General features: G+C 37.5%; 1 protein-coding gene across 1 annotated transcript; it reads left to right on the forward strand.

Annotated features, from left to right (window-relative positions):
• The first annotated feature begins 18,635 nt into the window (after window positions 1-18,635).
• Window positions 18,636-43,458, forward strand: SPATA48 (spermatogenesis associated 48). Its single transcript, XM_039714777.1, is given in 10 exon segments — window positions 18,636-18,950; window positions 20,369-20,480; window positions 20,483-20,575; window positions 20,578-20,864; window positions 22,092-22,147; window positions 27,360-27,498; window positions 27,955-28,022; window positions 29,738-29,836; window positions 39,903-40,010; window positions 43,220-43,458. Coding segments are annotated over 10 exon segments (1,302 nt in total). The 3' UTR covers window positions 43,245-43,458.
• The last annotated feature ends 20,096 nt before the right edge of the window (window positions 43,459-63,554 follow it).

The following is a 63,554-nucleotide window of genomic DNA, read 5'->3' on the forward strand; positions in this document are numbered from 1 at the left end:
TTATATAGCAAGAAAGCTAAGAGGAAAAAGTAAAAAAAAAAAAAGGTCTTTATAAAGCTTACAAGGTTCAGTACACACACAAATTGGCAAAAACAAATTTATTCATTCTGTCTTAACTTCATTCCTTTTTATTGAAAAGTTTCACTTTGGTCCTGAGCTTTCCCTACAGATTAAGACTTTTTTCAGTAGGCAGGATGGAAGCTGCTTAATGACTACAATGTTATTTTACACTCCCTCACACCTCTGTTGGAATCCCAAAGCACAACAGGTATACAAAATTATACTTCTTTCTTGCTATTCCCCCATACTTCCCTTTCCCTTTGTACTTTCCCCTCTCAGAATCTTTGAATTTTCTCTTAACTTGGTAAGCAGGACTATGGCTTCTGGTTCTTCAGTGCAACAGCCAAATGCCCTCAAGCAGAAAAAATTCTGCCCAATCAATAATAAAATCACTTTGAAGTGATGGAAAGGCACTCCCACTGCAGAACAGCGTGTTGGTTATTTATAAGATAGCACACGTTCAAAGTTTCCTGGTTGGCTTGCCACTTTTTATGCTCTTAATATAGATTGATAGTGTGATCTGTCTTATCCATAATGGCAATGGAATATTAGCAATTGTAACTAATAAAATTTTCTATCCACTAGAACTTTTCTATCGATTTATTAATTTACTAAACAAAGGCAGTTTCATTTTTTCAGTGCTGTTATTCTTTATTGTGTGAGTAGCTTATTATGTTAGGTGCTGTTTTATGCTTCCATCTACAGTACCTTGCTTAGTCTCTGAGGTGCATCACAGGCACTCTGCTGACAAAGGCTGATTTTTTTTCTCTGTCTAAGGAAGCAACTGTAAAAAAACATAATCTGATTATAAAAGAACAAAATCAATGAAATAATTTTTTTTAATTTACTTGTTTAAGATTCTAGTCAGCTTTGATGAAAGTATTTAGGAAATCTATCCCTCTAATAAATTCACACATCTACACCTAATTTTCAGTATTCTTAAATATTTCAAGAGAGTTGTCATTTATTTGCAAATTGTAATGGCAAGGAACTGTATAAGTCTGGACTCTCCCCAGATTTATATAATCAGAATTGCTTAAATAAAATAAACTACTCCCTCTCAACTTCCCTGCTGTTGTGGTTTTATGAAGATTCAGCTTTATAAAACAGCTGTACAGGAACCATAACAGTTCCAGCTCCTGGCTGTTTCTGTTATGGACTCAAGTTTTCCCTCAAGAACAATCATTCAGGTTAATATCTGGTACATTTAAAGACTTTCACTGCTCCAGCCCCCTACAGAAACATATCAGTTCTTGACCCTCCTGCTCTCAACCCTTTATATTCTCCCTGGAATGTCTCTGACACACAGGAACAAAGGGAGATTTCAAGTACAGGCTGAAGAAGCAGCATAATTACATTTTATAATCCATTTGCGTGGCTCCACGCTCCTTATCAGCTGGCTAGTACCAACATACTGTGGTCAAGACCTGGGGAATTATTAACTAAGCTGCTGGAGTGCTCTCCAGGACTGACATTAGAGTAAGCTGCCATATTAAGAATGAAATAAACTGTTAGCATTTGAATTTAACTCTTTATATTACAAATTTTACCTACCTCTGTCACAGAAGTTATTCTGAAATACCAAATGCTACGTAGAAATCAAAAAGTATTTTTGAAGACTTCAAGCTACTTAAGGCCATGTAGTTTATGACTGGTTCATATCAAAGTTTACATTAATTAAAATCTCTCACTGAAGAATTTCTCCTACTAACATTCCAATATTCTGTAAAGCCTGCACATGGGCCAAATCTCATTTATGTAGTCTCAAAAACCGTAGAATTAACCCTAACTAACTACTTATGAGAGGAAGCAGATTTTTCAGGTACATCACTACAAATACAGTTTTCAGAGAAACACAACAGACTAAAGATTTCAATGCTTTAGTGAAAAAAAGATGCAGCATAATTGGTGCACTTTGTTCAGAAAGAGATATTTTCAAATTTCGTGTGTGGATACATAATAACTAATCTAATGTAACATAGGGAAACAAGCCCTTTCAGAACCAAAATAATTAGAAACAGTTAAGTCCAAGAAAATACTGCAGAAGTTCTAATGTACGTTCAGCTCAACAATTATAAGGAGCACCTCCTTGGGGTTTAGATATCTCTTTTCATAACAAAGCACTTCAATGCTGATTGTACATTAGAGCTTTGTTATAGGTTCCTTCAGAACTCAATGCATAAATGAAACTTTATTTTTTCCTGTGGCTTCACCGTTTGGAATGAAGGGTTTGAGAACAAATCTCAGGGAAAAAAATCTCTTTTGGACTGACATGGCACTGAGATTTCTGACTTCCACACTTAATGCCTTTAGTGAAAATCTGGTAATGAAAATATTTTATAAAAGCAAATTCATGTTGAAGCAAAAATGTATTTTAAACAACTTTGTCAAAGGAGAATGAATAACTAAGATACTGAAGGGTCTTCATTTATGTTTTATAATTATTACAATACACAATCACACTCATTAAGAATCCTTAAATATCCTGTAATTTGGTGACATATTCCCAAGACACCTAATCGTTTGCCATAAATCAAGCCAACTCAATATTTCTGGCAACTCGGTTTTATCCAAGTCTCCTTTATGCTCCTTTTTTTAAAGGAATGCAAAATTATAACATCTCTCTCTTTGACTGGTGCCACTTCAAGAAGGGAAAGTATTTAGGTTCATGTCATTCAACTTAATTCTTGAAAATCAGACATCCAGCTTTAGTCTGTCATTGGGCAGCTGTTTATAAAGACCAAGGTGCATCCATGGACTGATTTATGCGCCTGCTGTCCGTGGCTGGATGAAGCCTCTTGGGGCAGTTAAAGAATGCACTCTATCATTTCCCTTCCTGTGTTACTGTGCAACCAGGGACATTATAATGGTTTATGATAGAAAATTAGAAACATCTTCATCTGTCCACAGCTATAAGAAGTTCTAAAGCTATTTGAAATAATGTCAAATATGCACTTTTGAGTAGATCAACTATCCTTTAGCTGTTGACATGAAATTTACATTCAATACTTGGAGGTATTTTACAATCAAGAAACTTTATTATTAAATCTTTACAATATTTTCTGCATGTAAGCAGTAAATACCGTTAAAAATAAAAATTCTAATCGTGCTTTTAAAGTGAGGCAGATTTTTACCTGAGGATGTAAGATTCTGTAGACTTCCTCTCTGCATTTTTACATGATGGCAAGTTGACTTAATTATGGCCACTCACAAAGTTCAGAAACTACTTTCCTTAGTATCAGAAGCAATACAGCAATACTTCCTCAGAAGTGTTACAGGAACTGTTGCAGGGGGCTGTTTGATACTAATCTATGAATTCACATTCATTTTTATAATGGGAATAAGCTTAAAGAAAAAATGTGGAAGATTATGAGGAACACATATAAAATCAAAAGAAGAAAAGAATTTGCACATTTAAAAATAAAATTTCCAGTTTAAATCCCCAGTATATAAACAAAACTTATTTTGCATCCATACAGAATTTTAAATTATAAAATAGCATATGCGTGGCCAGTTGGAAACACTAAAGAGATTTTTACAATTCAACATTCTTGTTTAAATCCATAAGTAAGTCTTATTCTTTATTATTGTAATTTTTTTTGGTTTTGTTTTTAAACTAACAGATGATTACAGCAAGAGAATCAGGAATATGAACTCTAAAGTTAAGAAGCGCAGAAAATACACTTTATTTAATACACTATATTGTGGCATGATATTTCATCTCATATATTTTGGCCAGTTCTAGTACATATTTTTAGTCAAGTATCACAAAAGTATTTTCAGGGGTATAAAAACTGAATCCTCTTCCCCAGAGAGCAAGAAGATGAACTAATAGATGAACAGGAGCTATGCTGCTGCATATTTCAGATTTTTTTTTTTTTGCATATATAAAACTGTAATTTTTCTGTCAAAACTGTTTCAAAGAAACCTTTTCCTATCCTGTTCTGTCAAGGAAGCCAGGTGCTAAAATCATGATTATTCTGAATGGAGGCTACATGACCAAATTTTAAACTTGCTCACAGGTTTACTGAAGCTATTGGGTTGTACTGTGTTTCTAAATGAGCACTGGTATGCATTATAAATTAAAGAACAGATATAGTTCCTGCTGAGGGCAATAGGAGCTCTTTTCTACATCTCCTCAAGAACAAAATATCCTTTAAAGAAGAAAATAAGAGCTAGTAATTAATAAATAATGTTTCCTTTACAATATTTCACTTTATCAAAGAGTTTTTACCTGCTGACAAAAAAAAATAGTAATCAGAGCAGGAAAAAATAAGCTACAAGTATTACATCATTAAATTATATGTTCTTTAAAAACACAATCAGAAAATAATCACGGCATTAACATGTGTGAAATAAATTCATATGGCTGTGCTAAAATTAATCTCCTAAAGAGTAACTGTTAAAATTATAGTATTTTAATGTCATTAAGGATTACTGCCTATTCAATTTGTTACATTTAATGTTTTATTTTTCTTTTTTTAGTCAAGAGCTGTATCATAAGTTTCTCAGTCAGCCACTGAGCTTCACTTAAGGCTCTGTAAATGGCATTAAATGAACTGCCTGCTAGTGACTAATATTAAAAACTATTTCCCAGGGAAACAGAATGTTCCTATCTCTGCATATTAAATTCTGAATAAGCCCATTTATTTTAAATTAGCAAGACATATTTTAAAAAGTAAAACTTCTCCAAGGCAAGACCACCCCACTTACCTGGACTGATAACTCAATATAAGCGAAGTAGTTTATTATGAGGGTTATATCAGGCTTCACTGCTGTTAGTTTATAAATAATGGAAAAAAATGCAGACTCCACTCAAAAAAAAACCAAAAAAACAAAAAAAAAACTGGAAAAAAGGACAAAATGTGTAAATAATCTCTTTATTCCTCAGTATAGTCAGACTATCAACCTTGCAGTCTCCAGAACTGCTTTATGAGGTAGCTGCTGGTGATGTTTAACATGCAGCAAACCTCAAAGTAAGCAAGACAGGAAGTTTATGTTAAGCAAGTACTGCACAATGGACCTTCAAAAATTGTGTTTCTACGCTAAAATAAGAAATGTATTTAATATTGTAGAATAATCCTTCTAAAGAGAAAGCTATGCATTGTCATGGTGGCCAAAGACTTACATCTTCTTAGCTCAAGGCAAAGTGGAAGTAGACTCCACTTCAAAGGCAGATCATGAGCATGGCGCTTAAAATGAGTTTTTCATTTGAAAGACAAGCACTGTTAAAGGTCTGGGTTGAGCACTGACCATGTATGTGGGTCACTTGATGACAGTTGTTAGGTCCTTTCCTTAAAAGTCTTCAGTCAGTAACAATAAAGGGTTTATAATAATGATATGAAGCCCATCTTGCTGTTGAAAAAAGCCTATATTAGATTATAGTTGAGTCAGTTGTAATAGATTTCAAGGTAAAATTATCGCTTTCATAAAATATTTTGAGAAAAAATGTTTTGTTTCCATTTTCAGATGAAAACCCCCACCCAAGATTTAACAACCTAAATAATTCAGAGCTTTTATGTAGACAACGCAAGTTCAGACAGTTAGTGTGGTGCAAAAGCAATGTATTTTTAGGCTAAAAAAAAATCAATGAGATATCTGTATTAAATATATCTTAGGGCTTTTACTTCAGACCAGTCCTAATCTGGTTTTACAGGCTGAGCACATATTTTTTGAAGCAAACCTCTTCAACAAACTTCATCCAAAATTATTCCAGTTTGTGCACTGAAGAAACCAGACAATGATCCAAACAAGATGTGGTAAGTGGGTAAAATCAAGCAATTCACTTCAAAGTCACACTCCTATTCAAAACAATGTGTTACTGTAGACACATGCTGGTTTTCTTGGTTTGTGATTTTAAGAAAGATATTGAGGAATAAAAATAACACAATTTAAGTATATCTCCTAGAGTACTTTGCAGGAGGATATAGGACAACTTTGTTCCACAAGAAACTAAGGTTTTAATTAATTTTCTTATATAGAATACAGTGTTTAAAAAAGTTGAAATGCTACTTAAAAGGGGAACTATTACAAAGAAAATGCAAGTTCTTTGGCAAGAATGGTTTGGGATTCCATATTTGCTTAGGCTCTTACAATAATGGTGCACTGTCCTTCATTTTCTGGATGATGGTTTGGTTTTTAGCCTGTGAAATAGACATCATTTTCTCTTGTGTGCTGCAACAGCTAAGAGATAGACTCACATTGTCAGAAAAACTGCACAGATTTAAGAACTACATGTAATTCTGGTCTTTGACGTATGGAACTGCCCCATGTGGGCCAAAAGCAAGAACACTGTTAGTTAGCTGATGGCTGGAACACCTTTAGGATGTGTCAAGGACAGCTTTGCTATGTTTATACTATGTTACTGAACTGCAAAAATGGCAAGAAGTCTGCAAAAGACAAAGCTTGGAAATCCAGTGAAGGGATCAGAAATATTTTTTCAAAGTACATCAGCACCAAAGGAAAAGTAAAGTGTTCTTCTGATGGACTGAGTCCCTGACTAGAATTTTTATCCTAGCTAGAACAGTAAATGTTTCATACACCAGAAAAGAACAGTATTTCTACATGGGAACCATTAATTATTTTAATGGTAGGTCTGAATGTAAGGAATCTCCTTTTGGATCATGTAATTATGAGCCTGTTATATTGCTGGTTTATGTAGTTTTTTCCTCCCAGTTCTATAGCAGAAAATAGACCTAAAATACTTTACTCCATGGGATTATCCAAATGAATACTACCTACTCAGATGAATTTGGGTTGACATACAGACAGTTATTTTTAAAGCAAAATTTTTTAAGTGACTAAGGTATCCACCCTTCCCTGAAATCTAGCTTTTTTTGCATGTTACTTCTCTGTAATAGGCTCAGTAAGGTGAGCAGGTTTGTGATGTGAAAATTGATTAAATATTAATTAATATGTTTGATGGCAAGTTGACCATGAGTCAGCGGTGCCCTGGCAGCCAGGAGGGCCAGGTGTGTCTTGGGGGAGCATCAGGCACAGCATCAAAGCCGGGCAAGGGAGGGGATTCTCCTGCTCTGCTCTGCACTGGGGTGGCCTCACCTCAGGCCCTGTGTGCAGTTTTGGGTGCCACAATATAAAAAAGACATTGAGCTATTAGATAGTGTCCAAAGGAGAGGAGCAAAGGTGGTGAAAGTTCTGGAGGCAAAGACATATGAGGAGCAGCTGAGGTCACTTGATCTGTTCAGTCTGAGGAGACTGAGGGGAGATTTTATTGCAGTTACAGCTTCCTCATGAGAGGAAGAGGAAGGGCAGACACTGATCTCTGCTCTGTGGTGACCTGAGGGAATGGCCTGAAGTTGAGTCTGGGGAGATTTAGGTTCGATATTGGAGAAGAGTTCTTCACCCAGAGGGTGGTTGGGCACTGGAACAGGCTGCCCAGGGAAGTGGTCACAGCCCCAGCCTGACAGAGATCAAGAAGCAGTTGGGCAATGCTCTCAGGAACGTAGCATGACTCTTGGGGATGGTGCTGTGCAGAACCAGGAGTTGGACTTGATGACCCTTGAGGGTCAGTTCCAACTGAGCTTATTCTGTGATCCTGTGATATTGTTAACTGTGAAACTAAATGAGGAAGGGAATTAAGGAAACAATTTTTCTGTACTTGTTGTGCTATAGAAAAGAAGGGTACCCATTGAAAAGTAAACTAGTTTAAAGCAAACCAAACCCACTGATTTTTAATGTTATACATGAATGGTGGGAGGTTTCTTTTGTTAATTTGGTTTATTTGGGTTTTTTTGGTTGGTTGGTTGTTTTTTTTGGTTTTTTGTTTGTTTGTTTGTTTGTTTTGGGTTTTTCTTTGTTTGTTTTTTTTTGTTTTGGTTTGGTTGGGTGGTTTTTTTTGTTTTTTTTGTTTGTTTGTTTTTTTGTTTTTTTTTTGTTAGAGGATTTTTTTTAAAAGAACAGTTAAAAATTATAAAAGTAATGTCAGAGACTATTGTCACAGACTGGTTCAGGGTGTCTCTAAACTGCAGACTTCCAAGAGCAAGAGTCAACACCATGAGAACTTTATTCCTTTTTTGGTCTGTTATTATATTTTCCCCCTAGGAATCCTTTATATGCCACTGTAAGAGACAGAAAAGCAAAACTAGAAATGGACTTTGGCAGTTTGCTTAGGTAAACCTGTCTTGCGGATTTTGGAATTTCATGTAGCCTCTCATTTGCTGTAGACATCAGGAAAAGGTTCTTCACCTGGAGAATGGTCAGGCACTGGAACAGGCTCCCCTGGGAAGTGGTCACAGCACCAGGCATGACAGAGCTCCAGAAATGTTCAGACAGTGCTCTCAGGCACACAGTGTGATTCCTGGGGATGGTCCTGTGCAGGGCCAGAAGCTGGACTTGGTGATCCTTGTAGGTCCCTTCCAACTCAGATTATTCTGTGATTCTGTGATTGTGTGAATATGCCTCTATTACACAGGATGCTTTCCACATGCACCATGGACCAAAAGTAAATTCAGAGATTCCCCGAAGCTGGTGGAAATTGATATGTTTTAAAACTGAAATTCTTTTTAAATAAATGATAAGAGAGGGAGCTAGATAATTTCCCAGGACCCTTTAGAATTAGAAGGATGCAAAGCAGAGCTATTTCTGTGAGAACTATGTTACGGATTCTAAATCCCACTGAAAATGTATGAATGTACATATGTATCGAGCAAGGTTTATGAATCCCTTAACTTTATATATATTTTTTTTAAGCAAATGTTCCTGTTTTTTAGTTTCTCTGTTTACTTAATTTAAAACCAACAGATTGATCCTTCTTCAGTTCTTTCAGATAAAAAATGAAGTTACTCCCCATCCTTTCACCCCATCTGTTATTCAGACCAGTTTTACAGTAGATCAACTTCTGTATTTTGGAATTATACTATAAGAACAAAATGCAATGACGGAATCATGCTGATGGGCTTTTCAGAGTTAGAATTTTCAGACATTTAGGAACAGCTATCAATCCAAACCACAAATTCAGATTAAACTACTGTGCATGCTCAAATTTAAACCATCAATATATAAAGATGTCAAATTCAGTGATTAATTATTTATATACAGAAACAAAAAGTAACATATCTAGTAATACATGTACATATAAAACTCATATGTGTGCATATATTTATATATGCACTTATATACATATATAATTAACTTGTGTTAACTAAAAAGCTTCTTAGGAATGAAATACACTCTGTTTTGTAGGACTCTGACAGTCTTATCAGGAAATAACTCATGTACCATTTATAAGGATAAAATGAGTATACAGACTCATACAGTACATATACTATGTACTATAAGCTGTTTCATATTTTTTCTGATTCTCTTTTGTTTCCTATCCACAGAAGAACTGTTTTATTTACCAATAGAAGGTTTTAGAATGTCTGGGGTTTAGCTTGTACTTGAGGCTGACTGCAGGTGTTTGATTTCTCAGTTATTCGTTTGCTTTGTTTTACAAAATTCTAGTATGCTCTTTTTTTCAGTATGAAAGGACATTCACAATCTTGCCACACATATATTCCTTCTATGCATATATTAGGGAGTGATGTGTATGAAAAACAGTTACTTTCCTGTAAATCTAAACTCCTAGGTTCATTTTCACACAATTGGACCAGGCCTATTCCAATGTTTGCGTTTGGAAATAAAAATTGAAACATTATCTTTTTCTTTGTTCTATTTGGGCTGCTTAGAACATCAAAAATTGTGGTTAATGCAGTAAAACTCTAAGATCCTGAACTTAAGAAGCAATTATTTTGAAGAGTTTTTTCCTCCATTCAAAGTGTATTTTAAAAACCTCTTACTCTCAGCCAGCCCAACAGCTGCTCAAAAACTTCAAAGTACAATTTCCAGATCTCAGTACAAAAGAGCCACTATGCCAGCTGAAGAAAAATGGTTTGCTAATTTTAAAGTTTTAGTGATTCTAAATTAAATTTCGTGCAGTATTCAATTTTTCATAACTCTATATGTGGATTAGAACAATCTGTGAACAAAGCTGCTTGTTCAAAAAACAACTGAGTTTTAACGCTACAGAAAGGAAAGTGCTCATTGCACTTTGTGGGCTTTTACTGTAGTCATGATGTTTGAATGCATGTAGCTAGACAGACTTTTGGGGCACAAAACACCTTCTTAGGGAGTGTATGTATCAAGAGCTAATGTGTCTGAAAGAGAATTTTTCTAACTCTGACAGATAGTGCAATGAAAGATAGGCTCTCTTCCTGTAGATGTCATGCTTAAACAATTGCATTTATTTATTTTAAAGCATCCCAAGAAGAGGTATTTTATTAGTCTTTCCTAAAACTTGATTCATAATTCATCATTTCCATTTTTTTCTTTCCTACAATGATACTGAAAATGAAATTATGTATCAAGCAAAGTTTATGAATCCTAATTTCTCACTGTAGTGGAGACTTGGTATGATGGGTATTAGAAGACTCAGTAGTCACACAAAAACACAGATATTTTTTACTATGTAGAGAGGATTACACCCATTGTTAAAGGAGGCCAAATTATCAAATTCTTCTTTTTACACAGCAAACATTTAATGAGCTAGAAAGTTTAAATAGCTTTTTGTCCGTTTATATTTTCTTTGAATAATAATTTTAAAAAATGTATCAAAGCTCTAAAATAAGGAGTGTTTCCATGGTATTTACCATGATGGTGGCTGAAGTCCTTTGATTAACATTTTAAAAAAATGCTTTTTCCCAAACCTAACTCATCCCTATAAAAAGTTAAATTGGGGAATCATAAGTTTTCTTCTCTTACAGAAACGGTTTTTGCCCTCCTGCTGCTGACTGCAGTACACCTGAAGTTGCCACAGAGCCAAGAATCCCTGCCACCATAAGTTTTTTTTTTTGCTGCTGAACCAAGGTTGGCATAGCAACTTGGGATGCTACTCAAGCAATCTGCCCTAAGGGATTTAACCCTGTCAACTGCAAGAAGTCTGAGGTCTCCATGGTTTTCTATTCTACACAGACGAAACTGCAGTTTGAATAAACAGAAGTCAGAGGAGTGAAACGGGCAAATTTTGTTAATTGTGAATCAGAGATTTTCTTCTGTCAGATCAGATTAGGTTCAGTACTTAGATACATGACAACATTCCTGACTCTGTCTGTCATGCTTCACAGACTGGGCATCAAAAACATATCAGTTACAGCGCAGGGCACTCAGATAACCAGAATATATGCATCCAAAGGGAGATTAGCAGCTCAAACTACAAGGACATTGCCCATAGCCTTAAATATAAACAAAACCATTTTGAGACAAAGAATGCTAAAAATTCAGAGGGCAAAGTCCATCATCAGATTGAGAGCAAAAACACAGGGCAGTGTTAGATACAAGTCACGTAAATGAGAGATGCTCTACCATGAAGGTTGGCTTGTAGAGGATTAAGAATGAAGAACCACTATGATAGAAATGGTATTTCAGATTGTGTAATAGGAAAATATCAGACCAAGGACAGAGTTCTCATAGATGCTAGTATAGACTAAGAAAAAAGCAAATAGGATAGGGTTTGCCCTGTAAAAGGATTAATGGTTCATAGTCTAAATTGTAAAATTAATAAGAGATTAAACAGGTTTATAATTTAATCATAACATTTTTCTTATTCTTTGTAAAAAATGAAATTACACTAAAGGATAATTGAGACATACATAGAAGGAAACAAAAAAGCAGAACCTAGGTTCCCTGCCCAGACTTCAAAAGATATTGTTGATGAGCCAGTCATGATCTCTAAGCAATCCTTATTGTTTGAGAAAAATAACAAATATACAAGTAACCCAACATACTCCATGTAGAAACAATGATGTGGGGGGTTTTGTGCCATATAGATTATTCAAACAATGACATCATTAGAGGCATCTTTCTGAAAAAGAATTTTAATATTCTTAAGATCAGGAGGCCATCCTAGCTAATACTCAGATTTTTCACTGTGCCATATAATGCAGAAAACAGCATACTATAAATTTCCAATTGTACAATACCATATCATGGAAATAAATGCCATTTACAGGTGTCCATTTTTAACCCTGAAGCATGAAAACTACTAGGAATTCTACATGTTAATGCATTTGCCAGCCTGATTATTCATTTTCCAATGCAAATCTTTAATACTTTTTCTCAAAGTTTGCTAACCAGCAGGTTTACTAGCAGTTTACTGGGGCAAAATTTTGTATGTTGTGCATGATTCCCTTTTCACATTTTTTTTTATTTCCTCAAAGTCACTTTGTTCTCTCTTGGAGCAATAGGAAAAAAGCCCTACGTATCCATAAGTAACAAAATGATTGTGTCATTATCATCATAACCTGCCAAGGTGGTAAATTCTATCACACCACTGTAAATTTCCATGACAGTTTTGTAAGCATGTATCATAGGATACAGAAGGGCATCTGACAGAAAATGAAGGCTGCAAAAAAGGCTTTTTTCCTTTCAAAATAAAGTCTTACTCTTCAATTAAAGTTCTTTGCTATTGTTCTTATTTGTTCATATTTTCTCCATCATAAAAATATTTATCTTAGATTAGATAGTGTTCCAAAAAAGGAACATTGATGTCCGGTATTTTAAAATGGCAAGATTTAAAAAGTGCAGTATTGCATTTAACCAAATTTTTGTGGGGAAAAAAGAAAAAAATACTGTAAAGTAAAGATGTTGCCCTTCATCTCAAAAGAACACTGGAGCCAAGCCTAGAATACTCACAGTGGCCTATCCCAGATATAGTGAAAACATTCTTTCTTTGTACTAAATTGTTTAGAAACAGAGTTGGGATAAAACATTTAAATCTCACCTTTTAACTTTCAAATTTCACAAGTAGTAGTCATGTTTACAGGTGTTAAATCAGAAGAGAGAAAAAATACACTAATAGGATAAACCTTTATACCAGTCAGAGCCATTACTGAACATTAAATAATATTACAAGCTAATAAAAGAAATCTTTAAATTATTTCCCAGAATTCTTTCACCTTTAGAGAAAAATTTAACTCTCAGATATTTTCCAGAATTGTTTCGTTAATGAGAAAATAAACTGGTAACTTTGTATTCTGAAGTTAGATACATGCAACTTAGAAAGCAATACATCCTTAACTCTTCCCTTTTTTTTGTTTTTAAGATTATAACGTAAAATTCAAGCTTCAGGTTCTGTGAACATAACAAGTTAGATGAAGTTGGAATACCTACTGTAGAAGAAAGCAATATTTTGAAGTAAACAGTCCTACAGACAAGTGGAGGAGTAGAGAGAAGGTTGTTATTGTTACAACAATCACAGAAAATCATTATCCTGGTTTCCTGAAAATTATTAACAAAAATCCAAAGAAATATTTAAAAATATTTAAATTCTGCAGGATGACCTAATAAGCATACATCAGTGAGTCCAGAACTGTAATTAATCAAAACACTTAAAGTAATTTAAAACCACTCAGTAACAAGGAATTTGATAAAGAGCCTTTTCTTTTAAAAATATTTTCACTGAATTTGTTACTTCATATTTAAAGAAAAACAGTGGAAATAAAACATATCCCACTATTTTTAACCTGTTTTGTCTTGGTGCCACACTTAGAAACTCTTAAAGAGTTGAATTTGGAAGACAGAACAACATTAATACAACTACTTAATTTCTAGGAAAAATGGTCAGCATAATTTATGTTAATCTACGCTCTTTCATAGTTGTTTTCTTCAATGGGTATTCAGTTAATATCCATTACTTAATGCTGCTTAATGTCTTTACAACCATGACTCATTACAGTAACAAAAAGCATTGCCAAAGGCCTAGTATCAGAAAAGCACCCTCATTCTAAATAGCACTAAAGTTTAAATTTCATTTTAAATATATTAATGTTTTAAGAAAGACTTGTCACATTTTAAATTAAGGCTGTCCTTAATGTGGAAAGGGGGAAAAAGCACCGTCCAAAAAGTGGATAAAATTCAGCTGCCTTGTTACAATACCCTCAGTCAGCAGGTCAATCCATATATACATCAATCGTCAATGAAGCAATGAGCTTGGATTCTGTCATGACTGTGACCTTAATTTCTTCATGAGATGAAATATGAGGTATTTTATTTCTGCTGTAATTTGTGTTCATTTTAAATAGAAATTTAAAAGATCCATAAGGATTGCAGAGATCTGCAATATTCTCATGGCTTCTGGAAGAAAGCTGACATTTTGTTCAGATGGGAAGTCAGAACTGGGTTCTCTGACAGAGTTTTCTGAGGTACAGAACTGAAGCCAGCAGGAAGATAAGGACAGCTTTCAGCATCCCAGCATTTTGTGTTCTTTGTCTCCACCTTCTGCTTGGAAAGAATGTGAGTAACAGGGAGTTAAAGCATTGTGATTTCTAATTCATTTGGAAAAATCTAGGAAACAAAATAAATAACAATGGAGGAGAATCTCTCAAATACAAAAGGCAAAAATAAAATACCGAACATATTAGCAATTATTTTAAGAAGGCAAGCCAAATAGTTATGTGACACCAGACTGGTGCTTGTTGCTGACTTGAATTGAGTAGTCAAAACCTAATAGCAACAATAAATGGTCACATGAACTGGTTAAAGATTGAGATATTTCCTGGGGACAAGAAAAAATATGGGGTCAAATCACAACTTGGGTTTGATTTATCTTGATTTAAACAATAATTTGAGCAATAATGGGCAACCATCAAGTCACCCCTTCTCTTACAAAAATTGCTATTGGACTTCCCTACAATGTTGTTATGGAAAATAGAAGCAAGGCAAATTCTCTGGCTCTAAGGACAAGACAATCAGGTTAAGTTAAAAGAACTGCCTGTATTTGTCATGTCAGAATGTCAGCAGAGTATGCCACTGGAGACACATAGAAAGTAGGAAGATATAAAACTTCATTGAAGAAGTAAAGAAAAAAAAAGATACTGATAAGAGTATCTCATAGGTGGTGGATTTCTGTGATTAACAGTATAATTTACTTCACAATATTTTTTTTTTGTTATACACCACTTTCATAACTTTGTTTGAGGAGCAAAGTTTTTCTAATAACTTCATTTTCCCCAAAGACTTCATGGAATATTAAAGGCTTTATATTGAAAAATAAAATGGATTAAATTTTTTCACTGTAATATTTAAGTCTTTTAGAACTCTACTGCACTGGCAGAAACAAAATTAATGTTTCATTAAAATTCTGTTCCCAAAAGAACTTGAAGAGATTCCCCACTGACAAAAATCAGCATATGTTCTCATTTTAATAAAAGCATACTAATTCCTAACAAATAACAAAGCCTACCTGAAAAACAGCCTGTTTTAAAATACCATCTGCCATTATTTTCTGTCATGGTCCATAAATATTTTATGAACTGTCAAATTGATTTATGTATCATAATTGAAAGTGAAAAACATAATCCACCAAAACCAAGTGAGTTAATGAAAGAAAAACTGAAAACAATTATATTAAAAAGAGAGTGTTCAAAGTTTATCAAAATGCAATGGAGTAACTGTATCTATAAATGTTAAGCAGTGCAAACTGACAAGATATGAGAAGATTTACATTGCATAACTCATAGGAAGTTTAGGTAGTAATTAATGCAAAAAGAAATTTTTTTTACAATTGTACATTGCATAACTCATAGCAAGTTTAGGTAGTAATTAATGCAAAAAGAAATCTCTTTTTTTACAATAACACCTTAAACCCGAAGATGGAGCTCTTGACCTGTTTATTTTAAAAGAACCAGAAAAAGTAAAAGCAATACAGTTAGCAAAGGAAGATACTGCAGAACTTCTGGATTTACTTTCTTAGTATCTTCAATAGCATTGCATGCCGTGTTGTGAGAAAGTTTAAATTCTCTTTCATGTGCATATACATTTCACTCGCATAGCACCCATTTTGCTCTGCAAATCTTACTGTCCCCAAATGAATTCCAACTCTCAAACACTCCTTTCCTCACATTTGAGACAGTCTTCCAAACTTTTTTCAAAACTTTTTGTTAAATTTCTTACTAGAATTCCTTTGGAACTGATATGGTACTTGCTGCAGCAGTGTCTAGTGCAAATTATTTTTCTCATTCCTTCTCTCTGTTTAAAGGGTGTGTGTGACCAGGTTAAAGACTCCCATTCCAAAGGGAAAAAATAAAGTATGAAAAAGTCAGTAAGTCTCACAGAAAGAGCCACAGAAAATTAAGTACAAGGGAACTGCTTTAATCACATTTTAAAGTCATTAAATATATTATTCCATCTCTTCTGTCTGAACCCATCTTAACAAGAAGTGGGAAAAATCCTTTGTTTCAGTACTCTCATAAAAAATGAATGCATTTCTGAATTAACTCCCTAATTAAGTTTTTTAATCAGACAAATACACTAGAAATACATAGGGTCTGATTCCTCATTGGCTTGTGCTTTTTACAGACACTATTCAAAGTATGAAAAACAGTTCCCTTTGCAGAAAAATACAAATGAAGAGAAACAGTTTACACAGTGATCAGACACACAGAAGTTTGGGGCAATTCACCCCTAAGCCCAGGCTAGTTCAAACCTCCCATTTTATATTACCATGCCCTCAAAAGGTACATCTGGCATGTAAAATATTTGTTGTTTGAGGATTCCTTGCTCAACTTTAAAATCAGACTGAGCTAATTCAGCAGCTTTGCTACTAATTTATCACATAGAAACAGGCCAAAAGAGCCTCCAGTGAGTTAAATTCGAGTGTAAAATGCTAGCATCCTGTTCAATGCATTTAAAATCTCCTTGGGCAGCAGTACAGACACTCCTGAAACATGGAGATACTGAGTTCTTATATTTCTCAGGGGTTCTGCATATTGGAGGAGTCTCAATTCAAGATAAGAAATAGTAGGTGGATTGTTCCCACACAGGAAAACTTCCCACACTGCTCCACCCTGAGGAGAAAGTTACATCAGCCTCAGGTAAAGAGGGGTCTCTTCCCACTTCTTGTGCAAAGGAGGAACCAGGATATGTTAGACCAAATTAACATTATTCCTATGCCCATTGAGTTGAAATGAAATGCCATTCACCCCCTTAAAGTTTCACATCAAGTACTATAGTCAAGTATTGTCAAGTATGAAATACATCAAGTATTTAATAAAATATTTTTTCTGAATCTTTCAGCCTTAAAATCAGTGTTGGAGTTGAAAAATCAAGTATCTTCACAATACTTTATCAGAAAATTAAATTTAGTCTGAATCTTGCATTGGCAGGAAACAGTTTAGAATAAGCCTTAAATAATTAGTCAATTTATTAATTAATAGACTGTTGTGTTATTATAGTGTTCAACTGTCATTGTTTCAATTCATTTATTTAGAAATTAAAATTCTATAAAGTGATAAGAAATTATTTAAGTCACGGTAACTGCTAAAATTTTTTTTCAAGTAATTATATTTTGAGATAGTTTTTGTAAAGAGATTTCTGTATTAAAAGATTATATAAATAGCAGTTCTGCTCACTTGAATTATTTTTATCAATCATGCTAATAGTCAAGATTGGTTTTCTAGACCCAAGCATATTAATGACAGCTAGCATTTCTGAACTGCCTGTTCATGGTAAGTGCAGAATTATTACCATTTCTATTACTTATCATTTTAAAGTCATACAGGAGAAATAATTTCAGTTTCTAATCTGTCTCATTTAAGTGTAACCCTTCAGACAAAAAGTCTGCAAGATATAAACTGCATTATGTTTTGCAAGTGGATCTTTATATTTTCTTTCTGACAACTACACCACTCATGTGTTTCCTAAGCTCAAAAAGAAACTTCTTTATCATATAGCATGCCAAAGTTAAAAATGCAGTATCTTTTCAGTAAGACAAAAACTTCCTTTAGATGGCTCAGAAAACTCAAATTTAACTAAGAAACTTCAAGAAACATGCTCTACATTGTCCTCAAAAAGTTTAATTAATCAGTTAGGGTAAAACATAGTGCCAAAACTGTCATTATTTAATTTAAAACAAAACAAAACAAAAAAAACTCTAGGGGAAAACAAAACAAAATAAAACAAACAAAGAAACAAAAAAAAAACCCCAACAAATAAACAAACCAAAATTAAAAGTCTCATGTTCTTTACATCACTCTGAAACTCAAATAACACTCCAGTGCAATAAAATGGAAGTGTCTTTTCTGGAGCAGACAATGTCTATGATGCCTACTCAAACCAAAGACAGAATAAATACTCTGATGTTTTAGTGGCTATGTACTGAAATACTGCATGTGGGTTTCCCTTTTTTGTCAGAGAGCAGAACTTTGAATTTCATCTTGGATCACAAGCAGGCCATAGAATAAGAAGATCCAGCACATACGTACACTCATTAAATAACCTGGTTTAATACTACCAGAAAGCTTAAGGAATTTACTGTGTTTGCATTTCAAAACCTCACTGGAATGCAGAGACTGTTATCCCACCCTGGCATGCAACTTTGGCACATGGGAAGGCTAAATACCCATCTCCAGCACTCTCTGCCCATTTTTGTGCGGGAAAGGAATCAAATTAGATAATCCTTGAGCTTTCCTGCATCCATCTGCAAATTCCTACAGAGAAAAGAAGTTCAATCCCACCGAGTGAACGCAGATGGGTAAAGCTCTGGCAGGTGTAAAACAAAACCCACAGGGGAAAGCTCCTGTATCATGGAACAGCACGTCCCAGACAGAAACACCAACACAAGACTGCCAGGCTGCAAAGAGGGTGGGCCAGAGGAAGAGGAGGAGGCGGAGGAGGAGAGGGTGGGCCGGGAGGCGGCCCGGCCCTGCCCGGCGCCTCAGGCCGGGCCCTCCGTCCTTCCCGGCCCGGGAGCTGCCCGGGCGGAGGCGGCCGCGGGGCTTTCCCGGCCGCAGCGCCCAGCTCTGCCTGCACCTCTGGCGAAAGCAGGGAAGGGAGGGGAGGGAGCAGAGCAGAGGCTTTCACATCCTCAAACCCCAGGGAAACATCTGCTGTTGCCGCAGGTTTAGTTAACTTATCCCAGCCCGTCCCCGCTCCAGGGCAGCTCCTCTGAAGCAGCCTCCGACTGCGCCCGGCCAGGGGCACGGGGAACCGTGCTCCCTGCAGCTCTTCCTTAAAAAAATAGAAACCAGGGAAGTCCTGGCTGCTAAAGAACTAAAGAGCTAAACTGGACATTGTCATGGGCATCCGCAGCTCTGCTGCTCCGTCTTCATTGCACTACTACAAAAATACAAAGTGTCTGGAATCCGAGGGCATTTGCATGCTCCTGTGGCATTCGAGTATTTAGAATCTGTGCTGCAGTAGAGAAGGGATTTTCTGAAAGATGAAGGCAAGGAAAAAAGGAGAGAAACACAAGGAATTCTCTGGGGAACAAATAATCTCTGAAACAAAAATATCATTTTAGTGGAAGATTTGGTATGTTTTTACTTTTCCAGAGAACGAAAGCAGTTCTTTATGTCAAGGAATCAAGAATGATCCACAGGCATCCTGAAGCAAAGTAACAGGCAGATGTAGCAGAGAGGACTAAGCCTGGGCAGAAAACCAATTCATCCATGTGCTTCTTTAGGCATGGATCACTTCACAATGTTGACAGTAGAAATAATTCAGCCTTCCTTGGCAAATTCACTTACCAGGATAAACAGGATAGAAACCCTGTCAATAAAATCCAAGACAGCTTAAATTGCATTTCATTCTACAAGATGAATGCAACAAAACAAGGCCATCCCTGTGATGTCTTCCATCCTGTGCCTTACCTGGGTCCCATGTCTGTACCTCTCCTGTCATCACTTTCTACATCTTTTCCAGGAGGAGGTAAGAAGTAGGGAGGAAAAAGTCAATCTGCACCACTGACTGTAATTTCTAGTGTGAAACTGATAATAATTGATATGGAAATTACTGAGTCAGTAAATATAGACACCAGTATGGCATTTTAAAGGCTTTTTACTGGTAGAAGTCAAATTTTGGAAGTTTCTTTCCACTCAGGTAACTGTAGAGTTATGATAGAAAGTGGACAGGATGTATCAGACAGAGTTCTGTGTTTTCAGTGTGTTGGCTTAGCCTTACAGTGCCCACACTGCATATAAAACATTCTCAGCTGTCACTACAATTTGTTAAGTGTGTCCCCTTGAAAGACTACATTACAGTGGTAGGCATGAACTAAGTGTCACACCAGGAGAAATTTCATTAAGAGGTGTTGTCCATCATTATCAAGCAACAGAAAAAAAAAAGCTGAGCACACAATGGCCCTGTTTTTACTGTACCATACTGGATAAATCTCTTTTCAGGAAAGAATCCAGTAGATGAACACTGCCATGCTCTTCTATACACTGTTTTTTCTGGAGAATGACCTCTGCTTTTGCTGTGATTTATTGGCTGGGACTTCAGAATCTTGAAGAAAGAGGATCAAATTGCATCTTTTAAGTTTACTGCATACAGGGAAAATAGAAGAGAATTACTGTTTTCTGATGGACCTGAAAGACAGGAAAGTGCCTTTGGAAAGTCCTCAACTGCCTCGCCAGTTGAACCAGTTCACAAGATGATCACCAAGGGTATCCAAGTCCATTGAAGAAGATGTGTACATCTGGTATGAGGGGTCTTGCGAGCAATCATGGTTTTGCCAGCTTTGAAGAGAGAACAGTAATTATTTCCTTAAATTCTATCTATTCACCTCTCCAGTAGGGGCAAATTATCCTTTATTTCCACACCAGTATGTTGTGCCTTTAACAGATCTCTGCTCAGGTTTTGTGAATCCAGCAGCAGGAGCTGAACAGCAGCCCAGTGTTGGAAGAGCTATTGAATCCCTGGCAGGCTACAGCCATAGGGAACCTCACCAGAGTCCCCATCACAGCCTGACCACAGAGACCTCCTGGAGGAAACCAGCCAGGACAGAAGGGGGAAGTCCAGGGTATGACTCAGAGGTAAACTACTTTTTTAATCACTGAAGGAACTGGTGGGGCTTGACAAATAAATAAAATGAGTTTCTGAACTCCATTCCCCAGGGTCCTTAAGGAACAGTCTTGTAAAATACATTTGTCTTGGATATTTGAACTGAATATCACAGCAGTAAACTCTTTGTATGATTAATTGTTCCTGCTGTAGCAAAGAGGTACCAGTCAGCAAATTCTAATGAGAATTCTATTGCTAAAAAAAATCCAAAACAATTTTTTAAGGTGATTACTGTTTTTTTTTAAATCTATTTATGCAAAATGTGAAGTTATTTACCATAGTTCTAATGAACACCTACTTTAAAGCAAACTAAGAAAACCAAATCACTCCAAAGCTAGGAAATCCCCGTGTATCCCCGGGATATTTCTGTATTTTAGTGTATTTTAGTATTTCCTGACAAGTTGCAGTGCAGCACATTTAGAGACCTGTTCCAGTGTCTGGTTGATCAGAGAACAGAGGTTTTTGAAGACTGCCATCACATATTGGTCAAAGTACCCCATTACCCTCTTATTTCACATTAGTGTCATAAAGATAAATTTGAGTCTGATTATTTTGTAGTGATTGTAGCACCAAAATGGAAATTCACTCCTTATAACATCAAGTAAAATTGGCTTGATGGTTTCTGAATTCAGATGAATTCAGAATTCAGAATAGAATTTTCTGATAAAAATTGTGGAAAGCACAAATACCTGCCCAGGAATTATAAGGATGGACATATGTCGTGCTTTGGCCCGGAAGTGAGTTTCTGGAAAAGTTCAGGTCAAACCAATCAGTGGCCAGATTTGAAATTAGCACCTGGTGTGGCCACTGGGGATTTGGGATACGCCTCTGAGAACACACAGGGGTTAAAAGCAGAGGATTCCCAGAGAACTCCCTCTTTGGAGTCCGGTGTTGGTGAGTGGAGTCTGACCTCTCCCCTGCCCAGCTGCGCCTGGGTGGGGAGGGGAAGGCCATGCAGCCTGTGGGGAGGAGGCCCAGGGCCCCAAAAGGTGCAGGGGGGGAGGAGACCTAGGATGTTTGGGCAGCCCCCCCGGGAGAGAGGGACAGAGACTGTGCTGGCAGCACGGCCGGCCAGAAGTGGGGGATGTGGCAAGAGAGAGTGCCCGGCAGCTGTGGGAGTCCTGGGCAGACAGAAGGGAAGATTTTAACCCCTTTGTAGAATAATGGAAACCTTACAAATACTGATCCTCCTGAATCAGAATGAGGAGAGAGATATGAGAGATGAAATGGGCAAGTGTGAGGAAAGTTGGAAGAGGTGAGAAGAATCCTGGGTGGAAGAGATGATGGAGTGGCCTTGAGCTGGACTCTTTCTTGTATGGCCATGTACAGACCCGTATTTTTTTCCTGTGACCCAGAGACTGTATTTAGGGGGAGGCAATACCTTGGAGTCAGAGTGAAGCAGCAGCGTGAACATAGATGGCTGAGGAAGGTGTAGGATGCCCTCTGTCTCTGTGGAGAAGAAGATCTCTGTTCACGAGGCCCCTCGGCCTCAGAGGGTGAAATTTGGGGGAGACTGGTGTCCCAAAGTTGAGAGACTACTGCTTTTGGAACTGGGTGGAGCATCTTTAAACGGGGAGCCCTAAAAGCAGTCCTGGCCCGTGTCCAGTGGTGAGACCACTGGACATGGGGAGGGGAGAAGTCACGAAAACCGACGTTCTCTGGACAGAATCACGAGTGACACGGAAGCACAGGAGGTTTCAGTTGTGTTTCCAGGGGAAGCCAACCAACATTCTCTGGACAGAACCACGAGTGACACGGAAGCACAGGAAGTTTCAATTTTGTTTCCAGGGGAAGCCTATGGTGCAAGGGGGGGACTCCTCTCCCCCTGATAAATTTGAGAGTTGATTATTTGAGGGGTGATGATGGACTGGAATTTGATTACCTGAGAGATGGTGACTGAGTAAAAATCTAAGCTATTATTTCATTCTGTGAAGAAAAGGGAGGGGGGAGGAGGAATGTATTTGGAGGGTTTTCATTTCTTAGCTTTATGTGTGTCTTCCTTTTTAGATACTGTAATTAATAAAGTGTTGTGTTTTTCCCTCCATCCCCAAGTAGGAACCTGCTTTGTTCTGTTTCCAGGTTACATCTCACAGTAACCATTTTAGAAATACACCTGCCATGGAGGCCCTGGCACTGTGTCAGGGTCAAACCATGACAACATAATTAACAATAAGCAATATGTTTGAAGTTAATTTCAGTGACTTTCACAGAGAAATGCTCATTACATATAGCTAGAACACAATTTTATGGTATCTCACACCACTTGAGATGAGGGGAGGCACTTCTTAGAATGTGGTAGCAAAATGTAAATAAACTCCTAGTTCCATTTTGCTATGAAATAGTGCAGTTACTGCACAGTTAACAATACTTTCTGCATGTTATTGTCCATTGTACCATAAATTATGGCAATGGTTTTGGTTCCCGGTTTCTGTTCAAACTTTGCATTTTAAATCACTTTTTGCTTAATGCAGCCATATAAAAGAACTGTAAGAAACCCAAGAAACCACAAGGGATAAAAAATAAACTACATAATTTTCCTTCTTTTTTTTTTTTCTTGCCCATACCATGTAATTTTCACTCTTATTTCTCATTTACTGTTTTCTTCATTTACATATGAAAATTAGACTGGAGACATCAGTCAGAAATGTTCGGCTGGTTTTTTCTGCAAGCCTCTAGAAAAGTGAAGGGGAAAGAAGATTTGAGATAAGCAATTTTAGCTTCCCAATAATTTTTCCAATGCAAAGAAAAGCGGGCAGAGAGAGACATACTATGGCACATAGAGACACACCTGAAATGAACACAGACAAAACCTGAAGCTGAATGACATCCAGTCAGTAATCTGGGTCAAGAAAGTGCTCTGAAATGGACCGTAGTTCCAGGAAGCAGATAGAAACTGTCTGGTGGCTTTCTGATGTTGTTTTTTTCAGGAAAGTTCACTATTAGACTAAAACGCTGACCCTGCTGAAGTTGTCAGGAAAAGTCAAACTGAACTCAGGGACAAACCTTGAAACAGATATAGTGCAGCATAAATTTCTTAAGGAATTGGTGTAAGTATTCTTCCAAACCTAGTATGCATTTACAAGTTCTTTTGTGGTGCTGAGGTATTAACTTCAAATGTGTAAATATTAATATAAAAAGTAGATGGGTTTTTAGGTACTATTTTTAATGAGACTGCATAAACAAATTCCAGATTTTAGCTGTATGATTCAAACCTCAACTACCAACCCCCAAGCATGTGATGTAAATTGCTAACCTTTCTAGATACCAGTCCCAAGACATTCCACAGCTAAGTCATTTGGGGAAGTTGTGCTGAAAGAGAGATCAGTCAGGCATTTTGTAAGCAAATTCTACAGTCACTTTCTCCACTGTGTCTGGGATGAACATGAAAAAAAGAGAGAGAAGCAGCCTTTGAGACAGATGAGCTGTGGTATATAAAACATCTGCAGCAGGCAGGAGTTCTCTTTTGTGAGAAGATGTAGCACTGTGGCTTTGGCAGTCCACAACTTTGAACTTCTGTAGCAGTCTTCTGCATCTGCTAGCAAAGCAAGCTCTGTGAAGTTCTGTAGTAGCAAAGCAAATGTGAGAAGCTGGTGAAGAAGGTCATTCTAAGACTGAAGAATCAGAGAAAGGACGACAGCTGAGGTGCTATTCTCAAAGTATTCTCTCTAAGTCATTCCATACAGGGGACATGCTCTGTGCTAGAAGACCAGCCTTAGGAGTGTTTGCCTGTGGAGTCCCCTTCTCTCACTCATGACAACAGAATTTTCTACCCTTTGCTCTGTGGTCTCAAGTTTTCTTTGCAGTGGTTAGGAGGAGGATGACCTCATAATTTGACTATACAGGTGTACTGAGGACCTGATGATTAAGTCTTCCTGTCCAGTTTGTAAATATTATTCTATTTGTAGGTCTTAACACAGAGGTTATGGGGATTGCAGAATGAACCAGGTTATCTGACAAGTCTGATAAAAAGCAGAGATGATTTCTTGCCACTGCCAGAAGCTAACATATCTGAAGACACAGTTTTCTCCAAAGCTGGGAAATGAGAAATAGGAAATACTGTACGGTTAACTTATAGACAAAAGTAGTTTACTCATGCTGCTACAAGATTTTGGATTTCTCCAAAAGCCCATGTAGTTCAGCATTTCATCAAAGACTGTGGATGTTTAGTAAAGTTGTCATCCTTTCTCCAAATGTTTTGCTATCATGAGATGATTTGTTGAGCAGGGATTGATGACCAGGAGATTGTGTGTTTTAGTTAAGAGTCACGGATTCAAAGATTTGTCTTCATGAATATATACATTTCCTTTTTAAGCACACCACTTACATTCCAGCTCCCTACTTACAGCTAATTTGTGAATATGTTAGGCAAAAATCTCCTAAGCCCAGATGGGTTATCTGGAGGTCTCTCTACAATGGCCTGTACCCACCTGGAAAACTGATTATTTATCCCTTCCTTCTTTCTGTGATCTTCTAACCAATTATTTATCCATGAGATCTTATCTTTCTTCTACTGTATCTGTAACAGGCTTAGTTGGAGAATTTCATGCAGAACTTACTGAAAGAGTTGTGGTCACCTTATATTAATTTCCATGTGGCCTTTGTATACGAAGAGTCCCTTTCCCAGTGGTTCCTCTGCTGAAGCAGTAAGCATTTTCTCCAGAGTAATCATTACTCTAGAGAAGTAATCATAACATTGACTGAGAGGTATCTCAAGGTAGGATTCCAGTTCTTTTCCATTTCAAATATTGATAGAAAATTTTCTTAGGCAGTATTTAGGTACTTAGTTAAAAGTTTTGAAAGCCCGTAGAAATAGAAAGAAGAAAGTTTAATCAGAAATAAAAAATGTAAAGTGAGAAGAAATGTACAACTTGAAAAACAACAAATGAGCTATTTATGGACATTCAGACCTTGACAAATTAGATGTCTGGACAATGACCAGCCAAATTAGGTTCCTCAAGGGGAATATTAGGCTGGATGTTAGACAAAGATCTTCTTCCAGAGGTTGGCTGGGCACTGGAACAGACTCCCCAGGGAAGCACCAGCCTGAGAGACTTCAAGAATATTTGGGCAATGCTCTCAGGCATATGGTGTGACTTGTGGGTATGGTCCTGGACAGGGCCAGGAATTGGACTCGATGATCATTGAGGGTCCCTTCCAACTCAGATTATTTTGTGATTCTGTGAAAAATGGTCTACAGCATACTCAAAAATATCTGTGCTATTAAGTACCCATAAAACAATGAAATGTGTAATAGCATACTGCCTAATAAGCTAATAGGTCATCTGAAAATGATGTAAAAAATTTGAAATAATCTCTTTAAGGCTGAATGCCATTCAATAAACAACTGTTGTTGTTCACTAAGGGTTAGATTATTTATCATGCCTACAGTTAAGTATTTCATTTTGCATTTGCTTTTCTTTGCCCAATAGCAGAATGATTTCATTTCTGATTCAAAAACTCTAGGTTTTTTTCTGTTGCTTATATTGCCATGCATGTCCTCTCCAATATAAACTGGTGGGATTTATGCCTAGTTAAAAGGAGTTTTCAGGGATACATTTGTAGCCTTTTTTATCAAAAGACTAAAAGAGAGACAAGAACTAATGGCAGTAGGTTATCTTTATCTTCTTTATGTAGAGACATATAGTATAATTAACCAAATAATCAAGTGAAAGAATCTGGAAGAGTCATTTGAAAATCTTTTATTTGGCATTAACTGTTGCTGGGCCCACTAAAGTTAATACTCCTAGTTTTAAAATATAAGGGGTCAAAAACAATGCACAGTGTCTACAAGTCATATACTAACAGTGAGCTACCATTTCTTTTTAAAACGGTTTTTGCTTTTGTTTTACTTTGGTTTTTTAATCTTCTTTTTGCTACTAAGCACCTTTAGGTAGCAGAACATATAAGACTATAAAAATTTTCTAGGAGTCAGAATTTCTGCTATTTAATGGCATTTAGCATAGGATTCATCTCATGAACTTTAGTTTTCTAGAAGCTTGTATCCAGTCTGTGCCTTTCATCTCAACTTCCCGTGTAGAGAAGTGAAGACAAACTGTAGTTTCCAAAAGGGCATGCTGCACCTCTGTCTTCAGCGCCTGTCAGGGACATGGTGTGCCTGCTGTCCAGTCTCTACTTATGTCTCCTCTCCCTTAACTGATTATTCAAGTTCAGACAAAATAAATCCCTTCACCACTGTAAGCTTCCTGGAGGAGAAGCTACCTCTTTCACTTAGTGAGTGAGACCATTTTAAAGAAGATAATCCTGTGAAAAATCCTGTGCAGTAGCTACTTGTTCCCCAGCAAGCAGCATAAAATCCCAGGCTTTTCATTTCCCATTAAAAAAGAAGTCTATACTTTTGTTGCTTTCTACATCTACTTAACATAGTCCTTATTATCTATCTACCAGTGTCATTCTCTAATGATTATATGGAAACTTTTTCTCTACTTTTTTTTAAATTGTTGATCTAGAGCTTACAAAGGAGTTCCTTAGGATAATAAGTTTTCTTCCAAAATACAGCCTCCAAAATCAACAGGGGAGATGTTGGATGATCCTGTTTTCCAGTATTTCACAAAAAGAAGATACAATCACAGACCTAAAATAAGCCAAGTCAGTGAACAATTGCTAATTGTTTTTAGGTTTGCTAATGAAAGGGAGCCTAAATTTTGTGTAGGTCATATACATAAACCCACAAAAATATTTTCAAGTAAAAATAGTCTCAAGTGCACGTAAAAGGTCACCACCACACGCCAGTAACTGCCTCATATTATTTCACATTTCTTATTTTTTTCCCTGGACCTCCCTGTAAATTGATACAGAAAACATGCATGCAGAATGTCAAAACAGAGTGCAAGGAAATTGATGAAAAATTGGTTGATAGGAATTATCTACCTTAACAAATCTCACATCATGTTAGTTTATGTGTGATTATTAACTGTAACAATTATTATTTTTAATAAACTAAAATTCATTCTTGCAATTGGTTCTGATTGCTGCCTGAGGAAACTATTAAGTCAGATTAGTTAGCTAATGTTGCATACAAGAAGCACGTCATTATAGTTTTAGGTTGTCGGAGGTTTCTGAGACAGATTTCAGACAACATCTTTTACCTCTCCACAGAGATCTGGTGTTTTGTAAATTTCAGGTTTTGTGAATATTGGAGTTGTCTGAACAGTCCTTTTATGAAGTCTGTGGACAGTTAATTATCTCAGCAAGACTAAATTCAGCAGCATTCTATAACTAGAGAAGTTAAGATACAATTAGTAACTGTATCAAAAATATTTTCTGCATGCTTCTCCTGTGAGAGAGTTAAATATAAAAAGCAGAACAGAAGAAACCTGCAAAGGGAATGATTGTCATGATTTCATACATCTGATGTTTGCATTAAGACGTGACATCTATGAAAACACCGTGGTAATCATACCCACGCACAAACTCGAAGGGGGTTTTTGCTGTCTGTTCAAAACAATCACTTCTGCATTGGTGTCTTTTATTTACTCTGTATTTCACTTATTCAAATCTATCTCAGAGTGAAGCATTTTAGATAAGTCTAGTAAAAGGTCACAGAAGTCTGAAAAGGGGTCAAATAAGAGCTAAGTTGAGACAAAGAAAGAAAAGTTGGTCAAAGTATGATAGAAAAATAAGAATATGTCTCCCTTCCAAACTATGAGCCAGAAGGTTTGCTCAATGGATAGGCGAGTTGCTGGGCAGTCAGGCATAGAGTGGGAGAGACAGGTACTTCAGCAGGGTGGAAGAAAAGCATAGATAAGATAGATAGATAGATAGATAGATAGATAGATAGATAGATAGATAGATAGATAGATAATGTTATCATCGTTTCTTGAATGATGCTCTTTCAAGGGAATATAGTTGTGCATGGTGAGAGTTGCTTGCAGGGGCAGACCGAGAGAGAAATTCAGACCTGATGTTAAATTGTCCTCTGTCCTCAAGAATTCAATGAAATAAGTGTCGCTAGAAGGGAAGTAGTTAAATTTTAAAGAAAACTTGCATATACTGTCCTATGAAATTGACTGTAGTCGTAACATCAGCAGAGGTTAAAAGATAAGATTCTGCCTGCTGAGCTGGTTCATTTATCATATATGCCAAACTATATATTTGCCACAGTCTTTTACCAAATTCAAGTGAGTACTGTATTATTCCAAGAGCAAAACTTTGACTTGTCACCACCTGTCTTTGGGACCTCATAAATATTCTATCAGAATGTTCTGTCTGGTAAAAAAACGTGATTGATCCATTTTGTAATTTAAAGTGTAAGCCAAAGCTCTCAATCCTGTCTATCCCTTTGTATATGTAAGTACAGTGTCCCTGGGTTTTTTCAACTTTTGTCATTTTTGATTATGCCCAAGCAGTCCCTCTCTCATTTTCTGAAACAAGAATTGTAGCTGGACTATGTTATTTAATGTTAAGGCATTTTCTGGTGCCAGAGGAGAGTGTATGCTGAGTCTCCTTTGCTTGTGGGTATCTCCAACTTTTCACCTGTAAACTAGAACTCAGAATCTGTTATGTCTATTTTGTAAGAGTATCCCAGTCTGATGATAAGGCTAGCCAAAAAGACGAGAGATGACACATTTCTATCTTACTTCCATTTTTTCCCAAGCCTCTCTGAACATATGTATTAGAGCTGTCAGTCTTTATGTGCTGCAAGTTCAGCAGATGATTGCTTTCATCTTGGGATATGCCAAGCACACAGGGCCATTCATCTCTGTGTTCTTTTCTTGTGGACCATTTTAATAAATAACTAGAATTTTGGGGCATGCAGGGTATGGTTCAGCTGCCTCCACCAGCTGTCTTATGAATAATGTACTATCTTTGATTTACTTTCTATCTGCTGTGTTGGTGCAGTAAATTTTGAAGGCAGTGCTGGTATAGACTTAGTCCTACTTAACCATGTTCAAACTTTGAAACCTCACTACAAATGCACTGAACACTCTGTTTCACTTCTTAGCATGATTTTGACACTGCCTTTGGCATTCTTGTTACTTGGGAAAAGGGAAAAAACTTAAAAAGCTGATCTTGGGTGAAAAGAATAGAAACATATTTATTTTGAAACCATACCATACTTTCATACTTCAAATGTTTCCCATTCTTTAGTATTAATGGTCATGTTGCATGTTTGATGAGTAGCATGATTTGAATATTGCCATGTCAAAACTGTGTGATTGTTAACTTTAGTCACTAGATGGCCTTTGAGTGTGCAAAAGTTCCCTGAATGCTATTGGAAAACTATAGTTTTACCTAGGTCATTAACTTTGATGGTTTTCACTTTAAGCCATTCCTAAACCTGTCTTTAGTAGCTTGAGCTGATATTAAGTGTTTATTTGCAAACTTTTGAGAAAGGAAAATGGCAAAAGGGCAAAAGTAACAGCTTAATTATAAGAATTAAATTAATAAAACAAAAGAGGAACTAGACTGATTTTTTTTATTTAAACAGAATTTCTCTTTTCATCAGCCTTTCCTGTGTGTCCTTGAAATGGTCTTCCCCAGTTCACATTTGTGAGGAAAGTACAGACAGGATACTTCACTGGGTAAAGCATAGGGTCAGAAGCTGTAGAAGTATTGCCTTCCCTGTTCTGAAGAAAAGACTTTGTACTGAGTGTTACTCACATCAGATCATGTGCTAAACACTCCTGGTTGTTGGGAGCTGCCCTGTGAGTAGCTGGAATTTTTGAGCTACAGCTTAGATCTATTCATTTATGTTTCTTACATCTGTTTCAGAGTAAATGTACATCCTTTTGCAGTGCATCACATGCTGTTATCTGTGTGGGGAACAGCACATTATTCTTCATACAGCAACAGATTCACAGGTAAAGTGAGGTGCTAATCATTGTAAGGTCGTCACATTAGATCCATGTTACTGCAAAGAAGCGTATTAATCCCAAGTTTTTATGGCACAATGTACCATTCTGATTATTTTATCTCACTTTCTGCACAAGTCATCTGGTTTCTCAGAGCCTGCATCTAACTTTTCTGCTTGAATTATGACAAAAACAGTTTAAAATGGTAATTGAGAAATGACTGTGCTTTCAAAATACAGCACATACAGAATACAGCATAGTGCTGAACAGAGATGTCTGGGTTGTGGTGAAGTTACAGAGTCATTACCCCTTAGCTCTGCTAGATTGTGCTGCTGTTATGGTGGAACTTTGAAGAAAAGAAGCAGATGTGTGCACTCTGCTGCAGGCAGACAACCTATCTGGGACTACTTGCATCAGATGGTATCTTGGAGGATTTGTAAGTCTGAGCAAGTGAATCTGTATTGCTTTCTCTGGAATGCTGCATCTCATTTTTCTGGTTTTCAGTGAGTTCGACCATGGATTTCATTGATTTCTGACAACAGGGAGACCAAGATCTCTGAGATTTAAAAGATTGCGACATCTCAGAGCTCAAAAAAACTCAGTTGTAATAAACTCGATTCCATCTGGAAAATTTTATTACGTTTTTCACACTTGATATCCATCCATGACTGTCAGACATCAAGATTGCTGTGATTTGGAGCAGAAGAAAGAAGGAAGTCAGAAGGCATAAAACTTTGCCTATAATTTGTTTTTCTCACTTTGTGTGTTTGCCAGTAGTTATGAAAAGTTGTGTAAAGGCCGTTAAACTCAACCAAAATTCTTTAAAATTCAGATATATACTTTGGATTGAGAAGCCTAAATATAATTTGTAAGTATAAAGTGTAAAGCTCTCTTAAGTAAATAGTCACTTTCACTCTCACAGAGTAGCAGCAGCACTTCCTGCTTGCAACACTTGGGCAACAACATCAGTGCCCAGGCATTACTCCAGAGTGAGACACTGTTCTTCCCCAAACCATGCAAGAAAGTGGTTGCCATTCAAATTATTAGCAAAGCTGAAAGTAACTAAGAGTCATCTGTCATGTAGCTGCAGAGACAAACAGGAAGAGTGGTGAACCTGGGCATGTTTTTTATGTTAGCCTTGCACCCACCCGCTCTTCCTTTTGGCAGAACAGGAAACCATCTTCTGTTTTTCTTCTTTTTTCTTAAGGAATTAGAAAAAAGATAAAAGTCTTGACCTGAGCTGTAGTTGAGCCTAAAAGCCCCTAATCCAAGATCAGTGTTATGAGGAGCTGCTGTGCATGTATCCAGCACTCTAGATAGTATTGTGAAGTCCTTACCATGCAACTTGGAAGTCTTACAGATATAAATCCAGGTGCAACGTGATAAAGTCATGCACCAAATTCCCACTGGGAATCTGTAGCACAGTTAGGAATGAAACTTCACATATCCTGAGCCCAAGCATGTGCTGGTTTTTTAACTGAACTCTCATATTTAGGCTTTTAAAATACTGCTTTGCTCAGACTTGGTTTTTATAATATTAATTAGGACAAAGTGATGGTCATACTTCTTAAAAATCAGGCTGAAATAAAAATGAACATTTAGGAATCATAATCATGTATTATCCAGCTTTTCTCAGTGGTTCAGATATGGAATAACTGTGGGAGCTTTCAGCACATGTAAAAAGCCATGTCATAAATGTTGTGATTCATCTAGAAGTGCTGAATTTTGAATATGAACTTATTAATAACTGTGTGGGTAATCTGGTGGCAGTCTAGAATAATCAGTAAAAATTGCCCAAAGAGAGCTATGGATGTGCTCTTTGGGTGCTTTTTGTGCTCTTCATCTTTGCACATGAGCAAAGATCTTGGATCATAATTCAGTTCTTCTCATTCTCTTCCAGGCTTTCATTAAAACCTGCCTTTGGGGAAAATCATGAATGTCATAGTCTCTTGAGGTCTGTTCCAGTCCTGGAATATAGCATCATTCTTAATATCCATGGTTTGTATATGCACTCCTGAATTTGCTTTAGAATGATCTTGTTTCTCTTTTTCATCCCCAGATATACTGCAATGTATGCCTAAAAGTTGGAATCTTCTACTATTTCTTTGCCAAGGGTAACATAAAAATAAGGTTTTTTTAAAGAAAGTGAGAGTCAAAGAATTAGGAAGCTGTTGTGGAAGACCGTTCTGAAAATCTCTCTCTGATGCAGTCCTCTTTCACCAAGAGACCACCTACAATTTTTTATAAAACTTATAATCCCATTGTACAGTTCAGTGCTTCATTGAGTAGGCTACACTGTCAGAACACATGTGGTGTAGGCTTGAAACTTATCTTCTTATCCCAGCAATGAATGAGATTCCAAGTTGCATTGATACTTTTTTGTATTTTCAATGTATGTTGCTTGTGTGACTTTTAAGGTACACTGGATAACAGTTGCCCAGTGGTTCAAGTGACTTTTGCAGTATTTTGAAATGTACCATTTTTTTGTGCATACTTTCTTTTTCTTAATTTTTCCCCCTTACCTTCTCTACTTGTCTGCCAACTCTAAATTCTCTTGTATTTGCATTCTTGTTTTTTCAAACCCATGAAGTGTAAATTCCACTGGAATCAGTGAATTAAAGGTATCTGCTTAACAAGATTTCCTGAACAGAGATAGGATTGAAAATCTGTTCACATATTTCACAGAACTGAGACCTCTAGGATTTCTTTTCCAAGACTTTAAACTCTGAATTGGTTGTGTCTGTTTTCCTTGGTTATTTTTGCTTTGTTTCTTAGTAGTTTGATTGTTAATAATTCCCTTATTTATAATATTAATTTATTTGTGGAAGATGAATATAGCATTTGGCTTTATATGTCACATAACTACCCATATATTAACTATAGGTAAGCAGCTGAGTGCTAAATGAGTATGTTTTGTGCAGCTAGCCAGGCTTTCAAAAATAGCTCAGCAACCACACATGAAAACCAGAATTCTGAAAGAGCTCACATTCTGGGTGCATGCTGGTCGCTAAGCTCCTGCGAAAATCTGGCCACAAACACCACAATCTGATCTCCTGTGTCTAACTGCTGCTCCAACCCACATACATACCAAGGAACGGGAGGACAATCCAAATACTGGAAAAAGCATTGTGTTTTCAGAGGAAATTTTGCAGCAGGGCTACAGCGACTTCCAGGAAGGCTCAGAGTGATAAATTCACTAAGCACTTTTGAGAGGTGCCATGTTATTGAAAAGTGAAAATAAGTAATGACAAAAATCATTGTTTATTTTTATTAACAACTACTTTGAAACACTGTCTTTCTTATTTAGAAGTGCATTTTGAACTCAACAATTTTGAAAACTGTAGAAAAACTGCTTTTATTGGATCATATGTGTTTCCAGCATAATCATCTGCTGTTCTTTTTTTCATATAATTCTACTTCACCCCTAGCCACCAGCTTTTTTCCTCTGTTGACTTCTTCCCCAATCTGCTACTGAAACGAGGTTATGTTCTTTGTGGTATTTTAGATTCTGCAGGTGTTTTAAGGGTCAATGGAAAAAGCCTCCCACGCTTTGGTGATGGGGATTTCCTCTGTAGCATTCAGGGGCTGGGCTCTGCTCTGACAGGCACAAATAACTCTTCTCCCTGGTGTTTGGAGCTCCCTTACACCTCCAGTGTGCTGGCAGAACTTAATGTAATAATAGTGCAGCACATTTAGTGCATTTCAGCATATGTAGCAAGGGTTCATATCAATCCAGGTTTTTTTCCTTTATCTGACTTGTGCTTTTCTGTTTAGTGTGTCTTTGCTGTTATAACACAACTTCCTGATTCACTGCAGTGCCTATTGGAATCTGCCTCTTGACATTTGACAAAAGCAGTTAGGACAGTGATTATGTTTTCTTGTTCCACAGTGAAAGCCCCCTCAATTAAGTAAAAAATGGGGCAGTCATCAGCTTTTTAAAACTTTCTACTCATTCCTCAGCGCTCCTAATCCACAGTAGAGGGCAGTGCTTACACAATGCATGTGCATTCTCACCAAGTGTTAGTTACATCCTAGCACATCATCTAGTGCAGTGCCAGAACACTGATAAAACACATTACAATGCTGGTTTTTGACAGGTACAGATTGACAAGGCTGAAGTGACCTGTCCAGTGCCAGAGGCGTTGTGTGTGTGAGGAAGACAACAGGATCTGATCAAAAGCACTTGATTGAAATGGGAAACATGCAGTTCCTAGGAATACAAAGTCCTAAGTGTTCCAAGTCCTGCAGTTCTTGCACAAAGATATTCTCTGAAACTACCCTTTATTCATGGTTTCGCAAGCACATTGAGCAAAATGCTGCTATCACATCAGTACATTATAGTATTTCCTTCGTATTTCCTTAGTGTAGTCATTTTCCAACTGTCTATGTGCATGCATCCCTTGGAAATTCAAGTTATCAGAAATCCCACACGCCACAATTATCTGGGGACAGGGCCTTCTGCTGTCTTGCACCTTGCACAGTCATTTCCAAGGGCTGCTGTAGAACTTTCTCACAAAGTATTCTTTCTTCAGAAACTGCCGTCTTCTCTACCATACATTCCGGTTTAGTGGTTCTCCAGTTTGACTCATTCAGGGGGTTGTGGAGGCAAGCGTGTGTTGAAATATCCTACTTTGGCATTTTCCAAATGAAATTTTATTGCTGCCTTGAAATGCTTTCTTGTGTCTGAAAAACTTTGCCCTATACTACAAAGGGGGACTGAAAATTTTGAAAGCAGAATAAAATTGTTTGAAATTGTAGAAACAAAGTTTTTCTGTTCAACATGATTCACAATATTTGGGGGAATTTGCCATTTGGTGCCTTTATCTTTCCAGGAACCCCAAACCCATTTTTAAGTACCCATTCCCTATCGTGCTTTGATGGTTGAGGGAGATGGGTGTGAACTGAAACCCTGCTGTCGTTCCTATTCTCTGCTCTGCATTAAAACACTTTGTTTTGTCTTCACAAGTAATCTTAGGTATATTCTTTCACAACACAAAGGCATGTGTGAATTTCCTGACCCAGGATCATGCCTGAGACATTTCTACTAGAGGTTGTTCTGTTTGGGAAATAATATCACAGAGGCAAAAAAAATGTAGAAGGGCACAAATGTGTTACATTTGGAAGAGAATTTGAGGTGGACACCAGTTGTGACCTTTGTATACTGTGAGTGATGTCTGTGAGGCCTATTTTATAATAGCAAAAACCAAAAGAGGTATAATGACTTCATATGATGGTTTAATTCCATTGCATTTATACAGGCGTGTTTATAAGAAAGAGTAAGATGTTAGGAATTCTTTGCTTGTAAGTGTTAAGGTAAGAATCTACCAGGTATATCACTAGACAGAATTTTTGCACAAAGAACTTGGATACCTCCATTGTTCTAGCTGAAGTGCTAGATCCAAAGTTTTGAAGAATTATTTGGGGGAGATCTAGATTTCACTCCCATATAAATGGGCAATGTGGAATTTACATGGCAAACCTGAGCATCCAATACCCTGGAGGCATTCTAGACCATCATTTCCATTTGCTGCTTCTGAACAATATGTATTCCCTGTGAGTCCTGTGTTATAGAGAATTATCTCAGATACCTTAAGGCATCTCAAATAGCTCCAAATATCTGTATGGAGGGCCTACTAAATTAAGTCCACACTGATCTTCCTGATCATTGCCAGGAAATAAAAATCTGTAAAGACATCCCAAGATGGTAAACTCCACCACAAATCCACTGTCCAGTTCTGGGCCCCTCACTAAAAGAGGACACTGAGGTGCTGGAGCATGTTCAGAGAAGGGTAATGAAGGTGGTGAAGGGTCTGGAGTAGCAAGTCTTAGGAGGAGCAGCTGAGGGAGCTGGGGTTGTTTAACCTGGAGAAAAGGAGGCTCAGGGGGGACCTTATCCCTCTTTACAGCTACCCAAAAGCCAGGTGGGGATAAGTGTCTTCTCCCAGGTAACCAGCAATAGGACAAGAAAATTAGCCTGCCCAGGGAAGTGATGGAGTCACCATCCCTGAAGATATTTGAAAGACACGTAGATGTCGTTCTTGGAGGCATGGTTTAGGGTGGACTTGGCAGTCCTGGGTTAACAGTGAACTTGATGATCTTAGAGGTCCTTTCCAATCTTAGTGATTCTATGATTCTGTGGACAAAAATAGAGGCAGTCAGAATCACTACAATTCACTTGAAAAATCTTAGTGCTTGCACAGATTCAACTGTCAGCACTATATATTTGTTACTGTTGGGACTAAGAGCTGCTAGGATGATAACAAGGAAGTGTATGAACAAGGATGTCATGGTTACAGAAAGAAAGATTGATGACGGCAGCATAACCACAGAGGAGTTTTGTGTGTTGCCCAGTGGTAGGCTGGCACTTAGTTGTTTTCTTCAGCAGCAGCAATGGGTTAGCAGCTCATCAGAGAAAGCACACAAGAGCTAGACGGCATGATCCAAAAAAACAAAAACACAAAGGGGTACTTTTTTAACCTCAGTTTCTTCTGCTTTATCACCTACATAACCGCAGCACAGTTTTGCATCTTCTCTGCAGGTTCCCAGGAGAGCAGCTGCTCTACTGTAGTGTAACCTTGCTTACTTTCCTGGTACCTTTTGCTTCTCTCTGTTCAGCTCTCTTCTTTTACAGATCCACATTCATCCCACATATTGAATGTAGCAACTTCTGTCAATTGTTTCTAGCAGACAGTCTAGAACAAGTCTTCATCTTGGGTCATTTCTCAGATTGACTTTTGAGTCATATTTGCCCATATATGATGCCTTTACCTTTTCTTCTAGTTTTGTAAGTTTCAAAGGTGAGAAGATTTTATCAATCAGATTCCTCATAGTTATATCGTTATATTATTATAATTATGTAAATGTATAATACAGTTAATATATTAATATAGAAACATTAGTTTATAAAATATAAAAAGTATTCTATATAATATAAAAACATATATTTAATATTATAAAATGTAAAATTATTATAACAACATAATTATTGTGCAATTTAACTTAAAATAGGCTTCTAAAATGCTGAAAGCTGCTATAGGACTTCTTGTTGTCATCTACTTCTCTTTATGACCCCCGTACACTTCCAAGGAAATCACTGGAATTTCATGACATGTGGCAGACATGCTACATAGCTCATTACCAGGCTAATAAAACTGGGTTCACAGTTTGACTAATTCCTTCAGAGTGGTATCAGGTATATTTTCAGTTTTGGATGAATTCATGTGCTTACAGTCGCAACCCAATATCCGTTATGTCACTGGCTGGGATCCTGCTACACAGATAGAGTTTTCTACAGTCACCTAATGTGCACTTAACCTAACAGTTGTCTGCTTTGACATGAAAAAGCAAATTTGAATGCAACCCATTCTGTTGGCCAATTCTGAAAACACGTTCTACTACTGTAAAAAGTTTTCATGACACTTGTTGCCCCAGCACAGCTGCTGTCAAGACAGAGAGCAAATTTGTTCCTTGCCCAGCCAACTACTGAGTGATTCCCTATAGACAACAGCTTCCCAAGTGCTACAAAGCCTCTGTACTGATTCTACAAAGCCATCCTCTCTGGCGAGTCGTAGACTGGAGCATGGCACAGGGAGTGTAGCAGTGTATGAAGCTGTGGGTTAGTGCCAGGTTACTCCAAACTGAGATGGAGAAGTAGGTGGTCCTTCTGCTAGCTGTGGGTGCAAGGACTACAAAATATACCACCAATGCTCCCATGCCAAATACAACTAACTCAGAGTTTTGTGTTATAACTCTGGTATGTAGATACATTTTCTTGTTACTACATCTGCTATTCCGGTGAGGAATTTCAGAGCCACGTTTCCCACTACAAAAGTCAGAGATACACAAAGTCTGATAAACTGTGTCTCTCACACATCCTATTTTGCATCCCATGCTGAACTTAGTTATAGTAGAAGGAGCTCATCAGCTGCATAATACTAGTAATACATGCATGATACTAGTAACTCTATGCATTTAATAATTAAATAAATTGCATAATTTTACACAAACTTCAAGGAGAATGAAGAAAACTTGAGAAATTATTTGAAAGGAAGCACTGCTATCAGTTATATGGTGTGAAGACCCACAAATGACTAAGACAGGTGAGGTGTATAATCCCAAATATTTAGGTGATTCAGCAGATGAAGCAGCTTGTTGTGAGCCTTTACCTGCATGTGTATGGGCAGTCTGCATGTAAATATGTAATTCATGTGTGTCCTATGTTTAATTGTATAATCCAACAGTGTCCTACATTGATATGTCAATACAGAACAATATTGAAGATAGTCTATGAAAAACTTTGAGTTGCAAAAAAAGGTACTATATTGAGGTTTTATATTGTTTTATTCTAATACTCATGGATTATCCGAATTCATATTATTACCTATTTTATCTTTAATTTTGTCCATCTCATCTCTGCTTCATCTTGCAACAACTGTTATCAAAATTTTCTTTGTATTGCTTCAGATAAGTAGAGTTTTTTTACTCCACATCTTTAAGGAACTCTGCTTTTCATTTTCACATTAAAACAGTATCAGAATTAACAAAATGCTTTCATTTTCCAAGGTGTGGTGCATACTGTCTCAGTACAGTGGTTCACTCACACTAGAATTTAAGTTGGTGTCTAAGCAGTGTTGTTAATACTACATCTTAATAAATTCTAAAAGGAAATCTAGAAATCTTAGAATAATTTGGGAAATAATTTATGTTTTAACCCATGAGAAATCACACCTCTTTTGGCTTAAAATCTGTTATTTAAATTCCATATTTGAAGCTGGAAACTAAACATGAGCTAAATATGTATCACACTTTTAAAGAACATTTCTTGCTTTTTTGTGCTCTATGCAAATTCTGTGATTTCATTTCTTCTTCGTGATTAAACAATGCTTCTAATAATGAATATTATACAGATACTAAACCTAAAGAGATTGAAGAAAAAGAACTCTCTAAAGAGCTCACCTTTACAATGTCTAACCAGAGATTTTGGCCCAGATCATCATAAAGTTGTTTCCCCGACTTTAAAGAAGCTATGACAGTTTATACATTCTAAGCACTTCTCATTTTATTATTAAGAGATTTTACCCCATCTATCTTTGATAAACCCTATTCATTCTAGAACTTACCTATAAGTCATATTTCAAGCCTATAGTAATTTAATTTACCCTTTCTCCACCCCATCCCCCTTTTAACTGTTTCCTTCAGCACTCCAAATATTCCTGGATGCACTGGCAAGGTTCATTGGTCAGCAACTCACCCATCAAATTCTAATCTTCCATCAACAGCCCCATCAGTAATTGCAGGAATGCATGGGTAAGTATGAAGTATATTTTTCAGCATGTTCAGAAAAATTACTGGGAAATCATAATTGCATTTATTTAGTTAAAGAACAATTAAATGTTACACATTATATTCTATTGACTTAAAAAATATAGAACAGTTAGATTGGAACCCACTACATTATTGTTATGCATGTCAGAAGTCCTTTTGAGGTCTTAGAATTTTTCTGGAACATTGGATGTTATGTGTTGGGAAGATGACTTTTTTTTTTTTTAATAACAAATGTCTTTGTCTTTTTTTCAAAGAGGCCAAAGAATGTCAAAGTTATCAATTCCCAAAAGAAAACTGTGTGGAGTTTCTCAATTGGTCTTGGCAGACTTAAGAAACGGGTATTTGCTATGAAAAAATGGTTGTTAAAAATGAATGGGTTCACTTAAAAGGCAGTGAGAAGCAAAGTCATACCATGCCACCACACTGATGTAGCCTGAGATCCTGTGATTGTGAAATCATCACAGCTCCCCATCACTATCATGGCTGCCCCATCAAGTGCATTAATAATCTTTACTCTCTCTTGCTCTTCCATACAAGGCTGGTTAAAATTGTGGGCCAATATAAGTATTTATTTGTTGATTTCAAAATATCTGGACACTTCAAAATTGCTGAAAAATCCTTTTCCTTTTGTTAGCATGAAAAGCGTTGGATGCTGGCAAAGAACTTAGTCTTTCTCCCCAGTAGCTTAGTAACTATTTGTTTCTCCTCTCTCTTTTATGATTTTGTGCTTTAGATTCTGCTTTCTTGTTATCTGTAGTGATCTAGGATATGGTAACACTTTTCCAAGATTCCATGTTTTCCTGAGAAACATATCTTCTAATTAAACTTTTAATTTGCCTTAGGATTCTGTTCACAGCACATCACACTTTTTTCAGCACTGTCAGTGAAAAGTATCCAGAAAAGGCTCGAGGAGATTTATGGAGCTGCATGACTTTTAAAGAGTTTGCCTTGTCAAGTTTAACCATTTCCAGGAATGACCTAACTTACTTTTCTGCTGCCCTCCATCCAGTCACCTCTGCTCTTTTTCTTTTGTGGTTATTCTTGGAAAATAGGCAGTCCTAACCTGTAGTTATGGGCTGCTGTTCACAGCAAATGGAAAGATGCAACAAAGTCCTGAGTCTCCATAATATGATAAAGCTGAACTCAAAGCAGTCTCATGCAACTCTAAATTGCTTGCAAATGTCACAAACAAATAGAAATGGCAAATGCATCTCAGCAAAGATCATTGAAAGACTTCATTCAGGTACCAGAATTCAAGAGAAAAAATGACAGGCACCACTGTGATCTGAAGAAAACACATCAGTCACTTCCTTTTACTTTACACAGATGTAAAGTTTTACTGTGGATGTAGTTCACAGTGGAGGAATTTCCTTCATTTTTAATGTATAGCAAGAACAGGGCTCTCATTCTGTGCTAATGGATACTTTCCAGAACCAAGACAGAGTCTCCTGACCTTTTTCGAGTAGGTTGTGTAGGAATAAACTAGAGAGCATAATCACATCCAGAGATTGCAGAGCAGGTTTTGCCACCCTTAGCCTGAGCAAATGGACCTATATGGTACATTTCCCTGAGGAGATATTATCCCTGATAGCAAAATTGTAACAGGCATATGGTCCTACTTGTGGAGTAGGACCATAGTCCTTAGTGTTCACTGAGCTAAGATGGAACATTCTAATCTTTCATGCTGCTGCTGTATAAAACTATGATGGATGCTGAGAATCTCCCCTCAACATTAGTCACCAATGCCCATAAAAGAGGTATGCTTAACATTTGATTCCTTCCCTTTATAAAATAAATTATAAGAATTCCTGCTGATTTCAGGGATCACAGGTCAAGCTTGACTATAGTGGAGAAGTGAAGAGAGATTGTTCCCATAATTTGGGGTCAAATAATATGCTTCCATGGACTTTTGACCTAGGATGTGATCTCATCCTTACCATTTTTTAAATGGTGGCCTCTTTCTTTGCCTCTTTGCTCATTCTCAAGCAATTATTGTATTAATTTCTCAGAAAGTATGAAGTGATGGCATGTGGTGGATGTTTTATAACTGCTGTCTACAACATATGGTCAGTGTCCTGAAGACAACTATAGGTATCAAATGGAATCTCTTGTGTACTGCTAACTTGGTCTAATAAGTATTCCTGTCAAAAGTATCAGCAATATCAGACAGACCAGGCAGCATGCAACCATTTCTGCACTGTGTTTCTATTGCATGGTGCTCCCACAGGATGTGCAGCAAAACCCTGTACACCAGTGTCAAGTGTTCTGAAGTCAACAGGATTGTATAGAATATGAAACAGTAGAAATATGATTTTCTCATCTTTGAACATGAATAGTGTTTTTATATGTCAAGATTTATTGATGTATTTTTAATCTATTTTTATTTCCAGGTAATCCCAAGGTGAAGACAGAAAATTATATTTTAAAGTCCTCTTAGTGCAATTAAATTCTGGCAGATTTGTTTAGTTTTTGCATAGGTAGGAATGCTTTATGTATTTTCTTGTGTCCATTGCTACCTGGAAAATACAAATCCAATTGCATCTCATGTTACATGGAAACCCACTGGTTTCACCATAATTAATTTAAGACAGAGTTGGATTTTGTTTCATTATTGAGAGAATAACTTTCTTGATTATTGAGAGGATTGAGAAGCAGTTTTAAGCAAGTTGCTTTGAAGATTTCAAAAGTTATCTCTAGGTCAAAAACATGGTTTTTAATGTAGAGAGTAAGTGAGAATAAATGTCTGTGGCCAGTTCTGTGTCAGCCATGATAACCAGGCATCTAAAGCAGATGTGACAGTGCCAAAAAGTATTTTTAGAAGGCTTGAAAGCCAAATATCCAGAATGACCTTCAGGCACCACAGGGCCTTATGTGCTTGAGAGCATTTGGCATGATCATGGAAGGTTAGTTGTGAAACAACTGTGTGTGTGAGTGACTGTGTCTCTGTATGTGTCTTGTCTGTGTGTCTGTGTTCAAGCAAGACTGCGGAAGCTCTTCAGGAAGATTTACCACCACTGATCTTTAGAAGGCTGATTCTAACACTATGGAATATTGCAAATTATTAATATTCTCTGTGGCCAGTAGGCATAAGTGTTTGTGAAGACAGGAGTGAGAGAGAAAAAGGGAGAATGTTTAGGAATATGAGAGCATGTTTTAAAATTCCTTTTTTCCCTGTCTTTATGTGACTGCAGATACATTGCAAAACATGGAAGTTGACTCAGCAGAAGCACCTGGGATTTTTTCTCAGCTCCAGTTGGTCCTCAGATTTCTTTCAAAGCAGAATAAAAAAACTATTACAATTTAGAGAATGCCAGTCCTTTTTACCTGCATAACTGAGAGCCTCAGTGTCTGACAGTGAAGAGGAAGGAAATGTATGAAGATGTGCAGACACTTTAAATACAGAACAAAAATAAAATATTACAGAAGTGGGTGTTTGTGGTAATCCTTATTGCATTATTCTCATATTTATGACTTACTAACATTGACAGTTAAAACCATATTAAGAACAAGAAGAGACATAATTCAAAGTCTTGAAACTTGTCTGTACTAGATTGCCTTGTTAAGTATGGTTGAAAATGATGCTGTAGCTGTTCCATACATTGACATGAACATTTTGTGTATGCACACAGACACAAAAATGTGGACACACATTAGTGAATGTATTATTAACTATTAAATCATTACAGGGCAGCAGCCCTTCTCAAGCTGTTCTGAGTGTGCCTTGCAAAGATGGTTAAACATCATAGAATGAGATTTTAACCTTTAACTGGCTTTGTTTGTAATCAATAAAAGGAGCCAAGTTGTGTTCCCTGGTTTGGAGGTTAATTAAGAATGTATGCCTTATACCCATGCTTAAAATCTTGTTGCTTAATCTGAATAGGGAAAATCTAAACATGGAAGATGGAGGACCTCTAGTTAAGCATTTGTCTTGGTACTGTTTATTTTCTGATATCGATGTAGACACCATGAGGAAGAAGCATGCCAGAGAAAGAGAAGATCAAATGCAAATTTGTCAGTCAGGAAGTTCTACTGTGCTCCAGGGGCCAAAATAGCGCAAACAGTTATTCTAATTCAGACAGCCTTGCAGATTCCTCATAATTTTTTGTCTTGAGGTCTGCAGTATCATCTGAATAATCTATATTTCTTCTTTATTATCTCTAAGGATTGTTTTTCTCCAGTACAGGCTTTTCCAGGCTTTTAGGTATGTACATGTGTCAAAATGTTTATAAGAAGTAGCTTTTTTGCAGCCACTTAAGAGCTTTCAGTGAAGGATTACAAAGTGCACCAATGGTGAGAGACCCTTTCAAGAGTAGACTGAAGACTTACTGGAAATACTGAAAGGTAGGGAGAATAAATCACAGAGACAAAAGGCACAAAATCTGCACAAGGAACTAACATTCCTTAACAAAGGGATTAGAACCTCAGCAACAATAAGGGGAACTAAACATCCAAATCCCTGACATTGCTGTGCAAATCTCAGTCACAGAGGATGTACAACCCCCTAGGGAATATGAGATGACAGCTAAGATACTAGGGTATACCATTTCCCCTAAGAAGATCGTAGAAAGCTGCTTGTCCTGAAGTGGGGCAAAAGGATACCGGTTTTTGAAATGTCAGACTTACACAGAAACTATTACACTTTCAGCTTTCTGTATTTTCCTTGTGCAAAAATCACCAAGCCCAGATTTTTAAAAGAGATGCTTTCATCTAAATACTTTCTCTGTATGCATTAAATGTATACCTAGAATGTACCTGTGCAAAATTATAGCAAAAGTTGAGGTGGAGGAAAGTTGCAAACTGCTTTTGCCTTTTGTTCTTCTCTGTTTGGAGCTACACATGTATACAAGCCAGTGAATATTTTAGATGAAAACATAGCCTCTTTTGCAAATTTGGCTTATTATGTCCTATCAAATTATTATATACCATTTAAAAATATTTGCAGATTTGTTACTGGTTACTAAGGCCGTGTTGTTCCATGCTGGAGAAGGATTCCAATTAAATCTTTCAGACTCCCTAGTTGTGCAGTGCAAAGATGTGACGTTAGGTACAAATATAGGAACTGTCTGTGCAATGCAGTGCAGTATCACTTTCTGTACCTTGAACAGAAACTTAAATTCCATTAAATCTAGCTGATGAAAACAGATTACATTTTAAACCAGGACTGGGCTGAGAACATTGACTGCAAAGAACAGATGCCATTGCTTGAGTAAATTCGGATTGGTTGCTTTATGTATAAAAACACTTCACACATGGCATAATTAATGCATAATAATCTAAATATGGGAACTGTATTTAAAGTGGGTGGATTCTCAGTTGGATAATTCAGCATGGTTTCATCTGATTTTATGGATTGATTAAGAGCCAGAATCTCTAGCTCTAATGAGGGGAAGTTGTGTCTAAGAAATCCTCTAGAGAAATCCAAACTGTAAAAAAAAATATAAGGATGTTTTACACATGTTCATATTGATAGACCAAGTGAGGACATTTACTAAGAAAAAAACCCCAAAACTAAACAATGAGGAGGAAAAGTATTTTTAAAGTTAGTTTCTATTTACTTTCAGTTTCTCTGAGCAGTTCTGTAAAAAGTAAAAATCTCTAGGTCTTAAAGACCAAGTTCAAGGGAAATGCTTGTATCCAAACTATAAAGAAATTCCTCATAAAATAAACTAAAACAACAATAATCATGCTTTCAAATATTTCTTTCCCATTAAGAAGTTCTTATGATTTTAAAAAAAATCTATTTTTTCCCTAAAATTAAAATGTAGTATTCCCTGAAATCTCAAGGAGGGAAAATTTTCACGTAGAAAAAGTTACAAGTGTATTAATGAAAAAGGAAGTATGTGACACACTCAATATAAGATCTAGCCCAATTCTACTGGATGCAATAGCATTGCTCATGATAGTAAAGGCAGAAGGGGATTCATGCCATCATGTCCATCCTATAACTAGTACCACTTCACTTAATCTGAACCCTTCTAGATTCATGAGATTCATGGTATCGTAATCTGCTTATTGCTATTTTATAATTTTATAACACTTCCACACTACCCTAAAGAGAATTAACCCACACATCCTCCCCTGCCCCAAATATCCTTTCAGCTGATGCTGTAGCATATGATATAAAGTAAAAAAGAAAGCTTATGAAAGTTTTTATTAAATAATCTCTTTCCCCTCAAGTGGAAACCAGTGAACAAATAGTTCATGGGGCAACTTTTGCTTTCCAGCTGTTAAATGCCTTGCTGAATCATAGGTGGTGTAAAACTGTATGCAAGGTTCATAAAGCAGTCAAATTTCAAGCCACTAGAAATTATCTGTTCCTTTGAGAACAGATCCAAAAATCAACAGCTAGATGAACAGGAACAGAGTTGGCTTCTGGTGTGTAGTAAAACCACTGAAAAACAATGCTGCTGTGAGAGAAATGGTTTCCTGGGTAGAATTTAGCTGGTTTTCCTCCTACAGTCATCTAAAGCCTTCTGAAAGTATAGTCTGCTGAAACAGAGGATTTACACCATGCACAAGTCACTGCACTTACATCTTGTTTCACAGAATTTCTTTTTAGAACCAGTGGGCTTTGGAAGTTAAATTATTTGAAGTCGTTTTGTGTAAAGCAGTTGTTAGTTTATTTACCATGCTTTTAATATGATCTCTTCGATGTGCTCAGTAAATAATCATGTCTTAAACTATTCTATTTCTTTCTAAATATATCTAAATAGTATCTATATATTTTTTGTATGCATAGCTACTAAACCCTTTCAAATAAGTTTATGCATTATTCTGAGTGGATTGATCATAAAGAAGCATTTTGATATGGGAAAATAGGTACAATGGAGCAATTATCATAACTCTAACTGAAGTTCGTATTTTTTAGACTAGATTCTTTTTCCTCTTGCTCCTTTCAGAAATACACTTTTTAAAAAATTGGTTTCCTTTGCTTTGTTTGTTATTTTATTCCTAATGCTTCTCATCTGCCATCTAGTAAAGGTCATAGAAATATTAATGTACTTCCAAAGCAAGAGGACCAAAAAGCTTTGCTTTCAACGTAGCTTAGACTATGGGGATGCAAATTGCAAAAAATCAGTGGCCTGTATCTTCTCACAGAATTATTTAGTAATGAATATACCAAGTGAAAGAGAAATGTCTGTTGGGTAAACAATACACATAAACAACTTCATGGTAAGAAAATTGTATAAGAGGCAATAGTGATCTTAGCCTGAAATCTTGAAAATGACTGGAGAAAATAAGGTGTTTATAGAGGAATCAGAAACGAAAAACATTTAATAAATGGAAACTTTGGTTTGTTTTACTGTAGATGAAAGCTTCTCTTATTTGATAAAGTGCAATTAAAACCAGAAAAACATCATGAACAAGTAGAGAATTTGTGTTGCTTTCAGAAGTGAAGCAACTAAGTATGACTTACTTGGCAAAGTCTGGAAAAGCAGAGGAGAAAAAAGTTTAATTGGGGTATTCCCTTCATCAGTAGCTAAAATCTCCTTGTTTCGTGTCTCAGCATCTCTTAGCCCTTGCTGACTTTTCTGCCACCCCAGCAATGTGGGGTTCAAGAGGCTTGACTTACACTTTAGAACAGGCCTCTATGTTTTCCCCAGTGTGCAGGAATACAAAGCAGCCCTGCAGTATGTATCAAGCCATCCCAGAGGAGATTGCTCCCAAAACAATGACCTGAATGCTGAGGCAGGATGGCTGCTTATCACCTCCTGCATGTCCAGTTGCACTTAAAACATGTAGCTGCTGGCTTGAGGATTGAGGACACCCCTTCGCATGCAAATACCAGTGTGTGACATTTAATGCTGGTAATAGAAGACTGTGCCTCACATAGTCTCTGAAAAACACCAGCTCTGAGAGCAGCCTTAAAAATAGTCTGTAAAGGCTGAGAAGGGAAGGCTGAAACAGGAAGGCTGAAATAGGAAGACAGCCTAAGTGTAATTGCTTATGGAACCAGACAAAACTATTGTTCTGGTTCCACAGCTGCTCTGTGCTCATTACTTGATCTAAATATGAGCATATCTAGTAAGTTTATCACATACAGGCCCTAAAAGTCAAAGGCTTTTAGGCATCCACGTTCCACTTACTAGTAGTATGGTTTGCCTGCAAGGCCAACTTTTGAGCATGGCTAATTCAGCAGCTGATCACAATCAGTTGTCATAAGAGGTGCTCTTTCTGCTTATACTGCAAGCCTCTGGCAGTATCTGTCTTATATATAGACAATTTCCAGCCATTAAAAAGACAATAATCTGGTTCTATATTCAGATAAAAGGCATTGTATGGCCTCTTGTTGTCATCCTGTATGAAACTAATTTGTATATGTAAATTACATGTACACTTATTATCTTAGGATTTTGTCATGAACTCCAACATTCTCAGAATTGGAATAAACGATGAATGCCTCTCTGCTCATTGCTGGCTCTCGGTTTTAGAACAGCATACACCTTGCTGAACCTTGTAATGTAAACCATCTCATGGTTTACATGTTTATGACCTCTAGAAACCCCATAGAACACTTGTTCTACATCATCTAGCCGAGCTGTTTTGTTGCTAGAATGAAATCTAACATTCAAATATTGCACTTATTCAATAAAGTAAGAATGCATTTATTAAATCCATTAATTCCTTCGACAAGAACTCTTGAGTGTTCAGTGAGTCCACTTCTTTTAGGTTAAAAAAACATTATTAGACTCTCTCAAAAACTGTACCAATTTTCTTACGGGACCTTTATATTTTTGAAGAAAGAATGTCCATGGTATTCTGCATGAAGTAAAGGTAAAGCTCTCGGCTGAAAAAAAAATTGTTACAGCTTTCTGTCATGTTCAGTTCACCAGTGACAGACAATCAATTCAGGATAAAAAGCCTACCTAAGGTCAGGAAGAAGCCCTGTCCAGTTAACCAGGTACAGACCTAATTTTCAATTTACCTACATCATGCTCTCAGTCCTCTTAATTTTCATTTCCTACACACACTCCTTTAGTATGGGATAAGAGAGCCTTGCTTTGTAAAAAAGTAAGAAAATCAAGGAGAAAAAGGGATAGATAAGACCTAAGTGTTCCTACTGTTTTTTTAATTGAAATTAAAATGTGAGTTCGTTTATTTTCCTGCAGGCTTCAGGTTGCTCTTGCTATTTCTCTGTCTAATTCTAGCCCTAACCTGAAGAGCTATTACTGTGAAATCTCATAGAACTTCCTAGGCTCATTTACATTTTTTTTTTCTGACAGCCTTGCATGGAACAATTAAATAATTTGGGTAAGCAGTCACCCCAATCAAAATATTTTCCAGTTAATTAACAGATCAGATATCAGTGAAAAAAAGCATATAATTGTATTATCCACTATCAGTTTGAAAGAGTAACTATGCTAGTATGTACACATTTCAAATAATGACACAGCCAGCATGCTGTAGATCAAATTAATTTGCATTTAAAATAATTAAAGAATAAAGGAGAAATGATTGAAATTACTGAAGATTTTGTAGAAGGCAAGCCACAACACAAATGCTAGTGATTAAAAAGAAAAGCTTTAATGACAGTGTCCAATAACTTCAATGCTATGTAAATCAGGCTGCAGCTTTCCAATGGCTAAAAATTCAGTGTATGGAAGGCAATATATGCCTAAACCAGAAATCAGATGGGATTTAATTATTCAAATTAAAAACTGAGGTAATTCTCCTCCCCACAATATACATCAAGCTGCACAACTGCCAGTACATCCTGAAGCTGCCCCTTTGGCTGGAAAGTTGCCTAAACACTGAGGATGTGACCATACTGGTAAATTAAATACATCAAGAGCCATTTGATGGTACTTGGGTCAAGGAATAGCCAATATCCATAGTGTTGAGAAGACTCCAAAACAAAGGTGCCACAGATAAGAAGAACTGAGAGTTTCTGTGTATTTTGAAATTTATGTCTGAGAAAATTTGGATATGTGAAGAAGAATGCTATTTAGCATAGAGCAAAAATATGCTGAACACCAGGCTAAAAATCTAATAGTATAGCTAGTCCTGCTGGATAGCCAGGAAAAGTCTCCAATGGTGTTTAATTAGCTTATATAGACAAAATGGCATAAATTTTGTTCAGAGTTTGCATAGTTAACTGATAATCTACATACATAAGCCAGATGGAGTTCCACAAATGAACAGCAACAAAAAAACTGTTTCTCCAAGCAGCCTGTCCCCTGAGAATTAGGATATATCCTTAGGAAGAAAAAATATGGATATAACTGAAAACTGTGATGAGAATAAGATGGCCATAAGCCCCAGAAAACAATCATGGTATCATAAAAAAATTTGGTTTCAACAGGGTCATCTGTATAAACTCCAAATTCACAATGAGACCAGTGGTAAAGACAAAGCATTTTGCTCAGGGCCTAGCCCAGCTAGATTATGAAAATTCTCCAAGAATGGAAACTCCACAACATCTCTGAACATGTTTCAATGCTTCCTAACTCTCCTTTTGAGATTATTTTCCTTGTAGTGCCTTTATTCCCATTTGTGACCATTGCCTCCTGTCGCTTGGTATTGAAACTCACGGAAACCTCTGGCATTGTCTATTCTGTAACCCTCCCATCTCACTCCTTTCCTTCGGGTAAAGTAACCCAATTCCCAAGTCCTTAGATGATGTGACCCAGAACCATCTCTGTGGCCCTCCTCTCAAGACCCCTGTTTGTCAGTGGTCACCTCCCCGATCTCCAGGCATCCTAGGGTTTATCCAGCCTACTTGAATCCTTTAAGGCTGGAGACTAATGAACTTCCATACCACATAAAGGAGATGTCAGAAGGGTGTAGGAAAAAAGGGAAAGTAGTTTCCCAGATTATTTTTTAATAGAAAAACATCTTGTAGATTTTTTTTTCTATTGTACAGGCAATACTATTATAAATAATAGGGTTTTATACAGGCATGGTAAATCTTCTAATGCACATATTTGTGTGTGTGTATATTTATGTATAGATATGAATGTGTGTATCTCCCACTGTCTAGGTTAAAGTGGCTACACACCAAGTGCTTCAAACAGCCCAGCTTCAGGTTTTCACCTTCGTCTGCCATTCCTGCCTCTCTTTAGGCACCCTTCCCCACATTCCTTTTGTTTAAATTAGGGATGGGGCTTTCCCTATGAGAGGATGTTCCCTCAAAATTTGACCTTCTGCTACCTTCAAAGCACTTGGGTTCTTTTTCCCTTTTGATCCCAAGTGACTGCTCATTATAAGAGAATTTACTTACACACTGATTTTTGCACTGCTCTGAGAGCAATATGGTACTTTACAACCCTAGACCTTTCTCAGAGGCAGTTCTGTAGTTGGATGAGGTTTTTTTTAGCACAGACAGGGTGTCAGTTGACTTGTAACAACTAACCTGCCTCCATATAACATTTGCTGGCAGAGTGCTATGAATTTCCTTTATATCAGCTACTCCTCACTCTAATTTACCTTTCAAGTGGGCTAATGAAATGCATTACTACAGTCCATCTGTCTTTAAAAATAAAAAAACCCAACCCACTACCCCAATTCTGCAGCACAGAATAGGAGAGAACAAGAATCTAATATGACAGAGATAGGCTCCTATCATATTTGTAAAACTTTCCTAGGAAGGAAATCCTGTCAATTTTCAAAAGTTCCTCGTCTATCCAGACATTTCATTTAGACCTGTGTTTTTGTGTGTAATAAATTGCTTCTAGTTGGCTGAAAATCATTTTTAGCTCTTATCTCTGTGATCGGTTACCCCTGCTGTTCTTTAATGGCCTTCACCTCATTATGCAACTAGTCATTAAAAGCTTAGTATCCAGTACAATGGTAGCTTATGTAAAGTGATCTATGAGAGCTTTATATAGGCTTACCAGCCGCAGCCTTAATTTTACTCATTCGTCTTAATTTTTTGTAATCATTTTTTGTAAAAAGGGTATAATGTCAGGCATGCTTCCCTGCGACTGACAGATCCAATCTAGCAGATAATTACCATAAGGAAATTGATGTTTTAGTGTGCAGGGGAGAATTTAATTTACTCAGACATCCTACAGTACAATGCATTCCAAAAGATATGAGGATTTAAGTTTTTAAGAAATTAAATTTCACTATTTAACATGATTACTTATGTTGAACATCATTAACTAGCTTTTTTTTTTAACTGTTTGATATAATTACAAGAGCAGTTATGTGGTCTAAAATCCAAAGTCGTCTTTAAATAAGGGTTAAGGATGCATGAAGTACAGAAAAGAAGGTTGCATTCTTTCTCTCTCCCTCTCCAACACCAGCCTTCCAGCAGCAGCATTAAAAAAATCTATAGAGATTAACTGAGCCAATGTATGAACTATAGAGCTTTTTCCAGTGATGTTTTAATAGATACTTTATTATCAGCCCATTCCACCTCAACTCCAGCAGTCAGGAAACTCTTTAGTTCTATTGTTCAAAAAAAATTGCTTATAATGTTTCAAAATGATAGAACCATGAAAGAGTTGTGGATATCCCAATTAAACAAGGTGATTAATTTATGTTTAATTTGGGGCATTTGATTATTTTAATTGAAACTCCTGTGATTTAGAATTAGATTAATTTAATTAATCTCTATTAAACTGTTCACTCTTCATGAGAAAGCACTATTTCTAACATACTGCATGTGTACCTTGCAAGAAGAACACACAAAGCACAACCAGGAAGGCCCAAATGGTTGAGTCTTCTGAAAAATAATTTTTTTTGTCTTGAAAATCCTTCTCATATGAAGTCCAGAAGCTTTGCTTGTTCACTAAACTTCCGTATTAGTAATACTTGAACCAGAGAATTAGAGCAATGGAATTTTATAAGCCTTCTCTTTTTTCTTTGTTTGTTTGAAGTTTTGCTAAATATTTTGAGACAATTTTTCTGTGTTTCATTTTGTCATGAGGTTGTACAGTCAGAGAACAAAAAATACAAAACTGTCAAGAGGGTGTGACAAATACTTGCAAGATGCCAGATCTGCCGATAGAATTTGAATAGCATGTGCACAACTGTTGTACAGACAGAGTAATGCTGATTTGAAATATTCTCTTATGATACTCTTTTCATTCTGGATTGAAGTGCCCTCTCCAAAGACAGAAAGCTCCTACCACATGATGTTGTAGGAATTATGCTGGTCAGAACCTTGACTGACACCCTACTAGGGACACAGTCAGGACATAGGATCTTTCCTTCCTCCTGAAACTGGAGAAAACTCATGGGCTCCTAACCACCCTTGGTCTGATGGCATGGTACAGAGGACTTCTGCTCAGATAGCATTTTCTCCTATTCCTTGTTATTTAAATAAAAGACACTACAGCCAAAGAAAGAATTCTTTTAGTATGGATACACTAAGACTAATCGTTGGCGTTTCAGATAATCTACTTGAAAATAAATTGTCTGTCTTTTCTTGAAACAGTTTTGTCAAAGACATGCTTTTTGTATTCGCAGAAGAGAAGCTAAGAAACTTCAAATAGAAGGAGGAAATTATGTGACTCAGAATTATTTCTAAAATTAAATGCAAAACTGTGCCATTTTTAGTTACAACCAGAAATACGTGACGTAAAATGGAAAGAGCATAATGTCAGTAATGACATCAGTCCTAACTTCAAATTAGTTGTTTTCAGGAAGAACTGTGTTCATAAGAATGCTGCATAATGCAGAGAAGAGCCAGTCAATAACACCAGAAGCACAGCAGGTATGATGACTCTGAAGGGACTGCATGTCACTGAAGTCAGCATCTCCCCAGGCTTACCTGAGGGTGACAGCAAGGGAGCAAGAGGGAGCAGCAGTCGCTATAGCAGACATTGCCTGCTGGCATGCTGTCTTGAGCAATTTCTTTTCCAAGTGATTAGATGCATTTACAACGTAAAACATCTTCTCAGTTTTTAACCATGATCAAGTTTCTGCTGGCAAAATCCTTCTACAGAATTTCTTAGGAAATTAAAACAGAAAAACAATAGTTTAAAAGGAATTATTTCCCTTTCTGAAGCTTGCCAAAGATTCACCAGCTTGCATAAAAATTCCTTCCTCTGAGAAAAGAAAGAAAAGATCTTGCCTGGTAGATATTTGCCTGAGTTTGGCTTGCCTGTGATTAAGGCAGGGCCTTGGCATCTGAGGAGATAAGCAGCTGGGAAAGCTACATTCATCATCTGTGCCAACACAAGGCCTTCCTCTCATAGGTGTTTGCAGTCTTTAAGAAATCAGAGCCCTAAAACTTTCAAAATAAGTAGAGAAAAAATTATAAAATTCAATGAGCCCTCAGTCAGTGACCCTGACAGCACTTTCTGAGCCGTTGCCTACCTTAAGCAGTCTAGACAGGAACTCGACTGGTGCGTGACAGACATCCCAGCTGTGCCTTTGCCAGGCACTGCATCTCCTCCCCTCAAAAACCCTGATTCACAGTAGGTACTTTGCAAACTTGCGTATACAGTATGTGTATGGAGATCAGTGCACACATAAGCATGCACATTTCTATTATATGTATAAGCATGTATATTAAAGGATACATAGTGTCAAAAGTATGTACTTTGTACATTACCTATATACAAAAGCATATAGAGCCATGTTTCAGCTGTTTACTGTAGCATGCAGATGCACGGTGCTGTCAAGTCCAACTCAGCAAGCTTTGAGCATAGGCAATATTTCTGCTCTTTTACACGACTGATTTTTTACACAATCCCCAGAGCTGTGAAAAAGCAGTGAATTTTTTTTTAAATTCTGTTTTGGGGTGTGATTTGTTTGGTTTTTTTAGTTTTTTTTTATTCAGAGAAATGTGTTTTCCTTTTCTCTTATTCTCAGAAGACACTTTTACCTCATAATTCCAAAAAAATGTTGCTTCATGCAGAGGTCAGGCATGGAAATTTTTACCCTGAAGGGTAAAATTTGCACGAGCCGTTTAGGTGGGTGACTGAGAAAAGTGGGTTAGAGTGGAAATTATTGCACAACATTGACAGAGACACGTAAGGGGGTACCACTACTGTCGTAGACTGGTTTGTTAGTGAGAGCATGTAGCAGGACATGCCGTATCCTTTTGGCATTTAGCAAAAACCCTAACTTCCATTGAAACATCATCAGAGACCATTTTTTAAACTGGTATGTGTTCTTGTCATCTTTTCTTCCTTTTTATTTATTTTTGGGTTTTTTATGAATGAGCAGTTTGATGTCACTATTTTTAGTCAGAGAAGGAAAGGTGACATCCCCTACACCTGTGCAGAGCCGGGACCAGGCCACCAGGGATTTCCCTGGGAGATCTGAGCCTCACCTCTCAGGTCTTTGAAGACCTGAGGTGTTTGGAAGACATCAAGATGTAGTTCACAAAGCATTCCCACAAAATAAAAACATGGTCCAGGATAATCTTTGGCTAGAGCTGCACATGACTGAGCCTGTCACTGCACGCTGAGGGCAGCCATGGACATGTCTGAAGGGAGCACTGTTTTGCATGGAAAATGGAGTTTAAATGCACTTTTGGAAACTTCGAGAGAGTTATCTCCCACTCAGAAGAGAAGGGCAGACAGCATCTCATCTTGCTTCTTTATAAGGAGATAACAAACATGCTCTAATAAACTCCTGGAAATGGCAGGACCCCCTGCTGCCACGCCACAGCCATACATCCCACCCACAGGGCCATGGCTCCTGGGAGGCGCTGGGACAAGCACACAGCCATGACAGAGGTGGTGACACGTCACCACCTCGGGGCCAGCACCCAGCTGGGCACTGCGGCCTTGCCTGGGCTCTCCCGGGGGCAGCCATTTTGCAGCGGTGACCAACCCTGCGCTGATAAATCCTTTCCCTCGTCAGGGAGTTCCTGTAAAATGGTGTCAGACAACTGATGGCTCTTTACGGGCTTTGCCCATCCCTGCACCCGCAGGCCAGGGCTCGGCTGTAGGCCCCCAGGCAGCCCGGCCGCCATCAGGCCCTCGGTGACGGTGCCCTGTGGGGCAGCAGGCGAGCCCCGGCTGGTCCTGCTGAGGTGCGGTGCCTCTGGAAAGCAGCGGGCCACAGGCTCCGTCCCAGGCAGCACAGCTCTCCCAGCTGCTCAAAGGTATGTGCTTGAAATTGCTTTGGTTTGGTGTGTTTTTAAAGGACGGGCTTGTGGAAAGCTTGCTTGAAAGTTTCTATTAAGTTAGTCTTAAAAAATAGTACCCATACCGTAACGGATTCTTCCTTAAGGCTTTCTCCGAGTGATAGTAATTTTGATTCTGGTTTTCTTGTCATTAAGTAAACGAGTTTGATTTAATAATTATGTTTTATTATAGCTGAAGATGTCTATTATAGTAGAGGGTAGACTGAGTTTTCTCTTTGGCTGTTCACTGAGTTTGTTCCCTGGAGCCTCCCACAGCAGTCTTGGCCAGGAAGGGTCGGGCAGCGCCGCCATTTTCCAGAGGGGCCGCAGTCGCTGGGCCTCATCCTGTGAATAGTTTTACGTGGGATTAATTTCATCACGATGGATGTTTCTGTTAATTGCTTTTCCCAGTAAATACCTACATAAGAAGGGCTACCATATGGCTAGATAACCTCTTTTCCAGGTGTTTTAACTTTGCTGGAGATAAAGAGGTCAGGGAGAGGCGTGGCCTCAATGGGACTGCAGGGCGGCCTGGGGAAAGGAAACTTTCCCGAGTGCTGGGAAAGCTCAAGACTGGGACATACTGCTGCTTTCCTTCATAACATTATCACCGCAGCCAGGCTGACAAGCCTTTCCTTGCCATTTTGTCATAGTTGAGACAGAGACAATACAAAGCAACACACCAATTTCAGAAGGCTTCAAACCATTTTTATTATAGCATGCATGCGTTTATACATTCTTACAAAACTCATAAGTTTACACTTTACTCCTTGGTCACAAAAGACTAACAAAGTGCTTATTGGAATACACACTTGCAGGTTTCTCTTATTTATCTTTCTTTCTTTCTTGGTTTCTATGTTAACGACCTTGGTAGAAAATTCTTTTGGGGATAAATATGGATCCTCTTATCAAACTTCTCTCTGGCTCACAGAAGTCACTGTAAAATCTCTCCCATACCACACCATTGAAGCAGTAAGGGATGATCAAGGTTTGGAGAAGAGCAGGAAATGAGTATGCTGACAGTGAAAGAAAGAGTGCAACTAAAGTTCACAACTTTGAGAAAGAGGGAGATGTGGCTGGAAAATACAATGACTGGGGGAAGTGGAGATGAGGGTAAAATGACTGGTGATAGCAGGAAGGTAAAAGGAAGGGATGTAGACATGAATGTAAGTTAATGGGCAGACCACAAATATCACTTTGTTAAAGAAAAGAAGCAAGTGTCTGGGTGTGTAAACAGCTAGGAAAGGATACAGGTATAGGCATATTATGTAAAAGTTTCTTTCTACTGAGGGCAAAGGCAAAATTCCCATGGCTTTATGAACAGATGGTCTTGGGTTTGCAGAAAACCAGAAAAATCTATGGGGAAATGTTGCTACTACTGAATTCATTTATAGCCAGTGATTGCAGAGTCAAGTAAATACTGACCACCTGAAAATCCCACACACGTCATGTAGTGATAGATCTAGTGAAAATGCTGGGTGTGTTGTCCATCCCCAGATCCCCAAACTAAAAGAGAAAAGGAATAAGAAAACAGCCCCAAACTCACTAAGCCATCTGAAATGCTATGAAGCTAGACATGAGAACTGGTTTGGAGTTTTGGTTTTTGTTTCTGCTTTGGACATTAACTTCAAGAGGTGGAGGAAAAGGATATCATACATATGAGAACTAAAACTGGAAGAGAATGCATCTGTCCCAGTGACAACCATACTGTTTGGTGTGAACATCTGGAATAACTTGAATGTTTACTCAAGCAGCTGGAATGAGCAGTAGGTTGAGTACTATCTTGCTATTTTTAAATGTTCTTTTATTCTTTTTCATGGAAGTGTGTAAGGAACTGAATTTTCTTTCAGGTGTGTACTGTAAGTAGGGATAATAATTGTTCAGATAAACTGTGTGACTAATGCAACGCTCAGTTGGATGTAAGGTAGACATACAATGCTGTGACCTAAAGCCCGACATCTTTTTCCAAAGACATGACTTTAAAATGACAACAAAAAAAACCTCCTCAAGAAATATCTGTCTTAATTTAGTATTCCTACGTGCCATTAAATATTCTGATTTCTTTGTGTTAGAACTTTCTTTAACTGTGATGTGGCCAAGCAGCAGAAAGGCTGTTCCTGACTTCTGCAGGCTTGGAACAGGTCGTTTTGCTGGCAGATAGATCATGTACTTGAACCATGTCTGCACTGAAAACAGAGCCAAAGGTATAATATCACAATATGATACCAATTGATAAAGAAGGCTGCTGAGCTGGTTTCTCACTAAAGTCACAGGATTCAGGCAGTGAAATCCCTGGAGCATTCAGTGTGCTGCAAGCTGTGCAAGTAAGTGAAAAAAGAATCAAACGAGTGGAGCTGTAGCTAGATGCTAGCAAGTAGATAGATAACTGTTTAGGATAGTTATTCCATTGAAAATTAGTTATTTTTAAAGTAAATCCATCCTTGTAATCAAATAAAGGAAAATATTTTAAAAATTACTGAAATGCTCTTTGCTTTCTATTTCTGCTACTACTTCCCTTTTATATAGCAATTCACTCACACTTAGATTCACTTTCTTCTGCTTACAGCAGAAACGTGATATACCAGTGACTATCTGTCGTAATTTCAAAGAAGTTTCCCACAAGTGAAGAAATAAAAATGCATCATCATAGTCTTCAGTTTGAAGATGTCTAATAGCACATGAAAGTATTTCTGCTGTGAAATCAAGTGGATATTTTAGAGCTTGATAAGAGAAGATCTAGTAGATGTCTATTTAGACATTTAATATTTAGCAGTCACTGAGATTTCTCTCTAGTTTGGAAGCAGAGGGTCCAAGACTGGGAGACATCTTTTGACCCACAAGTATTTCTCTAACCCATTAAAAATAGAACGTGAAATTAAGACTGATTTATATACAAATTGTCTGATCAAGTAGTTTTTGAAGTGATCCTGATTCCTGTTGCATGTTTTCAAGCAGGAACTAGACTATGGATGTAGGATAAATATCCCAGACAGTGACTGATGCTAGTTTGGTATGCTATGAGGAATAGTACACAGTTTAAAATATCAGTCCTTTATGTCTAGTAATGAGAATTTCTAGTTTCAAGATGACTAGCATAAAGGATTCTGTGTTTCATTTTATGGCAGAGAGAATCCAAGAAATATAAAAGGACATGAAAAAACCCCATATATTTAGTTATAACTAATTGTGTGCATTTGCCTGTGAAAAAATTACATATTTATGCCTAGCACAAATGTCCAGGGCCACCCAGCTTCACAGCTGATCTAAACTTCTAAACAGGGCTTTCCATAAAGGTGTTTCAACAAGCACCTTGCCTTAACATGGGATGCAGGAAGGCATGACGTGGAATTGAGTTTGCATCCCTGCCTACCAGACTGCCAAAGAAAGCCTGCATCTCAGCAGCTCCCTTCACATCAGAGGAGTCCTAGGTTGAATTGAAGCCAGTTATGCAGCTCTGTTGTGCTGTCTGATAAAAGAGGAGCCATGGCCAGAGATGTGCTTTATAAAGAAGATTCTCCCTGGCAGCAGAACCAGTCGAGCCCAGAGCAAGCTGGGACATGCTGTTCATGACCACAGCTCCAGCTCTGCCTTGATTCAGTCGAGCTCAAGTACCCAATGCCATTGTAACCAAGTCAGCAAAACATCAGTCGCTGTGGGCTCTATGGATCTGCCCAGAGCCCCAGGGACAGCCGGAGCAAGCCTGCGCTGCAGTCTCTGCTGTTGCTGCAGCACTGCCAGCCTGAAGCTGTCTTGGCTAAGTCAGTCCATGCTAGAGGGCTCTCTTTCCATGTACAAATGCAAACAGGACCTGTGAGTCCTTATTACAGGGGCTCCATCCTACCAGCAATTCTGACTTAATGTCAGCTGTTGCTCCCAGCCATACTCTCACACGATCTGATAAATACCACTGCAAAATCTCAGGTGCGCTGGAAACATTGATATATCCAAAAGTGTACTCTTTGTGTTTTCTTTTTTTATTATTTTCTTTATTATCTCAAGTCCTGTGTGGAAGAAATCCAAAATTTCTGCTTCATCTCTGAGATTGGCTTTCTTTTTTGTCAGTGTGTTTTGTTTTGGCAAATTATAGGCAAAGAGAGGCCCTTGATGATGAACTTGTCCTTCCTAGCTTTAAACACAAGTTTCTCCAAACTGCCTGTCTTTTTAAGATCAACTTGACATAAGTTCAGAGCTCATAGTGAACTGTGCAGTATTTTCTCTCTGTTGAAGAAGAGACAGTTAATGAGGAAAGGCATAGCTAAAAGGCTCACTGGAACCCTATCAAAATTTATCGGAACGCTGTCTAAATTTTAATAACAGAAATCATTAAAAATTCTGCCACTTATTGAGAGTCTCACTACTTCCTTTTTTCAAACAGGTTGATATATTTCTGGAAAAATCTTTCCCACCATATTTTTCACATATACTTCCTATTCCAAACTGAAAAGAACGCAGCACAGATTTCTTCTTGATAAGTGTGTGCACAGGCAAGTTCCTTAGCCTCCCTTTTCAGGGAAATCTCTGCCTTTGTTTAAAAGCACATGTTCTCTGAGCAGATAGTAATTTACATTTTTGGGATGCCATCTGCACATTATCTTGTAATTCTAAGATGGGATGAAGTACACTTAAGTGTTGGTGTTAAACTTTCAAAACTTTAACTTACAAGAGTGTCAGGCTGTTCTGTCAGTGAAAATTTGAGATTTTTCAGCTTATGGGAACTGATTGAACTGCATTTTGTCCTAGGGACTTTTAATCAGTTTGATTTTCTTTGATCATGCAGATAAGTATTAATGATAGTAGAATCAAACAAGGAGTAGATTCATGCCTATTCTTAGAGTACTTGATCTGAAACTGACAGACTCAGACCTTGTGGACTTATATTTCATCCATAGTTTCTTGGTACTCTGTATTTATGATAGCAGAGTGATGAGAACCTCTGCCTCTGGACACTTACCTACCTCTTCAAAGCAGCTGGGTAAAGTAGTTTCTTTCACAGTCCATGATTTCGGGGGAGGTGAAGAGACAAAGAATGGAATCTCCTCAATTGAGAATTTGATTTATTTTATATGGAGAAAGCTTTGCTATTGTTTTATATATATATATATACATATACACAAATGCAATTTCACAACACTTTGGAAAATGACATGGATTGGCTTTAATGTATTTAAAAATGTGAGTTAGTTCAGAGGAGATTTCTGTCTATTAAATGAAATAATACTTCCCTCTTCTGTGTGCTTTAGCATTCACCCTTTCCATCATAGAAACAGTTTTCAGTGTTGTGATTCTTCTATTGCTAACTCTCTCCTTGGAGAAAAAAAACAGTGTGAGAGAATTCTTACCATAAAACAGAGGTTTCCCAGCAAGATCACATTCGAGAATTAGGCATGCCTATAGAGTGAGTGTCTTTTAGTGGTCTGATGATCATTACTGCTGCAATGGAGGAAATTACTATATTCCTTACCCAAAACATTCTTGCAAAGTCAAACACAACTATCAACGGTACATTTATTCGTGAAAAGAAGCCTAAAAAAATGTAGGTGTTCCTCTTACATCAGCTTATATCCTGTTGACAACTCAAATGACACTAGGCCCACTTATTAGTTTCTCGTGGTTTAACTGACAACTTTTGGTCTCATAAAATGTACTATAAATACTATCTGCAGCACAGCCTTGCTGTTCAGTGGTACACCAAGTGTTCAGATGGCTGAGAATGCTGTTTCCCAATGGGAAATGTGGCATTTGGCAATCGTTTATTCTGATTTCCTCTGAGGATATGAAGGAAAGATTTTACCAAAGTAATCCCTGAGTAAAAAGCAAACAACAAAATGATTAATACCAAATCACTGGACTATAGAATGCATGCTAAAGTGCAGACTTTATTATATCTTTAAACTAGATAGGGTGATCACATAGTTTTACCTCTACAGGGAAATACATTTGTGCTTTCCACACATGAGCTTGTGGGAAAATTGCATGGGATTGATTTCATGAGTTTGGAAATGAGCCCTGGTGTTGAGAACTTCACAGCCCCAACTCTGAACTCACTTGGCAGCATGGATGTCTTTCTCCCAGTGAAGTCACTCCTGCCAGTGGTTACAACACAAAGAGGGTTTGGCTCATAAAGGACAAATTGTGATATAACGAAGCCCCACCATAGGGTGAAAAACCCCTGGATTTGTTTTCATTTGGAACAGTTTGTAGAGAGGGAGGAAAAATCCAGCACAAGCACTTACTGCTTTCAGTTCCTGTGAAGCGAAGCTGCCCCTATCTTGTCAGGAACATCAGGGAAATGATGCGAGACTGTGAAGTGCAGGTTTAGCCAACGTAAGATTAACACATTTGCTGAACTTTAATCTCATTTTTCTAGTTTACCATATTTACGTAAGTTTACCACGTTCCTCATTGCAGTGAGTTTATTGTCAATCTTTCTTTATTCTTGACCTCCTTCTTAAGAATGTGAAGGTTATGGGGCTGTGCTCCTACCCCACCTTAGGCAGCAGGGAACTGGTTCATGACTTTCAGCTAAAGTGGATGTGCTGGAGGGATTACAAAATATAAGTTCCTAACAGACCTTTTAGGGAATTCATACCTGTATGTAGAAAAGAATTAGAACTGAGAGAAAACAGAAGGTGACCTGTGCCTCAATTAATGGCAGAGGGCAGGTGACCAGGAAACCTGTGCTTATGGCTAGGCTGCCAAGAAGTGTCATCCAGAGGCAGCCACTGAGAACACTGCCTCTTTGTCAGCTAAGTGTGCAAAGGATGTGGGAAGAGAGGAAGAAGAGGGGAGAGTGACAGAGAGACACACTGGAAAGTCAAGTGGGCATAGGAGGGGCTGGGTATTGCAGGAGTGGAACATTTGAAGAATAGGAAATTTCATTCCAGAAGAAATAATGTTTCATGTTCAAATGCTTATTGATTTTTTTAATATATATTCAATATTCTGTTTCTTTTTCACAGTTTCTGTTTTCCCTCCCCACACTCATTAACAAAGCTTGTGATAACATGGAGTGGGCTGTACATTTACCTCTGGAAGATTTTAGCCATCACTTCGAAGAATATATTAAAACTCTCAAGATAAGATGTAGATGCATTACACTGAAACAGTTAAATGCTGATCTCAGAATAAGACATGAGACCTCAACCCCTTTTTTCAGTCTCAGAATAATAGCCTCCCTGCTGAAGCAAACAGAAAATGTGTTGCCTGAGCACATAAGAGAACCTTAGAGTACCTTGAAACTGTGATTCAGCACACTTGAAGTTACTACTGTTTTACAAGAAGGTGCTGACTCATTTACTAACTGCATGCAAAACAGTCTAGAAGTGTCACTCTTTTTCTCCAGAAAAAATTTATACATCACTATCTGTAGCAATCACAGTTCACAGAATGGGTCACAGAATGGAATGGACTTCATCTGGTCCAACCTCCCTGCCCAAGCAAAGTCATCCCAGAGCATGTGGTATAGGATTGCCATCACACTCATGAGCAAAGGATGG

The sequence above is a fragment of the Passer montanus genome, unplaced genomic scaffold (assembly GCF_014805655.1).
Source record: "Passer montanus isolate IOZ18808 unplaced genomic scaffold, ASM1480565v1 scaffold31, whole genome shotgun sequence".
In the NCBI taxonomy this organism is placed as follows: Eukaryota; Metazoa; Chordata; class Aves; order Passeriformes; family Passeridae; genus Passer; species Passer montanus.